Here is a 72,089-nt window from a genome sequence, read left to right on the forward strand (position 1 = left end):
AAGGTTCCCCATGGTAGGATTATGAGGAAAGTCAGGAGGCATGTGATAGTGGGAAATTTGGACAGTTGGAGAGAGAACTGGCTAACCGGTTGAAGTCAGAGAGTGGTGGTATATGGTTAATATTCAGCCAGGATCCCATTTACAAGTGGAGTTCCGCAGCGATCAGTTCTGGGTTCTCTGCTGTTTGTAATGTTTATTAATGACTTGGAAGAGGGAGTTGAAGGATGGGTCAGTACATTTGCAGACAATACGAAGATAGGTGGAGTTGTGGACAGTGAGGAGGGCTGTTGTCGGCTGCAAAAGGAATTAGACATGATGCAGAGCTGGGCTGAGGAGTGACAGATGCAGATCAACCCTGTCAAGTGTGAGGTTCTCCATTTTGGAATGACAAATAAGAATGCGGAATACAGGGTTAACGGTAGGGTTCTTAGAAAGGTGGAGGAGTAGAGGCATCTTGGGGTCTATGCTCATAGATCTTTGAAAGTTGCCTCTCGGTGGATAGAGCTTGATTAGATTAGATTACTTACAGTGTGGAAACAGGCCCTTCGGCCAAACAAGTCCACACCGCTCCGCCGAAGCGTAAACCACCCTTACCCCTACATCTACATCTACCCCTTACCTAACACTACGGGCAATTTAGCATGGCCAATTCACCTGGCCTGCACATCTTTGGAGTGTGGGAGGAAACCGGAGCACCCGGAGGAAATCCACGCAGACACAGGGTGAACGTGCAAACTCCACACAGTCAGTCGCCTCAGGCGGGAATTGAACCCGGGTCTCTGGCGCTGTGAGGCAGCAGTGCTAACCACTGTGCCACCGTGCCGCCCTCGAAAGCTTGTAAGAAGGCCTATGGTGTATTAGTGTTCATTAGCAGAGTCATTGAATTCAAGTGTCGTGAGGCGATGTTGCAGTTGTATAGGACCTTGGTAAGGACATATTTGGAATACTGTGTGCAGTTCTGGTCGCCTTACTTTCGGAAAGATGTGGAAGCTTTGGACAAGGAGATTTACCAGGATGTTGCCTGGAATGGAGAATAGGTCGCACGAGCATCGGTTGAGAATGCGAGGCCTTTTCTCATTGGAATGGCGAAGGAGGAGGGGTGACATGATAGAGGTTTGTAAGATGATCAGGGGAATAGATAGAGTAGACAGTCAGAGACTTTTTCCCCGGGTATATCAGAGTGTTACAAGGGGGCATAAATTAAGGTGAAGGGTGGAAGGTATAGGGGGATGTCAGGGGTAGGTTCTTTACCCAGAGAGTGGTGGGGGCATGGAATGTGCTGCCCGTGCGAGTGGCAGAGTCAGAGTCATTGGTGACGTTAAGCGGCAATTGGATAGGTACATGGATAGGTGCTTAGCTAGGACAAATGTTCGGCACAACATCGTGAGCCGAATGGCCTGTTCTGTGCTGTATTGTTCTATGTTCTATGTTCTAATGATACTGACTTGGCAGTCCCGCGTAGTGAAGAATTCCACAGCAATCACTGTCTAGGAATGCTGCAGAGATTACGTCCCTTACTGAATCCTTGCCAAAGCATGACCACCATTTTCAAAATTCAAGTCAAAGTGATGATGGAATACTCTTCACTTGCCTGAACGGGTGCAGCTCCAAAAACACGAGAGAACCTCGACAGCATGCAGGACAAAGCAGTCCCCTTGATTGGCACCACATCCACGAAATCCTTTCCCTCAATGCTCTGGCATTGGGGCAGCAGCGATCTAATGTATGCAGGACACATTGTAGAAATTCAGAACGGGCATAATTCGATTACACAAAAGAAACCCATGACTACTGATATCGAAAACGACAAGGGCAGCAGATAGATGGAAGCACCAAACTTTCCAAGTTCCTGTCTAAGTCACTCAACATACTGGCTTGGAAGTATATCAGCTCACCTTCACTGTGTTTGAGTGAAAATGCTGGAATGCCCTTCCTGGGGACTTGCAGATATAACAACGGGAAAGGCATCTAACGGACGAACTGTATCTCTCAACAGGACATGAATGTGGGAAATACACTATCAGAGAAAATGTAAATATCGCAAAACTGATAAAATGTAAAGATCGATAGATATATATGTCAGAAGCAATTAGTCACGGCAATGGACAGGCAAATGGAACTGTGACCGAGGTGAGGTCAGTCATAAAAGTGGTAAATGTCGAAGGACCCTCGAGGTTTAAATGGCTTACTGCTGCTCGTAGTCATCTTGATTATTGTGAGTTTGGGTCTGGAACGTTCGGTAGGGTTTTGGATTATGAGAAAGTGGGGACTGCAGATGCTGGAGATCAGAGCTGAAAAATGTGTTACTGGAAAGCGCAGCAGGTCCAGCAGCATCCAAGGAGCAGGAGAATCGACGCTTCGGGCATAAGCCCTTCTTCTTTTCCAGCAATATATTTTTCACCTAGTGTTTTGGATTACTCTATGTGTGTCATTTCCACTTTATCATCGAATCAGCAAGTGGGAAAAACATTAAATAGAGTTAATAACACAAATAACGTTTATAGGAACAATGGTTTTGACAAAAGGTACTAGAAAGTTGAAAATGGACAGCAGATTGGAATTATGGTTTTGTAACAATTCGAAAGGAATGAGAAAAGGGCGCTAGAATTGTGGTGCTGTTACTTTGGGAATGGATGTAGTCGAGTGAACATCGCAATAATCAGGTGGGGCATGACATTTTATTGCTGAGATTTTCTGATGCATCGTTGTAACTGCAGAGTGGACATTTGAGATTCTAATCTTTGTATTTTGACTTTTCAAGCGTGTAGGTTTTGTGCAGTTATTCAACCAAGGAGGCCGCTGACAATTTGGAGATGGTAATGCAGATGTTCTGAGATAAATGCACGACAGTAATTGCTGAGATGAATGGAAGGTATTCAGCAGACTCTGTGAAAATGGTGGGGGGGAGGAGGGGAAAGGGTAATAATGTTTTTCAAATCCCAAAAATACCAACACGACTTGAAAGGGAAACAGAGGAATGCTGGGGGAAAATCACGGAGTCCAGGTTGTCAAAGGCAAAGCTTACATTGACAAGGATCACATATTCGACTGGGACATCTCAACGATCATAGGGCACGTCAAACAAAGGGATTAGACACAATTTCTAAAAGCATGGCACTCATCCACGGACTCCATCCACAGATATAGAGACCTAAACCCAATGCACAGGGCACTACAATGAACTACTGGAATCGGCAACCCGAAGCATCAGGAAAAGAACCGAATAAAATTTAGAAAACACAGTACAGCAGCGCCTTCCATGAGGCTGCAAAGCAATGAAAATCTCACCTAATCAGCGGATGAAACAACTTCCCAGCTCGATAAACATGGCAACAAATATGACAAACGACATCAGAGTAAAAAAACTTTATGCAAGATTTAAACTCCTTGATTATTGTACGATCTTAAGTAAAACTCATATGAAACAGATGGATTTAATGTTTAAAGAGAGGTTCACAAATTGATTATTCTTATCTATGTCTTTTGCCTGAACACACAGCAGTTGCTCATTCTGTTATCTTGTGTTCACACAGCAACAATTGTTTAAACATTCACAGGTTAACTTAAGCAAATATCTTCCAAAGCTCTTTAACTACTGTCAGCTATGTTCTGCTGCAAAGGCCATGACATGCGGAGATTATTTTGTGCTGCTCAATCAAGGGCAAGTTTTCAAGAAAATCTTGAAATATGATGAGTGCATGGAGAGGGAGCAGTGTTCCATTACGAAAATAGAAGTGAGATTGCAAAGTCCGATAAAATGTTTTGAAGTGATGTGAGGTAATTTCGATAAATTCTCTGTTCTGGAAATTTTGTTTGTGTTTGTTAATGGTATAGATAGATCACAGATGGGTTTTTTCATTCGGTAGTTCAAATGTCAGAGGAACATCAGACAATTCCGATGTTACAGGCAATTTATCCCGAGATTCTTCGTAACTCACTTGTAACAAATTCACAAAGCCACATGAGGAAACAGAAGGACAAATGAAAGCGTAGAATTAAAGCATTTGACATTCAGTTATCAGAAGTTACATTTGAACAAATCGTGGAGAATAATAAAAAAAAGACAGATGGAGGACAAAGTGGATATGATTAGTTCAGCGATGTTAGCTGGGATACAAAATAACAATAAAAAACTAAAGGATTTGTATCATAAAACATTTACTGAAGAATAATCTGTGCATTTCCCAGAATGTTACCTTGTTTGAAATGCCAACACATGTTTGTGAGGAAGTGGAGACCATCACAATTTTAGCAGATGAAAAATGGGCAGATATTCATCAGGTTGTATCACCAGTGTATGAAAGCGAGGGGCTGTTGCGGGTTCCCTGGCACTGTTTTAAAAGAGAGAAAACTATCTAAAACGATTATCTCTGAATTGTGATTGACATTCAAGTCCAACATTTTGGAAAATGATGCTTAGTAAATTTATCTCGATAGTTATTTTGTCAGGACCAGTTACATTTATCAGCAAGAGTGAAATGTTTGTTATAAGATGTTTTATTGAAGCGAACAAGTTCAATTGCTAGATTGACACATTTCATTTGCAGCATACATCTTTGACCATAAAATTATCCATCATCCTATGACATTCAAACGAGTCCTCGTCCAATTAAATTAAATGACGTATAGCAAATGTCAATTTTGCAGACAGCAACCTGACAGCAGAAAACATGCAGAGAAATTGTTAGCATGTGAAATGCAGCTTGAAGCAAGTTCTAGGATTTCTGTATTGATAGGCCGAGACTTGCATCCCCATTCTAGGTTAGTGGAAACTTGACAGACCTCTGGGTTTATTCGATGCATCGTATCAGTTGTCTGATATTTCGATTTTTTGTTTGAATTTTGTGACCTATGGTCCTACACCAATCGGTGGCTGATGGGTGTGCGGCTCTCTGAAAGTTTCTACTATCAGGTGGACCTGTTGGACGATAACACGGGGTTTTGTGAATTTTAATTTTGTCCACCCTCATCCAACACAGGCAACTCCACAACATAGCATAGTAAAACAGACTGCTTATTAGTAATATCAACATTTTCAGGATACAGATATCAACGCATTAAAAGTTTTAACATTTACTGGATGCAATTTTTAGTCTAACATTTAAAGGATGCAATGATCAATTCATTGATATGTCTAGCATTGGCAGAGTGCAGTTATGAATGTATTGACAAGTACTTGAAACGGATTGATCCATCTTTAACCGTTTCAAGACATCCAGCATTTCCTCCTCTGTAATCTGGGCATTTTGAAAAATGTCACCATTTATTTCCTTCCAGTCTGTATCGTCCATATGCTTTTCCACAGTAAATACTGATGCAAAATATTTATTGAATAGCTCCCCCATTTTTTGTGGATCAACACAAAGGCCGCCTTGTTGACCGTTGAGGGGCCCTATTCTCTCCCTAGTTACCCTTTTGTCCTTACTATGTTCGTAAAAACTCTTTGGATTCTCCTTAATTGTATTTGCCAAAGCTGTCTCATGTCGCCTTTTTCCCCTCCTGATTTCCCTCTGAAGTATACTCCTACTGCCTTTGTACTCTTCTAAGGATTCACTCGATCTATCCTGTCCATACCTGACATATGCATCCTTCTTTTTCTTAACCAGCCCTTCAATATCTTTCGTCATCCAGCATTCCCTATACCTACAAGACTTCCCTTTCACCCTGAGACGAATACACTTTCTGTGGATTCTTGTTATCTCATTTCTGAAGGCTTCCCATTTTCCAGCCGTCACTTTACCTGTGAACATCTGCCTCCAATCAGCTTTCGAAAGTTCTTGCCTCATACCGTCAAAATTGGACTTTCTCCAATTTAGAACTTAAATTTTTAAGTCTGGTCTCTCCTTTTCCATCACTATTTTAAAGCGAATAGAATTATGGTCGCTGGCCCCAAACTGCTCCCCCACTGACACCTCAGTCACCTGCCCTGCCTTATTTCCAAGAGTAGGCCAAGTTTTGCACGTTTTCTAGTAAGTACATCCACATACTGAATCAGAAAATTGTCTTGTACACAATTAAGAAATTCCTTTCCATCTATGCCGTTAACACGATGTCAGTCACAGTCGATGTTTATATTTGTTTATATTTTCCTGTGCATGTACACAGAAACCAGATGCAGTTTATTTGAAAGCTTTTGGTAGGAGCATGTGACCACATTGGGGTCAAATCAGCTTCACTCTTGTTACATGGTGCATCTATCTTACATACGCGTGTTTATGTTCTCCTCTGCATGTACACACAGTTACACATTCCTATGAGGTAAGAAGGTGCTGACTTCTGAAAATATAACAACGATTAAGAGTTCTGCGTATCTTGATTTGCTGCTTCATGCTTGGTAATGGTTAAAAACTTTCTCGCCTGTTACAGCTTTAACGATTCTATGAACTTCCGGCCTAAATCTGCAGGAACGTAACCTCTATCGAATTTATCTTGTTTTACTTATGTTTACACTGATTTCCAGATGCTCACGCTATCTTTTGAAGATATTCTGCAACCGCTTCCAGATGACCGTGATCCCGTCCCCATGAAGGTGAAACATCGTTCTGAAGATTCATTCACGAATGCAGAAAGGTTTGTCTGTGCTCCAAACTGAGATTCCCAATTCACAACTGCTCGCTAGGACATTACCACAGAGCAGAGCCAGTCCTGCTGCTAAAGACGAGGCTGCTGCTGCCATTTTCCCCGAGACGCTAACCCCATTACCACTACCAACCGCACTCCCGCTCCCTGCCACCCGAAATAGTATATGGATCTGTATACTTGCGCGAGAGTGGGAATCGTCACAGGAGTGTCCTGAACTACCTGCCTACCTTTCTGACGATCACCAATGTTCCCGTAATTTAAATGTGGTATGAACACCCTCCTAAATTACTGTCCATCGCAGTCTCCTGTGTGTACCTCAATGCTTCAAACTGCATCTTCAATCGATCCACATGGCCTGAGCGGAGCTGCATCCAGACACGGTGCAGTGGAACAAAATAAGGTTATTTAAGTGGAGAAGCGAGTCAAGATACAACAGTAAAAATGGACACAGGATTTCTCGGCCATGAACCACCAAATCTCGGCAAATAGATGACGAATTCAGGAGATGATGGTACAGTGGTGGTTACCTTCGTTCCAGGTCTGAATGCGTGGACACGTTGGTGCGGTTAGGAATGGCGGGAGTGCAACGAAACATGTGGTCGCAGTGCTGGTGGAAGACGGGAGGGCTTCAGATATGTCGATCATTAGGGTACTTTTTGAGGAATTTGGGACCTCTATGTATAAAAGACGGGTGACATTTAAATTAGAGGAGTACCAATGCTGTGACCGGGATATTTGCAAAAGCCCTTCGCGAGGGTTTAAAATAGTTTTGCAGGGGGATGGGAACCAGAGGTACAGATCAGAGGAGAAGGTAGTTGTTGAACCGGCAGGAATAGATCGTAGGATACACATTTGATAGGGCAAAGGAATGAAGTTAAGTGTTGTGGTTCTGTTCGCCGAGCTGGGAATTTGTGTTGCAGACGTTTTGTCCCCTATCTAGGTGACATCCTCAGTGCTTGGTAGCCTCCTGTGAAGCGCTTCTGTGATGTTTCCTCCGGCATTTATAGTGGTTTCTATCTGCCGCTTCCGGTTGTCAGTTCCAGCTGTCTGCTGCAGTGGTTGATATATTGGGTCCAGGTCGATGTGCTTATTTATTGAATCTGTGGATGAGTGCCATGCCTCGAGGAATTCCCTGGCTTTTCTGTGTTTGGCTTGTCATATAATAGTAGTGTTGTGCCAGTCGAACTCATGTTGATTGTCATCTGAAACGAAACGACATGACCAGCTATCCTTCGTAGCCACACACTTAGATAAATTAAAGTGTGTCTGTTTCAATGCAAGGAGTGTCAGGAATGAGAGTGATGAACTTAGAGAACGGATAGCCACTTGGAATAATGATGTCATGGTCTCAATGGAGACATGGATTTCACCCTGACAAGCACGGTTGCTGGATGTTCCAGGGTTTAGTTATTTAAAGAAGAACAGGGTGTGGGTTAAAATTGAAGTGAAAGTAGCATTGATAATTGGAGAGTGCATCACAGCTGCAGAAAAGGAGGTTGTTGAGGAAGGTTTGTCCACTGAGTCACGATGGGCCGACGTCAATAACAAAAATGGAGCAGTCAATTCATTAGGTGCTTTCTAGCTCTTAGACAGGAGGTGTGCCGTATAAGCTGGGAATGAAATGTTCTACGGGAAATACTCAACCAAAATGTGTATACTTTAAGGAGCACTGATCGCAAATTTTGGATAGCTTTTCAAAATGAGCTAGGAGATAAATAGTAAGTCGATCTAGCCTTGGATGACAAGAGAAGAGGAGTTTCTCGTCAAGGGGAAGAAGGAATCTTACTTAAGAATGAGGAAGCAGGGAAGTGGCACAGCTAGGAGGGGTACGAAAAAGACTTGACGGGAACAATTAAGTAAAAAACGAAGATTTGCTGCACTTCCGTGAGGAATAATACAATGGTCAGAGAGGTGGTAAGGCCAATCAGGAATAGTGGAGGAAACTTTCTCCTGGAGTGTGATGTGATAGAAGAAGCCCTAAATATTTTTTTTTGCTTCAGTATTCACTGCTTAATCGTGAGAACACCATGGGCCAGATTGATGGGATTGAACAACTTGATGTTAAGAAAGTGGATGTGCTGGAAATTCTGGAAAGCATCAAGATTGATAAGTGTACATGGGTGGACCAGGTATATCCAAGATTAGTAAGGGAATCGAGCAATGACATTGCTGCGCTTCTCGCAATGATCGTTGTATCCTTAATGTTAACGGCGTCAGTTATAACCAATTCGAGGGAGGTCACTGTTGTTCTTTTTCAAGAAAGGGAATAGGGAAATCTCTGAGAATTATAGAACAGGCAGTTTTAGGTCTGTGGCAAGTAGGGTACGATAAATGATTCTGAGAGGTCGGATTTATGATTACTTGGGAAAACATAGTTTGATTAAAGAAAGCTAGCATGGCTTTGTGATGGACAGCTTCATGCCTCACAAGTCTTATTAAGTTCTTTGAGAATATGATGAGACACATTGACGACGGTCGAGCAGTGGATGCAATGCGTATGGATTTCAGTCAGGCATCTGATAAGGTTCTGCACGGTAAGCTCGTTCAGACAGTTAGGAGGTATGGGAAACAGGGAGATTTCGTTGTCTGCATATAGAATTAGCTGGCCGAAAGAAGACAGCAAATGTTAGTGGATGGGAATATTCCACCTGGAGGTCGCTGCCCAGTGGTGCCCCAAAAGAACTTTTTTCTTGCGCCTCTGCACTTCGGAATTTCTCTATAAGTGACTTGGATGAAGAAGTGGAAGGTGAGTTAGTACATTTGACGATGACGCAAAGTTCGGTGGTATTGTATGCAGATTCGATGGCTTTTGCAGGCTAAAGTAATACATTGACAGGATGCAGAGCTGGGATGACTATTGTACCATGGCGTTTAACATGAACGAATGCGAAGTGATTCATTTCGGAAGTTAGAATATCTAGACAGCCGTAAAGATAGGGTTCTTGTCAATGTGGATATGCAGCGGGATTTTGGTCTACACGTATATAGATGCCTCAAACTTTACACCCAAGAGGGTAGAGATGTTAATAATGCTTGCGGTGTTCTTTTTTTGTTTTTTTGGCTCTCATTAATAGGGGAATTGTGTTTAAAAGTCGCACATTTTTGCTGCAGCTCTTCATAAAACTCGTTCGTTTACACTTGGAAACTTGTTTTCAGTTCTGGTCTCCCCATTATTGGAAGAATGTCAATGCTTTAGTAAGAGTATAGTAGTGTTTTGCCAGGGTGCTGCCTGGATTTGTGGGTTTGTCAACTGAAGAGTGGTCGAGTGAGCTAGAACTTTTGACATTGGAGAGATGAAGGAAGAGAGGTAACTTGACAGAGGTGTACAAGGTGGTGACTTGCATAGTTACAGGAGACAGCAGAAGACTTATTCTCAGATTCTGTGTCACGGGGTATCACAATGTCCAGATGATGAGAGGAGGGTGGGGGGTGGGGGACGTCAGGGGTATGTTATGCAGAGCGTGGTGGGTGTGTGGAATGCACTGCCGGCCATTGTAGTAGAGTCTGAGACAGTAGGGAATTAAAAGTGACACTGGACAAGCACATGGACGGCAGTAAATTGAGGGATGTGTTGGCTAGGTTGATCTTAGTTTTAGATAAATGCTTGGAACAATATCGTGTCCAAAGGCCCTGCACTTCTCTACACAGTTCTATGATCTGTGTTTGATTTTTTTGTGCAGGCCTGGGTGGACGTTCCGCATGTGCTGGATGTGTCTCACATCACACCCGAAGAATTTGATTCAAAATTCTCACAGTAGCACTACGCTATTACGACTTTCAGTGACGTCATTCATCTCTGAGCTGTTATTGCTGTGCAGTGGTAGCAAGACCACCTTATCAGCAGAAGCCATAGACTGAATCCTCACTAGATCATAAACGTTTCGGAATATTCGGTGTCCGTCGGTTTTTCAAATAAATGCAATCGGCAGAACAATTGTAAAAATAAACACAACACAACGTTGGTGCTTCGCCCAAAAGAGTGAATAGGTATTTGGAAACTCACCAAATTTTATCGAGAGGGCTGTATGCAGACTTGTATGAGGTCCCTTTGAAAGGAAACGGCCGTGTTTTTAGTTCCACATGAGAAGGTGAAGAGTTTTGTTCCACACCCAGTTGACTTCACCAGGCTTAGAGATGATCTGATTTAATATTACATGAAGCTGCGTGACAAGACATTTGAGAGATGAACTGCTTTGAAAGAGTGAATTTACAACGTAAGATGTTAATGGGATTACATCTCGTCTCATGGAGGCTGGGAATGTTTTGACATCTCCTCTGCACCCATCTTCCCCAAACACCTTCTCCCAATCGAACGAGAACTGCGGTCTGAATCACTCAATGTCTGAGAGCCTGAGAAAGGTAGATTTTAGAGAGATCAGGGAGTCAATTGTGATGCAAAAAAGGCAGGAACTTGACGACAGCCATCTTTCATGAATTATTCTTTCGAGATTGGCAGCACCAATGAGCTTTGGAAATCTGTAGATTTCGTGTCTTTTTTCTGTAGAAGCATTTATCTTTTGTTTCAAGTGAGCCTTCTTACTTCCCTCTTGAGAATTATTTGAATTGGACGTCATATGATTAGACGGCTCAGAGGTTCGAAAAGCAAGCAATACGATGGCAAATGGAATGTTTGCAGTCACTGTTCAAGTACAGTTATATTAGAAGCAGGAATGTGCGGATCCAACTGCTCAAGGCATTGGTGTTTTCACATCTGCGATACAGCGTAACATTTGTATATTTCCCTTGAGAGATTGCATTGGCGGCAGTTCATCGTAATTTCACCAGATCTAGCCCAGATGAAATGTCCGTGGCTTATGGAGATATATTGAGCTGTTTGGGGCGAAACGTTCGCTGGAGATTCAAAGAATGAGTGGAGGTCTAAATAACGAGGATATGATGAGAAAGATGATTGGCAAAGGCAAAGCGGAGGGGCAATCTAGAGCGAGAGATTGTAGTATTAGTTTAAAGGCGAGCAGGTTTAGACAAGATGAGCCGGAATTGTTTTCTCAATGGTTTGAGCGTAATTACCTCGAGGGTCGTGGCCCTTCATTTTCGTTTCAGCAGTAGGAAGAGCTGGAGCGTCGAGCAGGGGCTGACGGGAGGATGGATCACAGATTAAGGTAGTTACCTAATGAATAGGTGGAGTGCACGATGAGCAGGAGCGGGGCACGGACCTGCTAAGTAAGTGAGGTAATATATTTGGGTGTTTCTTTACCCGAAATACGACTTATGTCATGTCACCCACTCACCCTCCTCCTCTCACCAAAAGAAAACTATATGTGGACCTGATCTGTAAGGTAGGTTATTTTCTATTTTTCCGTCTCGTTGGGAATTTAGAGCAGTAAAATGGTGGTTAGTGCAGTTGAGTGATCCTTTTCCAGAAGGTGGGAGGTAAGGGTCACCAGTAATGTCGCTGCTGACTTCATCTGCGGGTCGCAACTCCATCTCCTCAAAAGCCACGTTCGAGAACTGGAGCTGGAGCTAGATGAACTTCAGATCATTCAGGATGTGGAAAGCGTTATTGAGAGGAGTTAGTGGAAGGTAGTCAAACCTCAGGTGTAAGAAAAAGACAAACAGTTTACAGTGAGGAGTGGAAAGGGATCCGGCAGGCATTGCAGGTAATCCCTGTGGCCATTCCCCTTAATAGCAATATACCGTTTGGATACTGTTGGAGATTACCAGTGGTAAACGATGGGGTACAAGTCTCTGGCACAGATTCTGCCTTTGCTGATCCTAAAGGAAGGGAGGATATGAGCAGACCATTATTCATTGAGGATTACGTAGTCAGAGGGACAGATAGCTGCTTCTGTGAAAACGAGAGAGTCTCATCTTTAGTGTGTTTACTCCCATGTGCCAGCGTTCGTGATGTCTCAATCAAGTTTTCGACATCCTTGAGGGGGAAGGGGACTACCCTAAGTAGTAGTCCACATAGTTACTAACGTCATAGGTCGGAAAAGGGATCGAGTTTTATGGCAGGAATTCAGGGATGTCAGGTGGAAGCTTAATGCTAGAACAAACCGAATTGTTTTCGTTTTTTTCCCCTGCCACATGCTAGCGAAGCGAGAAATAGTGAGAGAGATGAGTTGAACCCGTGCTATAGGGATGGTGCAGGAGGGAAGTTTTCAGATGTCTGGATAATTGGGGCTTATTGTGGGGTAGGTGAGACTTCTAAAAATAGGATAGTCTTCGCATGAACCAGTGGGGTACCAGTATCCTGGAGATGAACATTGTAATGTAGTGTGTGAGGGTTTAAACTAATTCAGCAGGGGAATGGAAATTTAAATTATTGTTCTAGTATCCAGGAGGTTGTGAGAATTGAGGTCAGAAATGAGGTTTCAAGGTCTCAAGAGTGCACCAGCAAGCATGAAGTTGGTTTTAACTGTGTCTGCTTCAACATTCGGAGGATCCGGAAAAGAAGTGAATGGCACCATTGTTTAGTATCTGTGACATCAAGGATGTCGCCATTTCGGAGACATAGATAGAGCCGAGACAGGAATGATTGTTTTAGGTTCCGGGATTTAGATGTATCAGTAAGAACAGAGAGGATCGTCAAAAAAATGGGCAGTGTAGCATTATCCACCAAGGACAGGACTACAGTGACAATGAGGACGTTTGAGAACTCGTCTACTGCAGTAGTATGGGGTGAGGGAACAAACAGGAAAGAAGAAGTCAAACCTTTTCTCCAGGCATCGGAATATTTCCAGAGATGTAAAAAAGTATAGCAAAGATAATTCTGCATAGGATCGGGAGTAACATTGTGGTTGTTATGGAGGCAATTAAATTTACAAATATTGACTCGTAACAATTCAGTTCGAGTACTTTAAGTTGGTGATTTTTTTCTCCACTGTGTGCAGCATGGTTTCCTGACACAGCATGTAGACAAGCCTACAAGGGGGAGTGCCACATTGAATTTAGTTCAGGGGAATGTACCAGGCCAGGTGTTAGATTTGGAGGTTGATGGGCACTGTGGTGATAGTAACCATAATTCTTATATATTAACTTTCGAGATGGAAAGGACTTGGTATATAAGGCAGGGAAAGAGTTATTGCTGAGATAAAGGCTAGTAAGATGAGATTAGGCAAGATTTACCGTATACTGGATGAAAGGAACTGCATTGAAATGTGAAGCTCGTTCAAGCAGCCACTCCTGCGTGTCCTTGATAGGTATGTGCCTGTCAGGCAGGGAGAAATTAGTCAAGAAAGGAATCCGTAGTTTACGAAAGAAGTTGAATCTCTTGTTAAAAAGAAGCAGACTTATGTTAGGATGAGACGTGAAGGCTTAGTTAAGGCGCTTGACAGTTAGAGTTCAGGAAAGAGTGAACTAAAGAGAGAGCTAAGAAGAACCAGGAGGTGTCTTAAAAGGTCATTGGCAGACATGACCAAGGGCAACTCTAAATCTCGTTGGAGGTATATCAGGAAAAACTAATGACTAGAGAAAGCTTAAGGCTAATGAAGATAGTCGTGGGTAGTTGGGTGTGGAGTCCAAGGAGACTAGGGAAGCGCGAAATGAATATTTCTCCTCGGTATTCAAAAAAGCAAAAGGACAATGTTGTAGAGGAGAATACTAACATACAGGCTACTACCCGAGACGGGATGGAAGTTCACATGGAAGAGGTGTTTCCAATTCTGGAGAGTGCCGAAACAGATAGATCCTTTCGAACAGATGGGATCTATCATAGGCATCTCTGGGAAGCCCGTGAGATTTTTCCTGAGTATTTTCTTTTGATCTTTATGTCGTCATTCTCGGCAAGAAAACTGCCAAGAGTCTGGAGGATAGTATATGTTTCTGCCTTGTTCAAGAAGAGACAATACTGGTCATGATAGACCAATGAAACTTACTTCAGTTGTGGGTAAAGCATTGGAAAAGGTTATTAAAAATTAGGATTATAATCATGTCGAGAGGAATGAGATGATTTGGAAAAGTCAATACGGTTCTCTGAAGGTAATTTCATGCCTCACAGATTTTATTGAGTTCTTTGAGCTGGTGTGCAAACACGTGAAGAAGGTAAAGCGTTTGGTGTCATGTATATGTCTTTCAGTAAGGCATTTGATAAGGTTCTCCATGGTGGACTGTTGCGTAAAATATGGAGGCATGGGATTAAAGGTGATTTAGCTGTTTGGATCAGAAATTGACATGTGAAAGAAAACAGAGGGCTGTGGCTGATGGGAAACGTTCATCCTGGAGGTCAGTTGCTAGTAGTGTATCGCAACGATCTGTTTTTGTGCGTTTGCTATCTGTCATCTTTCTAAAGGACCTCAATGATGACGAGAAAGGATGGGTTATTCAATTTGCAGACAACACTGATGCTGGTGCTGTTTTGGATGATGCTGAAGGATGCTGCAATTTACAAAGGGACATAGATAAGCTTCAAAGCCTGGACTGAGAGGTGTCAGGAGAGTTTAATGCGGAAAGGTGTGAGGTGATTCATTTTGCTGCCAGCTGCTGTAGTAATAAGTAAGATTATGGTAAGATTCTTGGAAGTATGGAAGAGTGATTTCGTTGTCCATGTACACAGACCCTTGAAATTTGCCACCCAAGTTGTTGGGTTTGTTAAAAAAAACTTACAGTTCGCGAGCTTTTATTTTTGGAGGGATTGATTGGCGGAACCACGAGAATATGCTGCAACTGTGGAAAACTCTGGTGCCGCCGTACTTGGATAATTGTTGTCACTGAATTATAGGAAAGACATGGAACCTTTTGAAAGAAATCAGAAGAGATTTAATAAGAAGTTGCCTGGTAAGAAGGGAAGCTCTTAGGACGAAAGTCTGAGGACTTGAGGTTGTTTTCGTTAGACAGAAGAAGGATGAGACGTGACTTAATTGAGACATATAAGATACTGAGTGGGTTTGAAAGGATGAACAGTGAGAGCCTTTCACCTCAAATGGTGATGGCGAGCACGACGTGACAAAGCTATAAATATACAGGTCAAAGGCAGGATAGATATCAGAGGTAGTTTCTTACCTCAAGCATGAGTAGGCACGTGGGAAGCCCCGATGCAATAGTAGACTCACCAACATTATTGCATTTAAATGCTCATTCGACAAACATATGGATGAAAATATAATAGTGTTGTAAAGATAGACTTCAGATTGGTTGGAAACGACGGCGGTACATCGAGGGTCATAGGGCCTGTACTGCGCTGTAATATTCAACGTTTTGTTCTTTTTTTGTGGACTTCACACTGCTTGAATGTGGTGAGAAGTCGGAACAATGAGTAAATTGAAGTGTGTATGGATAAATGCATAATCAGCAATAGATTAAAGTGATGCAGAAAACAGGCAAAATAGTGGAATTGAGGACTCAATAAGATCAGTCTTGATCACATTAAATGGTGGAACAGCTTCAACGGCCGGATTGGCGTCACCAGTTTCTAGTTCTTATGCTGTTATGTAAGAAGTGTCCGTAACTTTGTAGTTGATAAAAAAAAACTGCAAAATGTTCTGGAACTTTATAAACGATGTTAAAGATTTTAGGTTCAGAAGCACTTATCAAAAACCATTGCAAAACACTGGCACCCCTCTAAAAATGTTTTTGTCTTCTCATTACAGACATTGAAGAATGAGGGTTCAGCAATATTTCAGCATATACTTTAGCTGCTCTCTGAAAATACTCTGGGTCACGACATAGACACACGTGTTAGTGCAGCAGCTCAGGGGCTGCAACATGAAATCCAATTCTTGCATATAATAAGGCATTAACACAGATTTGAAATCTAACTGAAAGATCCGCATACAAACAGAATAAATCATTAAAGTTAACCATAACAAGATAAAGTTCACGGAAATGGCTAGGAGCAAAATGATGGATCTCCATCGTCTCACCATCTCTGTGTCTTTGTGACTTTCATTATTGCTGGATGATCGCAGTCGCCTGAGGAATTTGCTGCTCACTAAAATGTGTCTGACGGTGAAGATGTTGAACAGTAAAATCAGAAAAAATGGAATACATGGTGGTAGTATGTTGTGCAGGAACTCGACTGATACCCAGACCGTAGAGTTCTGAATATAATCCATTTCAACAGAAAACCACGGGAACTTCATTTGTAGATACTTACTCGTTAAGGCAAAGTACCAGAAAATATACTTTACGATGCTCACCACAGTCACTGATCCCAGAACTGCAGTCGCTGTTTTCTGAATGCAATACTTGTTTCTCAGTTTCTGATAACAAATCGCCACAAATCAATCAAAGGTAAATGCGACCGTGAACCATACAGAGCAGTCAGTTGCTGCATGAAGCAGAACAGCATGGATATTGCATATGGGCAGTTCCAACAATGAATAAAATGTTCTTGGATAAAGGGTCGGAAGTGCCTCAAAATCAGATCGAGAATAATCAGCAGTAGATCTGAAGTCACCATGACGATCATGACGATCATGACGATCAGCGAACTTGTCATACAATTCGAGAGACCGCACCCTCCGTGACTCAGAATCCTAATTGTTATTAAGTTCACTGTGAGGATGTGAAATAAACACGGTGAGAGAACATCAGGCTAGAAAATATAATCAGTTCGAATGAGGATTTAGAAACTTGTTCTGAGTAAGGATCACTGGACCTGAAACGTTAACTTTGATTTCTCTTCATAGATGTTGTCAAGCCTGCTCAGCTTTTCAACAAGCTTCTATTTAAGTTTTTGATTTATGATATTCACAATTAGTTCCCTTTTCACTAATTGATCTGTGTTAATTGTTGACGCAGGACAAACATATTGAAAAATAAAAATTGCAATGTAAAAGGGAAATTGTCTTCCAATGTGTCATCCAGGGTTTCGGAAGTAGAGAGTGCGGTGAACAAAACAGTGAATCACTATGAAGCTGTGGTTAGTATTGGCATGGGGCGAAAAAAATCAAATGGGATGACTTTAAATTATTTTATGGACAGAATTCTAAAGCAGAGAACTGTAAATAAATTAACTACAATGCAGTGGCATTCAACCATGGAGTTCTCTATTTAAGTAGTATACAGTTCCTCTATTCCAACTTCTAATAACCGCAGAAACTCACATTCCCTCAAATTATATATTGTCAGTTTGGATTTTCAGACTGGGTGAATCTACACTTGTGGCAAAAGTGACGACTGCAGCTGCTGCAGATTTGAGTCAAGATTAGAGTGGTGTTGGAAAAGCGCAGCATCCTGTAGCATCCGTGGAGCAGGAAAAGCGACATTTCCGGCAGGAGTCCTTCATCACGAATGCGGCTGAAAGCCTCAGGCATGAAGAGGTAAATGGGAGAGTGTGGGGCTAGGGAGAAACTAGTTGAGAGTGCAATAAGTGGATGGAAGAAGGGGTAAATGAGATAGGTCGGAGCGGACGATGGAAATGAGAGGTGGAAAGAAAGATTGACAGGTGGGAGAAGTCACAAGGATGGTGCTGAGTGGGAGATTAGGAACTAGGGACAGGTGGGGAGGGGAATTGAGAAAACTGGTGAAATTCAGATTGATGCCCTGGGTTTGAAGGCGTCGGGTGGTGAGTGAGTGGCGGTGGAGGAGGCGCACGAACTTCATATCCTCGGCGGGGTTGATTGCTGCAGGTGTCCCGGAGATGTTCCTTGAAGCGCTCTGTGAGAAAGCGACCAGTCTCCCCAATTTAAAGGAGACGATATCGAGAGGAACTGATGCAATAAATGACCTTTGTGGAAGTGCAGGTGAAACTTTGACGGATGTGTCAGCATCCTTTGGGGCCTTGGATCGAGGTGAGTTGGAGGTGTTGCAATTTTGCAATTCCTGCGGTGGCAGTAGAAGGTGGCGGGGGGAAGGATGGTTTGTCGGGGGACATGGACCTGATTAGGTATTCACAGAAGGAACGGTCTTTGCAGAAAGCAGATAGGAGTGGGGATTGAAATATATCCTGGTGGTGGGCTCTGTTTGTGGTGACGGAAATGTCAGCAGCTGATGCGGTTTATGTGGAGATTGGTGAGGGTGGAAGGTGCGGACCGGGTGGTTCTGTGCTTGTTGTTGGAAGGGTGGAGATTGAGCACGGAGTGCGGGACGTGGATGAGATGCGTTGGAGGGCATCTTCAACCACATCGGAGGGTACATTACAGTCTTCAAAGAAGGAGACCAACTGGTGTGTTCTCTCGTGGAAGTGGTCCTCCTTTGCGTCATCCTCTTCCCTTCCTTTGTGCTCTGTTTGTCTGCAAATAAGATCGTTCCAATGATCACAGTCCTACCTTATCCCTTAAATCCATGTTTCCAGGGTATTAATCTTAAATACTCTTGACATTACTGACTCAGCAGCCCTCTATCATGAAGAATGACAACAGCAGGTTGGTGTCGAGGAACGTTGCAGAGAACGGCTTTCCTCCTGAATCCATCCCAAATTCTGTCCACTATCGACAAAGCACAAGTTGTCAGGTATGTACTGGAGTACTCACCACTTGTTTGAATTTGTTCAAACCTAACAAAACGGAGACTCCTCTATACTTCTTGACACTACTCCTTAACTGGCACTACATTCACGCAGGTCCTCTCATCCAACATAAGACAACAGTGAGTACTATCTACACTGTAACACCAAACAAACCCACGATCAGTAAAATCGAATAGGATCCAGGCAGCAGATACATCGAAACGCAAGGGTGCGGCATGATGGCTTACTGGTAAGTACTGGTGCCTTATAGTGCAAGGTGGTCGAGTTCCATTTCCGGCTTGGGCGACTGTTTGTGTAAATTTTTCCCAGTGTCCCTGCATTTCTGTGTGCCCAGTCTGGGTGCTCCGCTTTCCTCCCACAGTCCAAGTATGTTGCACTTTGGGTGAATTAGCCATGCTATATTGACTATGATATTCACGGATGTGTAGATTAATTCCATTTGGTTTGGCAAATATCTAGTAGCAAAACAAGTCTAGTTGGGATACGCTTCAGAGAGTCAATGTGGACTCGTTGGGCCAAATGACCACTTTACACACTGCAGCAATTTTCTGAAAACATATTTTTCACACTTTCCTCACTGAGTCACTCACCACCTAGACTTGGAAATATATCATCTTTCCTTTACTGTCGCTGCATCAATTCCTGGAAATCCCTCGCCAAGGACATGGACTACAAAATTTCATGAATGTTCTGACACTGAGTAACCAAGGGCGGCAATAAATGTTGGACTGGCCAGCGACGAACGTGTCCCACGTGTAAAGTAAAGAAACGTAGTCTTCAAAAAGATTGTTTGCCCTTTCCTGATTTCGTCTCTGTCTTGTAGGATGTTTGCAATCGGGACCACTGCTTACATCACTTCACTGATAAACCAAGGTAGCCTAACAGCACGTCAATTCATTCGGTCAAACATATAAACTGATTGGAATAGTTTTTCTTTTAATTGCTGAAAATAATTAAAAGGTACTGATGAGATGAGCATTTCCTTCCAGTCCTTCATAGAATTCAAATATCACCTTGATACCATGAATCACAGAATACTTGTGTGAAGTTACAACAGGTAATATGGAGGGAAGTTGCAATTTCTAGCGTTCATTGTTGAGAAAGAACCATAAAAGGAGGGAAACGTTGCTTTATCTGGAAAAGACATTTGTGAGACTTCACCTGGAGTATTGTGCTCAGTTGTGCTCCGCTTTATAGATCAGGGATGTGATTACGTGGGAAGCACTAAAGAGAGGATTCACTCAATCAGTTCCAGAAATGACAGGCTTTTCTCGGAATAAGCTTTAGGGGAGTACATCTGCATATACTCTGGACTTTACAAGAATCAGAGGAGGTCCATTTTTGGTTCGGAAAATGCTAAGTCAGACGGACAAAGTAAGCTGGGAGGCAATGTTTCACCTTTTGGGACGATCTAGAAGGATAGGTGGTGTTTTTGCTCGAATGGGAAACAAATCTTTAAAGTCGGTGGTGAGTACTTCATTCTTTTAGTGGGTTTTAAATTCATGGAATATACTCTTCCAGAGTGCAGTGGGTATTAGGGCACTGACCGAATTTAAGAAGGATATTGATCTTCCTTTAATGAGCAATTAGTCAAAGGGAACTGCCATGAAAGTGGAATTGTGATCGAAATTACGTCAGCTATGATTAAGTTAAATGGTCGACCAGGCATAAGAGGCTGAATGGCCGACACCAGGCCAACTTCACAAGACCGTTGTGAGTTTCGAGTCCTCGTCTATTGATCATAGGTTTAGGTTCTGGATGATTTGATTTCTGACATTGGCACCTTATCAGCGCATACCAAATTGAGACAACTCTGGAACAGAGCTAACAATAAAAAATAATGTCTGTCGGAATTCCGATTTTGATTTTCAATAAACGCCGGAATGTTTGAAATGGGCAGCGGATGAAGAAATTGAGCTTCATATAAATGCAGAAGTATTGATGGAAATTTCAACATTGACGAACTGACATGCTGTGAAAGAGCGTGGACGAGTGATCACAGTGCTGATGGGACGGCGGGGTTTGTTTCATGACACTTTGCTCATGCATCTTTGTAACTAGAAAGTGACCAGCTGAGAATGTAAAGAGGTGAGTTAGAGTTTACTTCTGAGGAAGCCTGTGACAATTTGCTGATGGGGAATTTATGAGATGACTTCACCTATGTTAAGTTCCAGTCTCTTGCTATCGCACTGATTGCTGGGATCGCATGATGAACGCCTCAAGCAACATTGCCTCGACGAGGACTGCATCGAATGGAGTTTGGAAGAATTGGGTGTGTGTGGGCAGATCGGGGCAGATTTCATTGAAACCTCGTACTAACACTTGGAGTAGGACAAGATATGGTGAGCGCAGGAAGCATGTTCCTGTCACAGGCCAATGATAGAGTGCAGAACTGAGATGAGGAGGGACAAGGGCATCAAATCAGAGACGAACCTTCAGAATTCCCTGCCATAGAAAGATGATGAGAACAAAACACTGAATCTCTCTTGAAGCAGTTGGGTAGTGTTATTAGCCCGAAAAGATCAAAGGACATGGGGAGAACGTGAAAAAGTGAGAGTAAGTTGGATGCTCAGTAATGATGACACGGAATGGTGGATCAGGCTGGAATGGCCATTTGATGGACTGCTCTATTCTTTTCCCTTTTTCGATATTTCACATTGAAAACAAAAAAAAAATGAAGGTGGCACAGCCTGTTTCAAACTCATGCTATGATGTAGATCATGCAATAGATCATGCATGCTGCTCTGAACCAGACAGCTTTGATCTTCCAAAACCTAACTGGTTAAGGCGAATACGAATCGAGTTTTACAGATTGATGTACGAACATTGATGCATGGCATCGGCACCACCGAATTCAACAAATTCCTCCTGTGCTTCAAAAAACCGGATATACATGTCTAATTTCCGGATATAGAGGGTCAACAAAAGAAAGGGGAAAGTTACTTCGGAGATATGAGAGAGAACAATTGGTAAGGGCGCTCGTGGATTCAAAGGTAGTTTTCACACCGAGTCAATAATTGGGTAGAAAAATCCTTACCAGAAATTCCTACAAAACCAATGATAGGACAGTAATAACCTTAAATAATGTAATGATCATTTTTGATCTTCGTACATTTGATTGCCAAAAGCAGACACGACTCAAGCTTTGCAGAGTGATGAATGAACCTTGATGCATGACATTGGCCCTGTCAACGTTCAAAAATTTCTTCATGAACTTTGCAGACCAAGATCATTGTATCCTCGCTAGCCTCTGCAGATGTCACAGAGGACTGGTGAGTAGCTAATGTTCTATCTCTTTTCGCCAAGGTAAATAGGGTTAATCGGTAAGACGTGCATCGTTGCTTGGGTAGCTATTGGACGGATTACCCAGCAATTTTTGTTTACACGTATTTGGAAAAGAATGAGTTAATTAGGACTAGTCAGCATGGCTTTGTACTGGATATGACATGCCTGCCAAAAATGAGTGAACTTTTCCAGGAGGTGTCGAATGAGACGGATGTGGAGCATTGGGATATTTCTGTGTTGATTTTAATGAGATTTTCGCTTAAGTCCCTCTTTGGAGGGTCATCCAGAAGATTAAAAAAACATGGGGTCGACGATATTTTGACTGCTTTGTTCTAGAATTGGCTAGCTCTTAGAATGAAGCGGGTACTGGTGGAAGGGTATTTTTCTCGATGGATGCGAGAGACTGAGGGCGCGCTGCAGATGACCCCTGCCATTCGTGATGAATCTAAATGACTTGGAAGAAAATGCGCAAGTTTGGTGGAGCGGGTTGTCGTAAGTTGTAGACGTTAAAATATCAGCGGATTTGTGGATACTATGGAAGATATTCAAAGCATGTCGCGGAACACAAATCAATTGGACATATGGGAGGAGAAATGGCACAGTTACTTTAATTCACGTAAAGGTGTGGTGCTGAACATTAGGCGATGAACTGTTAAGGAAAAGTAGACAGTTGTTGGCAGGACCCTGAAAGTGCTGATTTACAGAGGGATCTTGGGGTTTGGGTTTATCGGACCCTGAACATTGCCACGATGGTGTTTTAAAGAAAGCACATGGCATGCTTGCCTTTTTTGATCATGAAATTGAGTAGAAGAGTCATGCTGTCATGTTGCAGCTTTGTAGGATTGTAGTTCGGCCATTCTTGAACTGTTGCAATCAATACTAGTCGCCGCATCATAGGAAGGTTGGAGATGCTTTGCAAAGGATGTAAAAGAAGCTTTTCAGGACACTTCATGGATTAGACGATATGAACTATAAGCAGAGACTGGAAAAAATCGGATTTTTTTTTTCTTTGGAGTGGCGGAGGCTCGGGGAAAATTGATCAAAGCCGTTAAAATTATGATTTACATAGATAGGGTTGGCGGTGTGAATGTTATGATCAGACATCAATGTTTTTGCCCGTGTATTTAATGTGAGAGCGAGCAAGTTCAAAGGAGCTGAGAAGCGCCTGTATTTGACATAGGCAGTAGTAGACTTCTGGATAGCTCTTCCAATGGTTGTGATGCAGGCTGATAACGTCGGGAGTTTAAGGGTATCTTAGACAAACACGTGAAGATTACATGATAGAAGGATATGTACTCAAGGCAGAAAAAAAGGATGAGATAATTCAATTTGGCGTCGTGTTTGGCCCGACATGGTGGTTTAAAGACCCATTACTGTGCTGTAACATGTTATATTCTATGTTCTGTTTTCAGGGCTCACAAAAATGTTTCCACTTCCAATATCCGGATACCGAGGGTCAACAAAGGAAACGGGACAGCAGCAGAGAGTGTGGGGAGTGAACAATTGAAAGCAGTCTCATAAAGTAAATGTTGCTTTACAGTCAATGGCTGAATACAGTGGCTTACCAATTATTCCAATAAAACCAATAATAATATCGCAATAACAATCAATAATTTAAAGCAGTTATTGTACTTTCAATCGTAATGAGAGGTGATCATGGTACGAAAAAATATCAGCATAGAGTCTTGAAATGACTTGTAGATATCAATTCCATTGTTTACAATTCGCTTCCGTTGAAGGAATGCTCCAGTCCGTTGTTTTCAGATTCCAATCTCTTGTAGAATCTTTTCAATCGTTTCCCTTGTCAGATTGTGTACACTTATTCTGAAGTTACAGCCACTTGCTCCCAAATTCTAATCTCTGTCTCTCTCGGTCTCTGTCTCTGCCGATTTAGTGATCTCTCTAACTGCGAAGAATATGTTCCCACCGACACTATGGAATATCCATTGAAAGAAACGATCATTTCACCACAAGAGGGAAAGCTTCCAACGACAACGTTCAGATCAACGGCGATTATTAATATGTAAAGCTTGAAGCAAAATATCTCACCTAACCTCATTCGCTCCAAAACCATGTGTATCATAACAACTACCGAAATGGAAATATGGATCACCACTGATTGATCCAGTAAACGATGGAGACTGTTTGTCATGTGTTAATACTCCCTGTGTGTTACGAAGTTGTGTCGTAGTTAGTTGTTCCCATACTCCCACACTGTTATAAAGTGTAAATAGGTGTAAACGTTACAATTTCAGACCAGTCAGTAGAAATCCTACAGGAAAATTTGTTCGATCTGAAAATTAGTTTCACAGCCTAAGATTACAGGGCACGGAGCTTAGACAGAGATGAGATGATATGTTTTCACACAGAGTGATAAACTTATAGAATTATCCACCACAGAAAGTAGTTCATGCAAAACGCTGAATATTTTCAAGAAAGAGATATGGAAGATTCTTATGGTGAACGTACGTTATGGCAAAAAATAGTCATATTGAGTTGTGGAGCAAGCGTGAACGCCGAAGAACCTACTCCTGGACTTATTTTCTATGTTTATAGACCCTAGGCGAAATATCACAGGACAGATTTGCAGTGAGGGCATGGGCGGTGGGCTGGTGGGCTATTACACATGTTCAGGGTTTCAATCTGCAAGTGTTTGATTGCCGCAGGGATCAGTGTTGAGGCCAGAATTATTTACAATGTTAATGATGAAATCACAGAATCCCTAAAGTGTGACAACAGGCAATTTGTGCAAACAAGTCCAGACTGAACCTTGCGATGAAGAAGCCACTTAGAAACATTCCCGTATCCCATTACTATGCATTTACCCCTGTTTCATGCATCTAACCGACACCTCGATGAACACTATGGGCAATGTAACATGTCAAGTTCACCGAAACGTCAACCTAATGCGTTGTGGGAGTATACCCGAGCACCCGAAGGAAACACACACAGACACGTGGGGGAGAAAATGCAAACACTGCACAGCAGAAGTCCGAGACTGCAATCAAACCCGATTCCTTGTCACTGTGACGACACCAACTGAGTTTGATTTTGCTGATATAGACGAGGAAAATGAACCTACTGAGATAGATGATGCAAAAAAATTGGAAACTGATGAAAAAGACATAAATATTACACACGGGCCAAGTAAGTGGGGAAACATTTTGTAGATTAAACACAATAAGTGTCTGAGTTAGCTCGCTGAGCTGGATGGTTTGTTTTTAGATGTGTCATCACCATAGTAGGTAACAAAATCAGTGAGCATCTGCAATGAAGTGGTCGTGTTATGTTTCGCCTCTCTATTTATAAGTCTTAGCTTCGTAAGGCAAGTGAAAACATTTCCAGTTCTATTTTAAAGAGAAGGTAGATTAGATCTAAATCGACGTGTTTATTCATACAGATCTGCTGAGATTGCCCTGTCTCTAAGAATTCTCATGCGTGACTTCTTTTCACATGTCCTCTGATGTCTGTCCTCTCCCCGATAAATTGTTTTCCTTCTTGGTCTGTATGTATAGAAATTGCCACTCATCAACCTGAGCTTCAAATGTTCTCAATATTTATGAAATATACTATGGAGAAATGTGCGGTAATGCATGTGTCAGGAAGAATAGCCGTTACAGATACAGTTTAAATGGTGATTCCAGCTTGGTGCTCGTAAATCTAAAGTTGCTAACTGCGCACACAGGAAGTCTTCTGTTCCACAATATCATGCACTTCAATGGGACAGAAATCCAAAGTCATAATTCAGAGCGTTCATTACAACCTGAACCAATGACTGTCAGTGGTACATATCGATTATCCACCATTGCCCATCGACTTCTCCTTCATTATCATTCAAACTGGAAAATTTCCTCTGCATCTCTCTTTCAATCCCTCCAATAATGAGGTGAGCAGTACTGAACACAATGTTTCAAGTGTGGTCGAACCACGGCTCTATAAAGCTGCAATATAACCTCGCGGCTCCTGAACATATTCCCCCTGCTAATGAAAACAACGTAACATGCCACTGCTTAACTTCCCAATCAACTTGGGTGGCAACTTTGAGGGATCTATGGACATGGAATGCAGGATTCTACTATTTCTCCACACCACCAAATATCCTGCCTTCAAACCTGCATTTACATTCAAATTCGACATTCCAAAATGAATCAATTCGCAGTTTCCCAGGTAAACTCCATCTGCCGCTAATCAGCTCATTTGTGCATTCTGTTGATGGCCTGTTGCAACCTGCAACAACCCTCCACACTATCCACTAGTCCACCATACCTCGTTTCATCGGCAAACTGACTATCTCATCCTTCCACTTCCTCATCCAAGTCATTTATAAACAACAAAAAGAGCAAATTGTTGCTGTATTCCACTTTCACATGTATCCAAGTCTGAAGACAAGATGATTTCCACATTGGGCTTTCTTTTCAGCTGTGGCTGCTTGGACATTCCCCAAACCACTTTTCAGATATAACATAACCAGACATGTATGCAGCTTTACTACTGCACCGCTAGATCCAGGTTCAATTTCAAATTACGTCAGAGGAGTGTCACAATTTTTTTGCAAAAACGGTACATAAGGCGTGGGTGGATGCTTGTTTCCTGAAGATGTCAGGTGTATCCAAAAAGCAAACTCAGCACCAGCGTTCAGAACAAATAGATCTGTCAATTATTACAAGTGGATTGCCTTTCATCTCCGGGGCATGCCATTTTATAAAGGGACCCGAGTGCCTGAGAAACTTCTGACTCTTTTCAGCGTTTTTGTGGAAATAAAAGTAAGGTCAGCGGATGCTGGAATTCTGAAAACAAAGTTTAGAGGTGTTGGAGTAATTCAGGAGGTTGCCCAGAGTCTGTGTAGACAAAGCAGAAGGAACAGACAAGTCCCTTCACTCTTCTTCAGAACTCATTTGGAGAAATGGAGAGGGCTTACTGAAGTGAAACGTTGACTTTGCTTTCTCTCCGTCAGAACTGCTGAATTTCTGCAACACTCTCTACTTGTGTTTAAGTGTTTCCTCTCTCTACAAGACAAACGAAAGTTTGGCAGATAGTTTCGAGTGTAAAACATTTCATGAAATCAGCATGATTAACAATTATATAATCCTAGTCCAAGGAATGGAAAACAATCAAGGGATTGATTTCTCATTGTACCATTTCCTTCATGGGGAGTCGACCAAGTCTCATACTATCTTAACCTATGGAAAACATCCATTCTTTTGCGGCAGGGTGAGCGGGGTGGGATGGGGAGCAAATATCGAGAAGTTATTTACAACTTGCGGTTACTACTAGAGATTAGAAATAAAATCAATTTAATATACATGTCTGTGATTCGACAGCATATCTCCCAAACGTTGAAGAGAGACACATGAACAGATACGTAATCAATTGCAAATATGTGTGAGAGGATTATTTTGCAGTTGGGGAACATTTAAACTTTGCTGAAATAAATTGAGACTGCCTTCATGTGAAAGGATTCAGTGGCGGCAAGGTTTAAAATAAGTCCAGGAGACGTTTAATGCCAATACATAGATGGTCCCACGAGGAATGTGGTAGAGTTACAGGTAGCTGTAAGGATTAATCCCGGTCAAGAGTTTGAAGTTTTTTGTGGATCAGCATTTTGGGGATAGTGACGATAACTCAGTACTGTTGACTGACTGAATGGTCGCATTGACTGTGTGAACGCACGCTCTGACTGACTGACTGAATGTACACACTAACTGACTGACACACTTAATGAACTCACTGACGAATTGACTAAATGAATGTACGCACTGACTCAATGATAAACGGAACGCATTTACTGTCTGACTGAATGGTCGCACTGACTGACTGCACACACTGACAGACTGACTGACTGCACACACTGTCTCACTGAGTGGCTGAATTAATACACTGACTGACTCAATGGACGCACTGACTGACTGAACGGATGCATTATTGCTTGACTGACTGCACGGATGCACTGAATTAAAGTATGTTCTGTCCGACTGACTGACTGACAGAATGGATGCAGTGACTCACAAATGATCGCACTGATTGGTTTATTGAGCAAATGCACTAACTGATTGACTGACTGACTGAATGGACACATTCACTGAGTAAATGGACACTCCGTCTGCCTGACTGACTGAATTGAACCACTCATTAACATATTGATTGACTGATTAAGTGGACTCACTGTGTTGAAGAAATGACCAAAATTGACACGAAACGGTTAGAAGCCATTTTGGCACAAAGTTATGTTTATATTAATATTTCTAGCCAGGCCGTGAAGTGTGAGAACAATCCTACTCTGATAAGTCGGAATTTACAGCTGCAAAATGTATTGGCCCTTCAGTGCCGTTAGCTCTATCCCAGAGAATTGATTTTAGAAGGACACTTTCTTCATATGTGTCATGTGATCTCAGTGTATTTGAACATGCATTCATTCTCAAGGCAGCAATGAATCTGAGTTAATATTAAGCATTAAGTTGCAAAACTCAATACTATTCCACTTGAGTTTCATACTTCATGCTGGTGAAAGATAGCTCAGGTGATACAATGCTGTACCAACAGACTACATTATTTCTTTATTCAATTGCTAAATGAGGGTATCGCTGGCTATGCGACCAAGTATTGGCAAACCTTAATTGCCCAGATGGCTATTAGGAATCATCCACCTGGCTGTGGATCTGGAGTCACATGTAGGCCGGATCAGATTAGGATAGTAATTTCTTTCCCTTAAGAACATCCATGAATCAGATGAGATTTTACCTGACAATAGCCAATCGATTCATGCTCGTAATTAGTCTCTCCATTTCAGACAGTTTTCTAACTGAGTTTAAATTCTATTATTTGGTGTGCTAGGATTCAAACTCCGGATCCATGGAACATTGTGTCGTTTTGTAGCTTATCAATCCAGCAACAACGTCATGATGCTTTCGGCTGCACGTGAATATTGAAGTTGTCACGAGTAGGGCTTGTAAATGTGTGCTGACATATTGACTATAAATATCACAACAACTCAACAGATAGTAACTGATTATTATAAAATATTCCTGCCTGGAAAGGATTTGGACAAAAATGTGCTGAAAAATCCCTATATTGTGCTAGGTATGATTTCGCTATTAAAACTACTGAAATTAAATGCTTGATGATGAATGACTTAATTTAATTCACCTCTTCAACTTACTTCCTGTTTCTAATTTGGAACCACGACTGTTATAGCGACACAGCTTCTCAGAGTCATACAGCACAAAAACACAGCTTTCGATCAAACCCATCTACGCTGGCAAATATTCACAAACAAAACGAAACCGATTTGCATCCGCTTGGCCCATGTGTCTCTGAACCTTTCCTATTCATAAACATGACCAAACGTCTTTTGAATGCTTTAACTCTGCCTGTCTCCTCCATTTCGTCGGGCAGGCCAGTCCAAATGCAACCACTCTCTCTACAAAAACGTTGCCCCTCTTAAGCATTTCTACTGTCACCTTAAATACATGCCCGCTAGTTGTGAACTCCCCCACGTTGGAGAGAGTATGATTACATTACTTTACAGATTAGAAACAGACCCTTAGGCCCAAGAAGTCCATACCAACCTGCCGAAGCACAACCCACCTATAACCCTAACCTAACACTACGGACAACTTAGCATGGCCCATTCACCTATCCTGCACATCTTTGCACTGTGGGAGGAAACCTACGCAGACACGGGGAGAATGTGCAAACTCCATGCAGTCAGTCGCCTGAGGCGGGAACTGAACCCACATCTCTGGCACTATGAAGCAACACTGCTAACCACTGTCCCATCATGTGTATTCAACGCCTGTGCATCTCTCAAAGTGTTATAATCCTCTATAAAGTCACCACTCAATCGTCTCCCTGACATTGATAAAAATCAGAGTTTATCCAGCCTGTCGTAATTTTTTTGAATATCGTAATTTTTTGTCGAAAAATTTTCAAAATTTTTTCAATATCGTAAAATTTCATTCGAAAACCAGAAAGTGAATCTACGCAAAAAAACAAGGAACGGGAATGACTGGGAGTGGAATAAAGGTGAACTTAATAGCATTATGATTTGCTGGATGACACTGCAGACGTCTGGTCTCGTAAGACTATTACAGCTGAGAGGCACTAATTTAAAATGATACAGTGCTGGCCTCGCCAATTTCCTGCACTGGCACCAGAGTTATGTTTTGTTTGCTTTTCATTTGCCATCAATTAAACTGAATTTCTCATGTTCGTCACGTCGATCAGCCAGTACTGCATACGGTTGTACTCCCAATCATACGGTTGTACTCCATTCAGAACGATTATGCAGAATTTCAGAGGGACAGGTCGATTTCCAATCAATCGTTGAGTAGTTTGTAAACTTGATAAAAGTCGATGATGGAAAGAAGGGGATGAAATTATTCATTTTACTTTTCTTGGTTCAGTTGTGCAGCGGTCGTAAATTCTGGTGTGGCTTTGTGATTTCTGCAGAATTGTTCCACAATCAAGTGGCATGTTCTGAGTCTAGGTCAGATATCAAGACTTCAATGTTCAATAATGTTTCAGAGGCGAGTTATAGACAGAACGAAGAAGTGAAATTTCTATGTATTTATTCCCTAATCGGCAGTGGACGGATTGAAAAAAAGCTAGGGCAACAAAAGCAGGAATTCATAGGCAGCAGATTCTGAATATTAGATTTTTTTAAAAGTTTAATTCAATTTCTACCATCTGGTCGCTGACATTTTGCTTATTTTTTTGAATAAGTAAGAATCCATAGGTACTATGAATAATTCAAGATTAAGAATGAATAATCTTGTATTATACCAAGAGATCAAAACCCTCCTCTTCCCTATCACCGAACTGTTAATTCTTGCTTTTAAAATTTCACCCGTGGGATGTGGACATCAGTTATTTATCAGAGATCATAAAGATGGAGAGAGAGAGAGAGAGAGAGAGGGCGAGAGAGAGAGCGAGAAAAAAATGAAAAAATGCTGAGAGGAACAGAACATTATAGTACGTGAAGAGAACTGCAGAGAGACGTAGTGTGTTCTGGTTGGTTGGTGGTATCTTCGGACGTGGTTCATATTAACATTAGCTTGCAGATTGTTCTGTCCTGTTCCATTGTAAGTATCCTTGATCCTCTCAGTTGTGTCCAAAAGATGATAACAACTGAATAGTTGCTCAGTTGGCTTTCGAGAGTGGCCCAGAGAAGAGGGACGGAATGCTTTACAGTGGAAGTTTCAAGACGTTGGAATGGGATCAGAGCGTGTGATATGGCAGAAGGACATCCCGCAAATTAGTTCAGACTGAAACCTCAGCACTACTGCCTTCATTACAATTTTATATCCGTCCATTCAAAGGCCATGGGAGGCGCTGACCAGTCCGGAATTTATCTCCCATTGTCCACTTTGAGAAGGTGGAAGCTGGGAATTCCTTCCTGAACCGCTGCAGCCCGTCTTCTGCAAACCGACCCAAAGTAAACCGTCAGGGAGGGAATTCGATTTTGACTGAATGACTCTGACGGAATGAACAATGTACTTTAAAATCAGGAGTGAGTCGCTTCGACCGGAATTTTCACTGAAGTAGAGTTTCCATTGGTCTGTCACAGTTCTCCTTCCAGGTTTAAGTGAACTTAGGTTTGAATATGTTATCTATCATTCCTCTGGTCATGCTTCAGAGACGTATGAGATGTGATTTAGTATTGACACGAAACTCTGATTCTGTGAAGCTATCTAATTTGAAGCTGAAAGCTGCAACGGTTTTCCTGCCATTTCTGATCATTAACATCCACTCAAATCCCGCCTCACCCCCAACCACCGTGAGAATACCATGCATACAAGTCAACTTTAAAATCCGGAACATGACACAGGTTTTGAATAATGGAGTTCAAAGCTTCATTCACGAATGGAAAGCTGTGTGTTAGGGCTCAAATGGATGAGCATAATCAAGAACAGCTCAAATTACAGCTACTGCAGTTAGTTTTAGACACAGCCTAAGCTGAAAGTTTCCATATCCCATCTTTGCTTTTCTGTGATTCTCTGAATGTCATGGCGGTATCAATAGAGAAACAGTAGGCATCTACTGAGCAACACAGTTTCTTCATTTTTATAATCTCCATTTCTGCAAACCCTCAAGTTCAATTTCAACTTATGGTAACACTTGCAAAACACCTATGAGACGGGTCTGAACATTAACTAAACCTCTTGAGATTGAGTCATGATCAGTGTTGCGAAGTTATTGTGCGTACAATTGGAAAATTGTGAAATGCTGAAATGCTTGATCCCTTTGAAAGATAATGTTTTTGTGTTGTAGTGCTTAGAGTTAAAATGGACGTTTACATACTGATTTAAAATTTGCAGGAACACAGAGAGATGCAATTGAAATATTCTGTATCAAAAATCCAAGCAGCATCATCTATCAAGACCAATAGCTTCCTTTTGATAAAAAAAGCCAATAAATTTAAAACAGGCCCTTATGTTACAAAAAAGTATTAAATTTAAATCTGATGGACTGACAATCTTCGACAAATCCGAATGTGATATTATCCATTGGTCATCAAGGTTATAAAAGATGAGCATATTTGAAAAATCGAGCGAGAGGGAAAAGGCATACGGCAAACGATAACAGTTCATTCAGAAAGCATCACTGTTTTACCATGGTAACAGGCCACCATGACAATAGAATCTACAGGGAAAACAATCCTGACAAAACCGTGAGTGAAAAGACACAGGAAGCTCCAGATTGCACGTAACACAGCTGAAGTTTAGTGAAACTACATTCTATTGTTTTCATATATTACTGGATTTTGCACAAACGGGAACAGAGTACCATTTGAATTTTGCGTTATTCGGCAGTAGCTGAGTAGTTAGAGGACAACTGTTTGGTCTGTCAATAATTCAGTTAAGTTGTAATTGTCAGAGTTATATAAAAATTTGTCACTTTCAGACTTTGAAGTTAGGGTCAGGGATGTGTGCCACTTAAATAGCAGAAGTTGCTGCAATTATATCACTCCTTACTCTTGTTTATAACGGATTATCGGACGAGGCGCTTCGCTTTTGATGATTGGTTTGTAGTTCACAGAGAGAGTTCAAACTCCGCGATATGGAAACTCTAAAGGCAGTGTTGCCCCTATCTTCAATGAGTAAATATTAAATAATTCAACTGCACCACATCAGTGGTGGAGTCGGGGTGTGGGGGTGGGGATGGATTTGGAGGAGGTGCGAGGACAGGGGCAAAGTGACGGGAGCCAATCTGTCACTTACAATTATCATGTTATTAAGAGTATTTCAATGGTGGACATGGATTGTCACAGAAGGGTTTTGAAAGAGGCAATTGGTTGTTTTATTCTCCAGTGCAAAGGACACCAACGTAAAATATTTCAGAAGTTTAGTGGATTGCTCATTCGTGGGAATTGACTGCAATATACAATCATATGAACAGTGACTGAATGCTCGACTCGTGGAATACTCATAAGATTCGCAATCCAAGACCACCACGTTCATGCTGTGTAGACTCGCATTTAAATCTTATCCCAAAAGTCTGATATCAAATATTTAAATATTGTTAAATGTCAGTGCACTTAGAAATGTGAAAGGAGGAAATATTGATGTGTTCCTCTCGAATATTATTCCTCTCAAATATTTATCTCGATCACAAACAAATTTGTTCCCAGCACAGATACCGGTCGAATATCACTTCTTACACTTCTCCATTTTGAGAAACTCCCTTCCATTTCACGTCTCTGTCTCCTGTTGTCAAATGTTGTAGGCGTGTACTGTACCTTCAAGAGAGAGTGAATAATGTGTTGCACTGGCAGACAATAAACGGCGATCATATGTCGAGTTAGAGAGAGAGAACTGGAAAACATGTATCACGTAATGTCCCAAACAGCGAGGTTCAAACCAAGATTTTGTGGATTTCGATGTGCCTCAAAATACGCTGAACAACAAATATTTCCTTGAAAAGTGGGATAGGTTAGTGAATTACCTGTTCCAGGAGCAAAGACCATAGTTGAAATGTATGTTGCAGGGTGATGAGGACATGTGCAGGATTAAGATGCGGTGAACCAGTGGTATTGTGCATGAGTAAGAACGAGGGAATGCTGTGCTGTTAAAACAAACCATCTCCAAGATTAATATTTTCAAAGCTCCACAGGTCCAGAAGGAACGGGATGCGATGCTCAATGAGATAACAATGAACAAAGAACAAAGGATCTTACACGACAGGAGCAGGCCCATTGGCCCTCCATGCCTGTGTCGATTCAGAACGTCTCATCGAAACCTGCCGCCTATTTACTAGGGATTTTTATCTCTTTGCTCCCTGCCCATTCATGTATTTGTCGATCTCCCTCAAACGTCTCACCTTGAACATGTGAACCCGAAGGAAATGTATTTTGCTATCCAACCTGCCAATATATCTCATGGGTTTGTAAAGGTTAATCAGGTGGGCACTCAAAAGCAGTCATTCCAATGAAAATAATGTTAATCTACTCAAACTCTCTTTATAGCTAGCACTTTGAATACCTGGCATCATTCTGGAAAACCTCCTCATATCCACCCCAAATTATGCACATCCATCTGGTAATGTGGCGACCAGAACGATATACCTTATTGCACATGTACCCGAATAACTATATCAACCCGTGCCAACTGTTGTACCCTACACCTGACTGATGAATGAAATTATGCCACCTGCCTTCTTCACTACTTTATCGACCTACGTTGCCAGGTTCAAGACAAAGTCCATCTGAACATCCAAGTATCTCTTTCCATCAATTTCCATCGGGCATTTCTATTTTCGGTAAATTTCACTCGGGAATTGGATCTTCCAAAATTCCACAACTCGCATTTGCCGGATTGCACTCCATCTGACATTTCTACGTCCAGCTTATCATTTTATCTCTAATTTGTTTCATTCTCTTACATTACCATTCACTGTCTGCTAATCCACCAATCGACATTTCGTCTGAAAATTTGCTAATCAGATCACACATACGTTCCTGTTGAATAGTTGTCTCCATCAGAAACAGCATTTTTTCCAGCATGGATACCGGTGTAATACATTTCTCCATTTTCAGAAATTCCCTTCCATTACTAGTCTCTGTCTCCCATTGTCAAACAATTTCTCTATCTATTTATCTATTACATCCTGGAGCCAATGCCACATCACTTTCTCCATCAGCTACTATGCTGAAACATATCAAACGCTTTGTTGAAGTCCAGGTATATGACATCTACAGCCCTTCCCTTATCAATCAACTTTCTCACTACCTCAAAGAATTCTATTAAGATGATAAATGTCCCTGTGCAATACCATATTATTCAGCACTAAACCATTTTACTTCCAAATGGGAACAGATACTATCCATGAACATATTCTCCAGAAGATGTCCTTCCATTGACGTCAATGTCTGTGATCCACAACTCCAGGATTTACCCTGCTATTTTCTGTAACAAGGGAAACAACACGACGAATCACCAGTCCTCTGGAACATCACTAGTGTTCTAAGATTTTACAAAGATATCTGATAAATCAATAGCTATTTCCTCTTTCGCTTCCCTCAGTAATCTGGGTTACATCCCATCCACAAGTGGGGACTCGTTCATCTTCATTGTTTTTAGAATACCTTACAGTTTATCCCTCCTCATGCCGGCTTCTCCAGAGTAATCGAACGTCTTTCCCAAAACTCAGCAACCTTAATGTCTCTGATTTGGTCAATACCAATGCAAAGCGCTCATTCAGGATCCCATCCATTTTCTCTGACTCTGCGCCTGACATTCCTCCTTTATCATCAAACCAAGTTCGGGCGAGTGTTGGACACCAGTTCTGTTACTTCACAAACCTGATGGGACTCGGTTAACATTTGTGGACTCTGAGAAGGTCTAGGCCATAACAATATCGGAATCCAAACTAATTTAAAGGTAGGAGGACAGTGTAGACAAAGTTGGGCATGCCACTTACATCACCAAATTGGAGTTATTGCGTGATTATTGGCAGGTACTTATAAGCGAAAGTAAAAGGCGTTTAACTGTTTGAAACCCCAAACAGGCGATATAAATTCAAATTGATGACTTTTGGAATGAAGAACGCACTGGCCACATTCGAAAGATTCATGAACCGGCTTGAAGCTGGATAAAAAAGAAACTGTGCAGTCAATTTGTATGATATAGTGATCTTTCGTGAATCATGCATACATCACATGATACAGTTGGCAGAGCTCTTTGAATCAATTAGAGAAACAAAAGTGTCAATAAAAGTTAATAAAACGAATTTCCTAAGTCAGAGTTGACGATCTTGGGTCATAGAATTGATGTTGGAAGGTCGACACCACGGAATGGAAAAACGAAGACAATTGCGAAATTTCCACGATCAGCCGAGGAGAAAGAGGTGCTCACTTTCTTTGGAATTAGCAGATTCGACCATACCCATTGAAAAGGAATCATTGTGTTTGTTATTGGCTTGACACCATTTTAAGATCTGTGTCGCAAACAATGTATCAGGGTCAGTTGTGCAAAAGTATGACAATCGTCTTCCATTGTTGGAATGATTTAAAGGCAAGACTATGAGAATATTTTGTTGGAGTGTTATGATACCAGCTTTGAATTTAAAAACTGTACATGTTGTGTGTCATAAAAATAAGAACTTAGGTGAATGTCATGTGTAAACAATTACAAGGAGATAAAGAATTTGGAAAGAAAAAGAAGCCATCTTTCCATTATGACTGTTCATTTTGTTTTATTAGGGGAGGAGCTATGAAGTTGAAGGCGCATACCGCAGCTTTAAGAGAGGGTCAGTTCTATTTGTCACTGAGCACTCACAAGCGTTTGTCATATGAAGCACGAGCAGTCTAAGAGTGAACTGTGAAATTGGGAAAAAGTAACGTCTGGCTTCGAAACAGACGTCTCAGTTGGTTCTGCCTTCGAAAACAATTCACATTTAAACAATCAGCTTAAGTTATGTCCCAGGTAATAAAAACCCAATTGATTTTGAAATTGCTGTTTTGCCAATAACGAATCAATGACATGATCCCATGCTTGGGCCTTTAAAGTAGCAGGCATTTTGGAAGTCAGTCAGAATGGAAACGGCCATGGAGGGAGACCGCCATTCAAAAGATTCTCGACCAAAGATACCTTTTCCATTGAAAACATCGTTGCAGTAAACAAAAGGAAACAATCGACGGAGGTCATCAGGAGAAAGAAGGAGGACAGTGGCGATGACACACGCTGTATGGTTTTCCAAGTCAGTTGATTTATCTTTAATGAATCTTTTTACTGGAACAGTATATTGTTACAGAGTTTCAGGCACATAACGAATATTGTAAAGTAAACACGCTTAGAGTTGGAGATCGCTATTGTTTCATGTTCACTTTAGACTTCAGTCAGAATTGTTGCTTCTCTTTCTTTGAGTCCTGGAATTTGTGATTCCTCTCATAATTTAACATGTTAGGAGGTGAGGTGAAATGTTCTGAATGTTTGATTTAATAAGCCGACGGGGCCACTGCAGTGTTGTCACAAGTCAATCACTCCATACCAGGAGTGTGAAGTTGCTTTCTTTCGAACACGGGAGATTGATAAGGAACCTGACGAGAATATATCAGTCCTGAGAGATTTCGACAGGTCGAGAATAACGAATAATTATTCTTGATGTCGATATAAACTGCCGGGTGTTGGGCGGCGGGGTTGAATATACGCAGGGGTTCTTTGAAAAGGACATGAACTTTCTTTTAGTGAAGTGGCGGGACTCTGGAACTCACTATCCGTTTGGCAGATACCAAGAAATAATTGAGGCCGTATTTCAAGCAAACATACCAAGGGTTATTGGCATGCAAGATCATGACTCCCTTAGAGAATTGAAACTAGAAATGGACATGACTTCTCACAGAGGACGTTTTGGCCCTGAATGTAGTTCCGTGCAGTTTTACGAATGTGATACCAGGATGTCAGTGTTTACGCTCTGAAGCAAGAGTAGAAAAATTATTACGTTTATTCTTTATAATTTAGAAGGTTATGCGGTGATCGAATCGATATCTTTACGATATCATCAATGAAAGTCAATTTCAATAAATATATAGGATTTCCACAGATTGAAGCTGAAGTCAGAAATGTGCTGGCACAAAATACTGAAATTTCTTCAGGAACATAATTTGGATCTACTTCCAGCCTGTTAACTTCAGCGATTCCAGATAGCCATCTCCTCAAGAACAATTTGTGCCAGACAATTAAACTAAACGCAGCCAGCGACGTCCATGTAGTATTCTAAGTACTTCTCTCAGTTCATTCAGGAGAGATTTTAGAAAGGAACTTACACGCAAAGAGTACGAGAAAATGAGATCTCTGTTCCTCAAATGGATGTCGATGCGAATTCAACTGTTGCACTTGAACGTGAAAAAGGCGTATTTTTCTATTGCAAGTGTATCAAGGATATGGACTCAAGGCAGTCTCCTGTAAAACGTTCCATCTCCTCCCACGAAAGTGACTGGAAGTCGGAGGACAATATAAAACGAATAATTGACAGCAGCGGTAAGACACAACTGGCGTTAGGTTGTAGGAGAATTTAAACTAAATGATAAAATGGGGATGTCAGTGTCAGATTCAGTCGAACACTTACATGTGCGAGGTGATCATCTTTGAAATAAAGAGTAAGGTCTGCGACTACTGAATGAATACCAGGTCATACGGTCGTTCAAAGGAATAGAGGGAGTGTTGGCTGCTTCATCAAAATCTCTGAATGTCAGTTGTCAAGCTAATATTGTAGTCAATTAAGTACCTGGGATGCTTGTCTTAACTGTTTTGGCAAATGTTATCGTTTCAAGAGTGTGATGTTGGAGCTTTAAAAGACTTGGTAAGAACACAGGTGGATTATAATGTGCACTTCAGGTCTCAATACTATGGGAATGATGTGCTTGTCCTGTCGGAGGTTATCGAAGTTGAAATCAGAAACGAGCTGAGACAAACATGAGGGAACGAGTGTCTTCAGGAAATGCTGAAAATTTGCTTGGCAAATCGTAATTGGGAACAAGAAAATAGGTGAGAAATTGAATAAGTACTTTGTGTCGGTCGTGCTAGAGGAAGTGACGAATAATATCCCACACATTCAAGAGATTTGGCTGCAGAGATGAGTGTGGTTGCCATCACCAAAGAGAAGATGCTAGCAATACTGAAAAGTCTGAAATTGAATAAATCCCTGAACCAGGTGAGCTACATCCTCGAGTTCTGAATCATATAGTTGAAGATATAATGGAGGCTTCAGTAGTGATCCTGCAGGTGTCATTACAGTTAGGGAGGGCTGGGGTATCGATATTGTAATACCCCTGTTGAAGAAGGGAGCAAACCAAAAATAATGATGATGATTAGTCTGATCTCAGCACTTTGGAAGATTTTGGAGTCCATTGTGAAGATTTCTGAATAGAGTCATAGAGATGCACAGCATGAAAACAGACCCTTCGGTCCAACCTTTCCATGCCGATCAGATATCCCAACCCAATCTACTCCCATCTGCCAGCTTTCGGCCTATATCCCTCCAAACCATTCCTATTCATATACCCATCCAAATTCTTCTAAATTTTGCAATTGTATCAGCCTCCACCACATCCACTGGCAGTTCATAACATACACGTACCACCCTCTACTTGAAAAGGTTGCCCCTTAGGTCTCTCTTATATGTTTCCCCTCTTCAACCAAAACATATGCTCTCTAGTTCTGGACTCCCGTACCCCTGGGAAAAGACTTTGTGTGTTTCCCCTGTCCATACCCCTCATATTTTTGTAAATCTCTGTAAGGTCACCCCTCAGCCTCCAACCCTGCAGTGAAAACAGCCCCTGACTGTTTAGCCTCTCGCTGTAACTCAAATCCCCCAACCCTGCCACCATCCTCGTGAATCTTTTCTGAACCCTTTCAAGTTCACAACATCTTTCCGATACAAGGAGAAGAGACTTGCATGCAAAATTCCAACAGTAGCCTAACCAATGTTGTGTTAAGCCGAAACATGACCTCCCAACTCGTGTACCCAATACTGTGTCCAATAAAGGAAAGAATACCAAACGCCTTCTTCACTATCCTATCTACCTGCGGCTCCACTTTCAAGGAGCGATGAACGTGCACTCCAAGGTCTCCTTGTTCAGCGTGGTATAATTGGGCAAAATCATAATTATTTCATCATGGGAAGGTCATGCTTGATAAATAGAACAAAGAACATAGAAGGTACAGTACAGTATATGCTCTTTGCCCCACGATGTTGTGACAACGATTAATCCTAATCTAAATTAAAATAACCTAACATGCGCTCCCTTCATTTCACTGTTGTCCATGTGCATGCCCAGTTGTCAAAAAAAATTACGGAGTGACTCTTCTTCCACCAATTCTGCTGGAAACGCATTCCATGTGCTCACAACTTCCTGCATAAAGAACCAACCTCTAAATTCACCACATTACGTTCTTCCTCACACCTTAAAATTATGGACCCTCGTTGGAGTCAATCCTGCCCTGGGGAATAGTTTCTGACTATCGTTTCTATCTATGTCTCTCAATACTTGTGCACCAAGATCTGGACATCTCTCTTACTCCATCTGAGAAAGATCGGTGCTCAGTTAACCTCCCCTCGTAAGGCAATCCCTCCTGTCCAGGCAGCATCTTGGTAAACCTTCTTTGTACCCTCTCCAAAGCCTCCACATCATTCATATAATGGGCGGACCTAAACTGGACACAGTATTCCAAGTCTCACCAGGGTGCTGTCGTGGTGCAGCAAAACCTCGAAGATCTTAATCTCGACCCGTCTATTAATGAAATCCAAAACAACAAACCCTTTCTGAACAAACTTATCCAGTTGTGTGGCAACTTTGTGGGATCTATGCACTTGAACACCAAGGTCCCGCTATTCCTCCATACCACCAAGAATGCTGTCTTAATTCATATTTCAGCATGCAAGTTCGAATTTTTAAAATACGTCAGTTCACAATTATTCATGTGGAACTCCATTTACCATTTCCGAGTTCAGCTCTGCATTCTGCCAATGTCGCGCTGCAGCCTGCAATATTTCTCAATACCATGAATGGCAACTCCTGCCTTTGTGTCATTGACATACTTATAAACACACCTGTCAACCTCCTCATCTCAGTAATTTATAAAAACTACAGAAAGCAGATGGTCAAGAACAGAGCACTGCGGAACGCCACTCACCACTGACCTCCAGGCTGAATACTTTCCATCTCTAATCACTCTCAGCCTTCTGCAAGCCAATGAATTCTGAATCCAGACAGCAAAATCTCCCTGCATCCTATACCTCCTGACATTATTCGTAAGTCTATCATGAGGATTCTGATCAAATGCCATTCTGAAATCTATGCACAGCATATCCGCTGCTCGACCATCACGAACCTTATCTCGTCAACTCCTCAATCAACTCAGCAATATTTGCGAGGCAAGACCTGCCCCTCACAAAGGCATGCTTTCTGCCTTTAATCACGTTATGCCTTTCCAAATACTCATAAATACCATCCCTCAGAATTCATTCCAATAAACCTTGCTGACCACATACTTAAGGCTGAGAAGTCTTTCATGCCTAGGGATTTCACGACTCTCCTTCTTGAAAAGAGGAAGTTCATTCACCTCTCTCCAATCCACTGGTATGAGTCCCGAAGAACAAGAAACAAAGAAATTCGCTCGTTGCTCAGCAACTTCCTTTGCCGCTTCTCACACGACTTTGGATTAATCTGGGGACTTATCAATTTGAATGTTTGCCAAAATTCCTGCACATAAACTTCCTCAATCTCGATCTGTTGAAGCCTGTTTCCCCACTCCTCAAAGTTCTTATGCACAGAAACGTCCCTTTGCTGAGTTTAAACAGAAGGAAACAGAAAGCCATTCAGGGTTCTTCGTTTCTGATCAGCCTCCATATACAAGGTCCTTATGCAATCCCTGATCGACCCTAACTTCTCCTGCACAATGAAGAAAGCGGAAAACAATACTCCAAGTGTGGGCTCAGCAATGGCATCTGCAAATATGACATAACTCTGCAACTTTGATATGCAATGCCCTGAACGATGAAGACCAGTGTACCGAAAGCTTTCTTCACTGCCCTGTCTGCCTTTGACTCCACTTTCAGTGAATCATTAACCTGAACTGCAATGTATCTCTGTTCCACTCGACCTGTTCAGGCCTTACCATTCACATTGAGACTTTTACCTTGATTTGACTTTACAAAATGCAAGTTCTCACACTTATCTGCATTAAACTCCATTTGCCATTTATCAACACTCTTCCCCAGCTGGTCAATGGCCTGGTGAAATTTCTGACAACGTTCCTCATTTTCCACGATATCACCTATTTTAGCATCGTCAGCAAAATTGCAAGTCATGCCTTGTACATTTTGAAATAAAATCTGTGTTGCAGATAACAGAACAGTAATGAGCACCGCTCTGTCCCCCGAGGCACTCCACTATTCACAGGCCGCTAGTCGCACCAACATCTCCTCAATGTTACCCTCTGCTCCCGACCATGAAGCCAATTGTGCGTCCAATTTACTACCTCCCCCTGGATTCCATACGATCAAACCTTTCTGAGGAACCTATCACGTGGGACCCTGACCAAAGGACAGTCTGATGTCTATTGAAAATCCGTATACCTCCATGCCCTTACCAAGCTTCCGGATCACTCCTGTTCCTTAACAAACTCTGTCTTTCTAAATACATGCGTGTCTTATCTCACAAAATCTTCTCACATATGCCACTACCTCAGATGTTTGGCGAGCTTGTCTTCAGTTGTCTGATTTTCTTTGCAGCCTTTCTTGAATAAGCACCCAAACGTCACCGCGTTCCACACTTCAGGAACCTCACCCATTGCTAACGATGTTGCAAAAATACCAGCCAATGTCCTCGCAATTTCTCTATGTCCTCTGCAGTGTTCTTGGAGGTATCTGGTCAGGACCAGGAAATTTATAGAAATACTGTAGTCTGAGAAACGCATCTATTTCTTTCAGGTGCAAGCAAGAAAAGGACAGCGTTATAATGATGTTTAACATAACAAATTAAATATTAACTTAATCATTAGAAGTGACTTGAGAAGAATTTCAGATATTGTGGAAACATAAGAACTCTCAGGAGTTTACGTCACAGAAAATGAGTGTTTTAAAACTGATAAGTAAAACAAAAAGGGGTCATGTATGCGCAGAAATATGCCGGCCTGCACGACGTTTCAGTGTTTCGCACTGTTCCCTCACAGCGCCAGGGAAACGGGTTCGATTCTAGCCAGAGGCGACTGTCTGTGTGCAGTTTGCACATTAACCGGTGGCTGCGTGGGTCTCCTCTGGGTGCCCTGGTTTCCTCCTATAATCCAAAGATGTGAAGATTAGGTGAATTGTCCATGCAAAATTGCCACACAATTTTAAGGTATGTGTTGGTTTCGTGCACTAGACTGGGAAAAATGTGGAGTAATCGGGTAATGGATACTTTGGGCGGTCCGTGTGGACTTGTTGGGACGAAGACCTCTTGTCATACTGTAGCGATTCCATGATTTTATCATAGAGCAAGTGAAAAACTGCACACATTTACAATCTGTATTTCAAAGTAATCAAAATAAAAGCACGGTCAAGTGTGGAAATTCGTTATCGGAATAGAAGAATTTATTGTGGAGAATAGGAAAGTGGCTGTGAAAATAAACAGTTACTTTGCATCGGTCTCCATGGAGGAAGATCCAGTAAAAACACCCAGAAAGACTAAGTGATCATATTGGGCTTGTGGAACGAAAGGCATGAGTTCTTTTCGTATCAGAAACAATGTAATACTTGAAAATGTAGCTGGATTGAGCATTGTTAAGTCTGACAATCTATCACAATATTAGAAATAAGTCTGCAATTGAAGTACTAATTATGCGCTTCATTTTCCGGTATATCCACAGAGGCATGACACCACTGTAGATAACTGAAACTTTGTAAACGTGATCAAAGCATTTAAGATGAGTGGAAGGGATCCAACCATCTACAAAGAGAAGATGAGACTGTGGGGAGGACTGCAGTCCAATTGACTTAACATCTGTAAGGACATTGTTGGAATCTATTATATTAGGACGTATGACTGAATATTTAGAAATTAATAGTAACATTGGAGAAAACTGATATGCATTTCTCATAGAGAAGTAATACTTGATAAACTTCGGAATTATTTGAAGTTGTTTCTTGCAGCAAAAACATTGAGGAACAAGTGGAAGTGGGAAATGTAGATTTTCTGAGGTTTTCTTTAAATAAGAACTTGCGCATGAGTTTGTAATTAAAATTAATGTGAAGGTGACTTGGAGCAGTATATTTAATTGGAAAGTTAAATTTACGTTCGCCTTCAATTCAGGGAGTCACACTACAGATGTAAAGACAACTTGAAGCAGTTTCACAGCATGTTAGTAAGACTGTACCTGAAGTATTGCGTACAGTTTTCGTGAGAAAGTTTATACTGACCACAGAGAATGTGCAAAGACATTCTCCCGATTCGTACTTCAGATGGCGAGGTGACCTAATGAGGAAACTCGGACGGTGTTCTCTCGAGTTCCAAAGAATGGGAGGTGGAGCCCAGTGAAACGTGGAAAATACACAGAACACGTGTTAAGGTGGAAATGAGCAGAAGGTTTCTCTGGCGGTCAAATCCACATTCAAGACAAATTATGGCAGGATAAGCGTAAATTCACTTAAAACTGAATAAGGAGGGAATTCTTCCCTCAGATTGGACTGACTAACACAGGGGCATGGCAACCTTCTGTCAGGCAAGACTAGGAGAATCCCCAGCTAATCTTAGAGTGTATCACGCCAACAGAATTAAAAGGGAACAGGTAGAATACATTCGTGACTTGCAAAGTGTCATCCTAACCAACTTAGTGGTAGGAGACAGAGGGTGTTGGTAGGAGGCTTTTTGTGCAACAGAAGGCCATATGGTGTCCATCGGGATCAGTGTGGTGTCCCTGTTTACTTTTGATTTGAAAGTGCTATTGTTGCACTGGAGTTGACAAAGTGAAAAATCACTCAACATCAGGTTATAGTCCAATAGGTTTATTCAGAGTCACGAGGTTTCAAAATACACTACCACCTGATAAAGACAGCAGCGCTTAAAAGCTTATGACTCCGAATAAACCTGTTGGACTGTAACCTGGTGCTGTGTGATTTTGAAACTTGTTATGTGTTTTATTTACAAATGGTTTAGAGGTGAAGGTGGAGGGAGGTGGGTAGACTGTGAGAAGTAAGTTTACGGTTGGAACAAAGATTGCATAGGTGGTTGGCAGTGAGGAGGAAGGTCTTCTCTCCGGGAAGATACAGATGAAAAGGTCCGATGGGGTGATGAATGACAGATGAAATTTTACAGTGATAAATAAGAGGTGATGCACTTGGGAAGAAGGAACCAAACAATGGAGTATTCAATGAATGTCCGCACACTTGGAAGCTCTGGTGATGCTTCTCCACAGATCACTGAATCCGATAAACAGGTGAATACACAAGTTGAGAAAGTATACGAGGACCGTTGTTCTAGCCTTTATTCATCAAGGTATAGGTTATAAGAGCAATGCAGAACTTCGATTAAGCCAAGATGGAAGGACATGTACAGTTCTGGGACCCACATTACTGGAAGGATGTGATTGTACTGGAATGGGTGCAGAGGAAATTCACCAGGATGTTCCCCGGGATGGAGCATATCAGCTGTAGAGAAAGGTTGCATAAACTCGACTTGTTTACTTTTAAGCAGAGAAGGCTGACGATGATGTGATTCAGAAGGATAATATTACTAGGAGTATAGACAGGGTGGATAGACATTACCTTTTCATTTTATTCAGAGGGAGAGGGACAAAGGAGGGTTTGAGGATTGGGGAGGATTTTAGGATTGCTTTTCACACAGAGGGTGTTGTGATTGGAAATTCACTGCCTGATAGTGGAGTTGTCACGGGTAACCTCACAACTATTTAAAACTATATCGTCGTGCACATGAAATGTCATAACATTCCCAACGGTGGGCATTGTGTTGAAAATTGGGACGAACATAGATTGTGCTGTATCTCTGACGGTACAGAGACTATGCTCTTGTGATTGGATGGTGTGGTAGGAAAATGATTGAGCAGTTTAAGACAGGAATTGGTGTGCTACTGAAGAATATAATAACAAGTGTTATAATAATGAACTTGTAACAGCTTCTCAAAGTATGACCATGGCAAAATTTTGGAGAGAAAATGTGCAGCTCCCTTCCAGTTTGAATCCAGAGAGTGGAAATTGGAGAATAAGGAAATAGCAGTACTATGAATCAAAGATTTCAGTTCTGTCTTCACAGAAGAAAAGTAAACAAAGAAATAAATGTTCCAGTAATGCTTTGAAACTGCAGTCTGGTGAGGAAAAAGGGAATAGCATGAAATGAGCATTGAATGGATGAATAATTGTCTTAAACAAAGTATTGGGACTGAAATTAACGTGCATAGACAAATGCAACAGAGATTTATGAAATGGGAATCATATTTGAGAAAATGACTTTTAGCAAAATTGTAGAGAAACAATGAACGCAATACGATTGGATTTTTGGAAAGATTATTGATAAAGCCCCAAGTCTCTTATGCAATTTCGAATCTTATACGACTCGGACTAATATATGGACATGGTATTCGAATGGCAGAGCTGGCAGGAAACAGTAAGTAGGAATAAAACAATATTTTTTGAGTGGAAGGATTGGAGTATATAGCACAGATCTGGCATTAGGCCACAGAAATTCCCAGTAAACGTCAAACATTTGTTTGAGGAAATAAAATTAAACATTTCCCAGCCTGCTGACGGAACGACTGACGTCAACTTGTGAGTGGCTGAGTAGGATGTAAAAAGCGCCATGGTGATTGAGGCAATGGAGTGAATGGGCAAATACGTGACACATAAACAGCAACGTTACGCAGTTTGGTTGAGATAATAGAACGACGGCCTACCAATTAAAAAGGGATTTGTTAGAAAATGTTACACGATAAAGAGAATTATGTTTTTTTTATGTTTCCTTCTGCATAGACCTCTGAGGTCCATGTACGGCAGTGAGTTCTGAAGCCAGAAGTCAATACTGGGAAAGGCATTGGCACGCGGACCAGTGTACAGAGTCCCACCAAATGGTTTGTTATAAAATTAAAGAGTATCTGGGTCTCTTTGTACAGCAGTCACTGAAGGTAATATTTCAGGAACAGAAAGCAGTAAGGGAGATAAATAATGTGTCAAGCTCAGTTTCAATGGGAATTGAGTACAGGAGTAAACGTGTCTTACTGCAGCTTTACAGAGTCTTGGTGAGACCTCACATCAAACTTTGTTCATTATGGTATACAGTTATGGGTTCGTATCAAATAAATAACTCAACTGACGTTGAGGGAGTATACAGAAAGATGTCGAGACTGATGTCTGAGATCACAGACTTGTTGTGGGAGCACAGTTTAGATTGACTGATTATGTATTCCATGGGGTTTTGGACATTGAGTGCTGATCTCAATGAAATATTCAAAAAACTCTGACAGGCTGAGAAAGACTGGAAGTAGGGATGACAATTCCCCTGACTGGGCTAAATCAGGGGGTCACTGTATTCTGTACAGACAGACCAAAATGCACTGAGATGAGAATAAATTACTGCACTCAGAGAGTAGGGAACCTGGGAATTCTCTCTCACATAAGGCTGCGGGGCGGGGCGGGGGGAGGGGTGAGGGGGCAAGGCATTCAATATAAACAAAGATTTATAGACAGGAAAGTAATGGAGACAGAGCAGGAGAATGCTGTGGCGATCGAGGATGAGCTCTTGTGACTGGTAGTTATCCACTATTGTAGTAGGTGGTGATCCTGTGGAACACTGTTACTGAGAATAGGACAATATTAATCACAGGGCCTCTGGGAAAGACATGATAAGTGGGAAACCACCAAAAATATACTAAAAACCGAAATAGAAACAGTATTTAATGTACCAAAAAATGATAGTTCAATCGAAATAAATCTTTAATTCATATATATTTCAATGAAGTAGCACCGTAAATGCGACACTTCAACATTACAGTCACGAACTACAGCACTTTAACTTTCACGAAGCTCCTCATCAGAAAGTGCACGAGCTGAATGACCACGTGGATGATGACGTGGAATTCCAGTTCTCCACAAGATTCTCCCCTTGTTTGAAATAAAGTTCCTTTGATATGCAGACTGCAATTCCCAGTTTCAGGTCTTGCAAAGCTGATTGCATTTCTATTTTAGCTGAACACACTGAATTTTAGTTTTTTTTATGCACAGGATAGTGAAGCTGGGTTGTGCCATTCAGTTGGTCCCAAGAATTGCATCGTGCAACAGGGAACGGGAGCTCGCATTGTATAAATAAGGTCCACGGTTCACTAATTGAGTTACAGCCAAATTGTGATTAATCAACACGTGTTATAGACAATAGATAAGACGTGCAGGAGTAGGCCATTCTGCCCTTCGAGCCAGCACCACATTTCATTATGATCATGGCTGATCATCCTCAATCAGTATCCTGTACCTGCCTTATCCCCATAACCTTTGATTCCACTAACCCGAGGAGCTCTATCCAACTCTTTCTTGAAAGTATCCAGAGACTTGGCCTCCACAGCCTTCTGGGGCAGAGCATTCCATACACCCACCACTCTCTGGGTGAAGAACTTTCTGCTCAACTCTGTTCTATGTGGCTTACCACTTATTTCTTTTATAGGAGAATGTTAATAGATGAACAAATTCGAAGAACCGAAAGGATTAATGCATATTTCCTTATTGTAATCCGATTAAAGGAGATGTGTGGGAAAAGTGCGTTAACGAGATATTCGGCCATGAATTAAAATGGAGAGGTTCCATGTGTTGAATGATCACCTCCTTTCCCAAGGTTTCTGTGCATTCTGTGGGAAAGCTGTGTAAATGTCACAATCTCTAAAATGTCAGGAAGGAGGTCGCTGCAGGTTCGCAGGACTATGCTTCCAATTCCCTTTCCTAATACCGAGGCAGGTGCTGGTTGTTCTGTCTGGTTTTCACCTTTAAGATCGCGGAGCAATGTGATACTATTGAGTGCCTTGCATGGCCGTTCAGCGACCATTAAAGAGTTTATCACATGACGTGTGTCTGGAGTCACTTTTACGCCAGACCAGGAAAGCACGAGAGATTGGATTTTGAAATTACATTGGGGAAACAAATTGGTGTTCGCAATCTACATTGGCTTCAAGGTCAATGTTACTGACACCAAGTTTTAGATCGTGATATTTTGTTCATGTTTTCAACTTCCACCAGCTGCCAGAGAATTAGTATGTTCTGGATTGGTAATCCAATGACATTTCCACCACACATCTCCACATCAATACACAACGGAAACCAGACTGAGTAGGTCATTGCTGTGCTGTTTGACACCTCTGTTATAAAATAATATCCAACAATTGGACGATTATGATGAGATTGGGGGGGGGGGGTAATTGTTTACTTTCTAATTATTCTCCTCTTAGGGGACTGGACATTGTTGAACAATTTTGCACATTGTCAGGTATCTGTCAGAGATGGAGCTGAAATGAAAAATCTTTCCCAGAGGCATGGCTTGCTGTGCAGCATATGTCTTCAGTGCTATTGCAAGAATGAGATCAGGGCACATTTCCTTTGAAGTGTCCATTGTGTCAACAGTTTCTTCATGTCACGTGCAGCAAATGAAATTCTTTGAAGACTGTAAGATGTGCTTCTGTGGACATCATGTCAAGAGTGACGTAGATAATCCACTCAACACTTCTGGTTGAGGATGGTGCAAGTAATACATCCTTGTCTTTGACGCTAATACCCAGGGCTGTTACATTCTTCATGTTGGGGATATTTGTGGAGCACTCTCCTCCAGTGATTTGTTTAACTGCACGTCGCAATTTACGACGGGATGTGACTGGACTGCATGGCTTTGATCTGATCTGTTCTTTCAAGTGCGGTTGTTTAACAGGTTGTCGTCAAGTTTAGGTTCACATGGTTCTGAACCTGGCATGTTTACCCACACTCGTCACTGAACCGTCGATCATCTAAATGGTAATTTTCGACTGAGGAATTATCCAGGAAAAAAATAGTTACAGAATGTGGTTTAGTAGAGTTCTGATTGTACCGCTGCTGTGGTCTACAGCCCTACATGAATGTGCAGTTTCCAGCTGCAATGCCTGCAATGCAATTGTGCTGTCTCGCTCCCAAATCACATCAAGTCCCCTCGCTCATCAGCCCTGCACACGGGGATCTACTCTGGGTTCTGAATATGGTAACACTTCCATTTGAATATTCTCAATCTCCCTGGTGTCGCGCCTCAAATCTGACACATCCCTCAAAACCATTTTACTGATATTAATTCAACAGTTTTCGTCTCCGGTAGTTCATGCTTTTGTTCTAGGTTTGAATGTGTTTCCCTGTGGTTCCCTCTCTGACGATGATTACGAGCTCTGTAGTGTCATTGATGCCAGCTTTATTTTGTTTAAGAATCAGTGAATTTATCCTTTTTGTGATATCGTTCATTTCCCGGTATGTGGTGCTCCATGTTGGACACGAACTTTGAGCACCTTTGACACACGTATTTGAAACTTTTTCAAAACACCAGTGCTGATGACATTAAGCAGGTCTGGCACGATCTGCGCAATGAAAGAACAGTTAATCTTTCAGGTAAGGTAACTCTTCTTCAAAGCTTCTAGGCGTTGTTTTTGTTTCATAATTCCAGTGTCCACACTTCTTGGTTTTGTTGAACATTTATCCTGCTCAATCTGGAGAAACTCAACAGAACTGATTTCATCTTCGATGACAGAAAAACAGAGTTATCCTTTCAAGTCCTGCCTGACTATTCTTCAGAACTGGAAAGGATTGGAAGATTTGTTTTTTAATTCCTTCACAGTCGTGGAGGAGTGGTGACAGGAAACAGGGTGTGTGGAGGTACATTTAAAATACAAACGGGCTTTTTATCGTGTGTGAACGAGAAACAGATATAAAATAGAAAAATTGAGGTTTGAACTAGGGCAATTAATTCTCTCCATTGAGTGCATGTAAACAAAACACGATCATAGGGATCCCAGGAGGGAGATTGCATGAAAAATGGAGGTCAGCCATAATGGGATCAGGCTGTGAAGTGATTGAAATGAATATTACATCCCAGCGGCTGGAACGTACCAACTGTAAAGTGAGGCGTTAGTCGAGCTTGGATTGTGCTTCACTGGAACATGGCAGCAGCCCAGGACCGAAATATTATCATGAGAGGAAAGTAGGTTATTGAAATAGGAAGCAGTGAGAAGGTCAGTGTTGTTCCTACAGACAGAGCGAAATATTCCTCAGAGTCGTGTTTTTTGGTCTTACAAATGTAAAGGAGACTACATCGTGAGCAACAGCAGGACACTGGATTGAAAGGGTGCAGGTCAAATGCTGCATCATGTGGAAGGTTGCTAAGAAATGGGGAATGAGTCAGCGATCTTTCGAAATACCTGGCGTTATTTCTTCTTCGAAGTAGACTACATTTTTGCACATTGGGACCTCTGCTCCAACAGCTTCAGTCAAGCTTTTTTGACAGTTTTGTTAAGACTATTTAGTCACACACCTTCCCCACATCAATACAACAGGGTTCAGGTAACAATTTGTTTGTCACATGTGCTTCTGGCCAGGTTGAAACTATTTCGTTGGAGCCAACCACATATTTGCAAGTCTGTTGTTTGCAATAGCTTTGTGTCAGTTTAATTCTTGTTATGCGGTAGATTAACCATACAATCTTCAATGATCTCTATAACTTCCTTGTTTTTTATACTTTCTTTACATATTGAGAAACTCAAGGATTCACGACGCTTTCTTACTGAAATAAAAATCAGTTTGCCGAGCCAACGACGATTTTCTGCATTCTGTGTCCCTCTCTCCTTCAACTGGAATGTTTTATTTGCTAGTCCTCTGGGATCCAAGCTGACTCCAGTGATTCCTGAACGATTGTAGAATGATCACCAGCAACACCTCCACAAACTCCTCAGCTACCTCCTCAGACCAATGGGGTGCAGTCCATCAGGTTGCGTGATTTGTCCGCATTCAGAAATTTCAACATCCCCAGCAACTCCCCCTTAGTGATGGTCACTAACGCACCTCCGCCCACTGACTCTCTTGAAGTTCTGGCAAGCTGCGGATGACTTCCACATTGAATACTGATGCAAAGTGGTTGTTCAATGCCACTGCCATTTCATTGTTACCCAAAACTCTTCAGGCCTCATTTTCCAGGAATCTGACGTTTGCTCTTCTCTCTATATATCTTTTATATCTTAAACAAAACTCTTGCAATCGCCTGTAATGTTATTAACAAGCCTACTTATCGCGGTATATTACCTTCTCTACCCTATTGCTTTTATTAGTAATCCTCCACTGGTATTTAAAGTCTTCTTTTTCCTATGGACTCCCAATAACCTTTCCCACATTGTATGCTTTATCTTTTGATTTTATGCTGTCCTTGACATCCCTAATCACTCATGGCTGCATCATCCTCCCGAGTAAGTTTCTTCTTCTTTGGGATGAATTTCTGATGTTCATCTGAATCATCCCCAGAAACGCCTGCCATTGCTGCTCCATGGTCTTCCCTGCTCGGCTCCCCTTCCAATTATCTCTGGCCAGCTCCTCCCAGAAGGATTTGTAGTCAAATTACTCAATTCTAATTAGAGTATGTGAAGAATAGAGCAATGGATATAAACTGAAAGAAGGAGAACTGAGTAATGGGACACGAGATTGGTTGGAGGATTTATTATCCAGAAACAAAGAAAGCGTGAGAACATAGATGAAGAGATGTCAAAAACGTGAAAAGGAGATGAATGGCAGAAGTAGATGCACTTCCGTATTTGTTTTCCCAATTCCTGTTTGCTATGGTCTTTGTGAAGTGTGGGTACAACAGAGTAATATGTTCAAATGCTGCATCTGATGCCAGAATTTTTCACTCCAATAATATGAAAGACACTTTCTGTTGACAGAACCCAGCAGGACAATATGTTTGTTTGCCGGTGGAAAGGCAGTTAACTAAAATAATTTGGGACACCAGAAGCACGAATTTACAACATAAATCCTGACAAGAACGAGACACTAGAGCTGGGAATCCCAGAAAGAGAGAAACGTTGAGAGGATGGGAACACGACACCTCAGACGAGGATCAAATATTGTTTTATTGCTTTATAAATTTTATACAACCTATACATCACATTTCATTAACCGTGTCTTAGTTGTTTATTTTGAACAATCGTACCTTGCTGCACGTCCAGTGATTAAATAGTGGATGTGAAATCATTCTTCCTCCATTTCAAATTGTCCTGTTTTGTTTTCATTTTCACTTGCTATTCCTTCTTCTAAATGCATTCTCTTTGTTTCTTTGCATTTTATTTTTTTCCATTTGTCAACAAAATATTGGTAACTGGGAGACTAACACTTTACTCCTTTCCAGTTTCCATACCGACTGTCTCCTATTCCTTTCTGTTTCTTAACCAATGACACAGACATGCTGTCTCTGACCCTTTACTCCCACCACAAAAACTGCAATTGTAAACATAACATTTACTCTCGGGCTAAGGCTAAATCTCTGGGAAAGAAGAGCTGAATATACTGTGCAATAAGATGTTTACATGTTTAGAAACGAATTAATGAAGTGCATAGTGTTAAAAATAAAATGTTGCTTCATGAGAGTAGCGACAGGAATGTCCAAAGAAATCTGTATTTCTTATGTTTAGGGCAGTCATCTCCAGAGACAGCTTTTAGACTGATATTTGTTGACGTGGAGGAATCTTAATTTTTGTAATGTCTTCTCGATTTGCTCTTAATAGAGTGGTTACGCAAAACATTGTATCTACATACTATAGCAGTGTCACAAAACATGTGAAGACAAAGCATCAACTTTCTCTGTTACATCTGACATTGTTGGTATAATCGGAGATAGTCGGTAAGACCAAGAGCAGGCGGTGTCAGTACCCCTCCCAGACCAGCTACTGTTGTTACAATAAATGTTTTGCAGTGATGGGGTTAAGTGGAGATGCTGTTCAGTGACTGTGACTGACATCAGTCTCCATGGAATCCAACTGAGTCACTGGAGGCTTTCCCTCTTCTACTAGTAAGGCACTTTTTAAATTATATCAGCGAGAGCATCATCCTCAACGCAATTGGAATTAACTGCTCCGGAGAGTGGGAGAGATCAAAATCTGAAAGCAATAGACTGGAATGTTCCAACATGGATCAGAATCTAAGAAAAACAGACTGTAAGGTTCCAACAATCGATCAGAATCTGAGAACATTAGACTGGAATGTTTCTGCATTGGATCGGAATCTGAGATCAATGCACTGGAATATTACAAAAATGGACAGGAGTTTATCTAGTTGTCTGTTCTTACTTTCTCTGGATTGGATATGGTTAACATGGCGGATACGATGTGTCCTGAAAATTATTCAGGCAGGTTACTTTCCCATTCTCGCTATAATTGGTGTTCCTGGTAAGACTATCTCAGCTCATTTATTAATTCTGTAAATGATTTTGAACGCCAATGCAACTTCTGTTATGCATATTTAGCAAATATGTTAAGTATTGTTTTAGCTTTTAATTACACTCCATTCCCATTTCATGCATTTCGTTCTCTTCACTTACAAACATCTGAGGAGGAACAAAATATTAATAAACAAGACTTCCCTATTTTGTCCTGAGTTGATCTTTATCTCAATATTTCCTCTATCACCAAACCTCTCCATTTCCAACTCCTCAATATTTGTGCCTCAGTGCATTTTCTGAATAATCCATCACCGACACATTTTTGGTTGCAGTTCTCTTCTGGCCTGTCTTCCAGTTACATATATTTTGATCAAGAACTGATTCCTGTCTCTACCTGGACCTACACCAGGTACAAACTGTGAACTCGGTTTGATTCTCACCTTTTGTCGCCACATCTTTATAGTATCACTTTCAGCACAGCCTGTAACCTAACACTAAGGAGAGCACAGTGCTCTCAGTGACCGTGAAGTCACAGTTTCAATGAAGTATTTTGATTTTAGAAATTTCCGAGCAGGATTGAGTCTCATGTCAATCATCTTCCAAGTGCAGTGCTCCAACATTTTTATTTAGTGACGGAGGCCATCTCTGCCCCCACTGACGGGAACACATAAGTTCTGTCTCCACAGTGAAACGTACAGAAAATCATCCAGAAATATATCAGGTCAGAGCGACTGTTAAAATTGAGTTTCTATTGGAGATTAGAAATAATAACGAGATGTTACCCATAAAAACTAAGTGAACTGAAGATTCTTAAGTCGCTACATCAGACCAGCCCCAGCACAGAGTATTCAGGGAGGTGCTAATTGAGCTCGAGGAAGAGTCATAGAATTGTTCAGCACAGAAACAGATTCTTCATTGAAACCAATCCATGACTACCACAATCCCAAATTAATCTAGTCCCACTTTAATGGAGATAATACAGAGGTCAGAGCCCGTTTCTGCACTGAAGGCCGTTACTCACGGGGTATCACATGGATTAGTATATAGATCACAGCAATTTGCAAGGTCAGCACATGATTTGGATGAAGGTAACTAATAGCATAGATCTCATTTTGCATTGATTAGATTGTGCGAGGTTGGAAAATGTCGTAGTCCGAAAGGACCTGCATATCCTTGATCAATGTCACCAAATAATACATCCAGGAGTCTTAGAGTCATAGCGTCTGACAGCACGCCAAGTCGTCCATGCCGACCAGTTACGAATCCAAAAGCATATCTGGTTACTTTGAGACAGAACATGTTTTGCTGAATATAAAGCACAGCCACAGCTGCCAGGTCATGGTCAGAGACTTCCAAATGTAGCAACGTTCTGTTAAACAGATACCTGAGTTTTTGGTTGTTGTCTCGTCAAGAATTCGAATTTCACCAATTCGTTTTAATCCTGCACAGGATACCAGCAGCCCCTGGCAGTTGAACATTATTGTTTTGACACATGCAACCAATCACGATATCAGAATTAAATGTGTCATGGAAGTAGATAAACCCGTAATTTTGAAAATTAGAGTAAGAATATCAGCCATCGAACAGCCGAGGTACTGTTGCAGATTCGGGGCGCAAACTGGTCATCTAACTTCTTGATCTCAAATAAAGGGAAAAATAAAACTCCTGATGAAAGATACTTCTTCATATAAAACTTACTTGCAGCAAACAAAAGATAACCTAGGCAGATCCGCAGCTAGAAAATTGAAATTGTGACGGAGTTGTTCAAAAACTGAAGTGAATGAGATAATCAGACAAGTTTGCAAATGTTACAACTGGAGTTAGAATTCAAAGAAAGAGACGGAAAGGGAGAGAGGAAGAGAGACAGGAAAAAGAAAGAGAGAATTTGAATTTCTGAAGTTGCAAATTATTCCGGAAGGTCAAGTTAACAGGATAGAGATGAAGGGAGACAATAGTGATATGTGCAGATACGTTAACACTTTGCCACATATCGATGACAAAAATGTCGATTTTTAAAATTTCATTTGAAGTATTGGCTGGGTAGATGGAGTTGCCAGTTACTTGTGGGTAAGGTTAGTACAGACTAAGTTTGTAGGCAGAGCTCATCAGGTATGCGCAGTGTTGTCAGATGAGGGATCAAGAGATTATGCAGATGTGGAACAGACTATTTTGCGTACTTATGAATTGGTACCAGAAGCATACAGATAGCGGCTCCGAAACATAAAGATGGAACCAGGTCAGACTTAAGTTGATTTTCAAGGACTTAAACATATTAAGTTTGATAGATGGTCGTGGGCCTTTAAAAAAGACAAGTCGTATGAGGCTGTAAAAGAGATTATTCTGCTGATAGAGTTTAAAAGGTCTCTTCTAGATATGATAAGAATTCATGTGAATAAACAGAAAGTTCATGAACTGAGGAGAGTTCCAGAGATGGCAGGTAAAAATGCATTTGTGAAATTACGTTTCTGGCAAGATTTTCTCTTGTGAGAAATTGAGAGTTTGGGGATCTTACTCAATAAAACAAAGTGTACAGCACATTAGTAATGTTTCACCAAAAGTAAAAATGGAGCCCAAGAGGTTTGAAAGGAGGTGCAAGCCCGCAGATATTTTCACTGCAAGTGAATTGAGCACATAAAATTACAGAGTCAGTGTTTAAGATGAAAACTGGCAAAAGATGGTTTTACTGCCATAATGTATGACAAAGTGATTGAAGAAAGGCACTGTTGGAAAAGAAGGCTGAGCCAGTGGCATTTGGGCAAGTAGTAAAGAAAACAACAAGAAAAGTCGAAGACCTGCAGTAGAGTGCACAGCCTTGTCAGAGGGTGGGTATGGCGTTCGTGCATGATCTCAAGAATGAATTCGCCTTTTTATGCAAAGTATACACAGAAAGAGGAGAGGGAGAAAGTCAACAAGTTATAGTTTTGCGACATATGAGATTTGATTAGTCTCGAGTAGTCGAAAAGTGTGGCGCTCGAAAAGCAAAACAGATCAGACAGAATCCAAAGAGCAGGACAATCGACATATCAGGCATAAGCCCTTCATCAGCAATGTGTTGGGGGGACAAGTTTCGGAAAGATAAATAAAAGGGAAAGAATTTGTGCTGGCGCAAAAATCACTGCGAATGCAACAGGAAGATGAAAGTGGGAGTGATAGTGATAGGTCTGAGGGGAGGCTGGAGTGGAATGATGGGAAGTAAGACGGACAGTTCGGACATATCCAGAGGGCGGTGCTAATTTGGAGAATTGGAACTGGAAGCACGTGAATCTGCCTGACTCCCTGATTTTCTGTGACTCTCTATGATTATCTGTCACTCTCTGTGACATTCATAGAGCCATAGAGTCACAGAGATGTACAACACGGAATCAGATCCTTTGGTTCATGTCGTCCGTCCGAACCAGATATCCCAATTCAATACCGTGCGACCTACCAGCACCTGGCACGTATCCAGATGCCTTTTAAATGTTGCAATTGTACTTGCCTCCACCACTTCCTCTGGTAGGTTATTCCATACAGGTACCATCCTCTGAATGAAAAGGTTGCTTCCTAAACCTATGCCCTCTGGCTCAGAACTCACCCACCAGCAGGTAAAAGACTTTTTCTATTTACCCTATCCATGCCTCTCATGATTTTATCAACCTCTGTAAGGTCACATCACAGCCTCTGACACTCCAGGGAAAATAGCCCGATCCTATTCAACCTTTCCCCGTTGCTCAAATCCTCCAACCCTGGCCGCATCATTGTATATCGTTTCTGAGCTCCTTCAGGTGTCACAACATGTTTCCAGTCGGAAGGAGACCACAATTGCACGCAATATTCCAACAGTGGTGTAACCAATATCCAGTGGTCTAACCAATCCAGCTACAACACTACCTCCCAACTCCTGCGCTAAATACTGTGATCAATAAAGGAAAGCATACCAAACACCATCTTCACGATCCAATCGAACTGCGATTCCACTTTCAAGGAGCTATGAACCTGCACTTCAAAGTCTCTTTGTTCAGCAACACTTCCTAGGACCTTAAGATAAAGTGTATAATTCCTGCTAAGATCTGCTTTTCCAAAATGCATCACACCATATTTTGTTACATTAAGCTCCATCTTCTACTTCTCAGCCATTGGCCCATCTGATGAAGATCCCGTTGTAATCTGAGGTAACCTTCTTTGCTGTCCACTAAATCTCCAATTTTATTGTCATTAGCAAACTTACAAACGATACCTCTTTTGCTCACATCCAAATCATTTATATAAATGTTGAAAAGCAGTGGGCCCAGCACCATTGCTTGTGGCACTACAGTGGTCATAGGCCTCCAGTGTGAAAAACAACCCTCCAACACCACCCACTGTCTTCTTCCTTTCAGCCAGTTTTGTATCCAAATGGTGGGGCAGGGGAGATCTGAAAACTGGTGAAATCGATGTTAATCCTGTGTGGTTGGAGGGTACAAGATAGTCGACCACTTACTGGCTTCATCCTCCCCACCAAACTATCAGCATCACCACCCCCACACACCCCCCCCCCCCCCCACCTGTATCTACCGATCGCCTTCTGAGCTTTCTTAAAGAAGCCCTTCTGCCTGAAATGTCGACTCTCCTGCTGCTCGGATGCTGTCTGAACTGCTGTGTTTTTCCAGTGCCACACTGTATTCTCCAGAATCTGCAGTCCTCACTTTCTCTCACTATTATCACTATTTCTGACATGTTACCCAAGTCGGTGATAATTTATGGAAAAAGGTATCGAAATTAAGGATTATACAGTGTAAAGCCAGTTGGAGAGCCAAATCAAGACTGTAAGAGTGTCAGTTCCAGAAATACAGTTTGTTCTTGGGAACGATTTAAAACGATCCAAGGTGTGTGTGACAACACTTGTGGTGGAGAAACCAAAGGAAAACCATCGAAAAGGGAAGTTGAAAGAAAGATCTCCTGGAATTTTTCGAGACTGTGTCGTAACAAGCTCCCACTCTCATATATTACAGCAAGAAGCAAAACCTAGAGAAAAAGACGAAAGACTTGATGTTCATATAGCTGACACCCTTTTTGATATAACGGTCCAGGAAAGGAATCAAAATATATTTTCGAGCGTCATTAACTTAAAGATATTATCCTGAGATGAAAATAGAGACCACGGCAAGTTAGTGCAGATGGGAAATTGGAAATGCGCCAGATTATGACCCAGCAGCACATTGACAGTATCTGTGACGAGTAGCACATAAACTACCTGTATGAGATCAGTTGAGATGCACGGAAGACTCAGGATAGGGGACAAAACCATAGCTCCTGACCTAGAATGCATAAGGAATGTTTTTTTCTGCTGTATATGCCATATATGCCCAATAGTCAGTACGCCATAGGCAGTAATAAAACGAACAACTTTATTGCCGACTCCTGCATTTAAAGAACATTCTACGCAGGTTATGGTTAATTGTGTAGGTCCCCTTCTTAAATGAGACTGCGAACAAATATTTGCTAACCATATTGGAGTTTCTGCAAGATTTACAGACTCCATTCCATTGCGGAGTGTTAAGGCGGAAAGGGTGGTGGAGGATTTGGTAGCTTTCGTTACTCAGTATTGGCTACTAAGAGATATTGAATCAGACCAAGAATTTCATTTTATCCCTCAGTTGTTCAAGGAAATTGATAGCTTCGGCATACAGCACGTTAAGTAAAGTGTTTACCATCCTGAATCTCAGGGATTCTTGAAAATTTGGCATCAGACGGTGAAGACCATGTGAAAAACATACTGTCATGATTGCCCGAATGATTGTGGTAAAGGTGTCCCATTTTGTTGTTTGCCATTAGAGATGCCCCAAATGAGTCGACGCAGTTTAATCTCTTTGAGTTAATATTCGGACATGAACTGAGAGGTCTTTTGAAATTAGTTAAAGAGAAAAACGACAGGACAGAAATCGAAGTTCTCACACTTGGGTTATGTGTATGAGGTGAGGGAGAGATTACATAGGCTAGGTGAGTTAGCTAAACAGCACCTGAAGAGGGTACAGCATAGAGTGAAACAGGTGACAAATAAAAACTCTGAAATTCAGATTATTATTGCTATCATTAGGAGTGAATCCCTTCAAAACCAGGTATAGTGGTATCTTCCAAACTGAGAAAACTTGAGTTTGGTAAATATCTTGTAAAAATTCCGAATATTAAAAACAACGGTATTCGGGATTTCATGTGAATATGTTGAAACCTTTCTAAAACAGAGACAAGTACACTGAGAAACAGGTGTTACTTGCCGCCCCTCAGAGTGAGGAATCAAATCCAGATGTCTTGCAGTTTGATGCGTCTCAAAATATTGAAATAACAGCGAAGTCTTTGAGGAGTGGCATTCGGATATTGAGCTATCTGCTGCAGGATCAAATAACCCAGTTGCTTATTTGTTGCAGCAGTGTGAGTGCAAATGCAGAAACAACATGGGAGGACTAACACTATTGTGCATGAAGTGGTAGTAGGGAATGCTGTTGCGATAAAAGAAACATACCTACAGGCTGAATCCTCTCAAAGCCACAAAGGTCCAGAAGGAATTGGATGTGACTTTCAGCCAAGGCATCATCGAACCGAGTCAGAGCAAGTGGAGTTCGCTCTTTGTGTTCGTTGACAAACCTCATGTGACTCGACGATATTGTGTGGACTATCAGAAGGTCAACATTGTAACAAAATCGGACTGGGATCCAATACCAAGATTGGAGGACAGCATACATAACGTTTGGCAAGCCACATATATCACGAAGTTGGAGTTACTGTGTGGTTACAGGTAGGCACCTCGATGAAACAAAAACGTTTTGGCAAGATCACATGCAACGTATGGCAGTGCTCATTGAGCGATTAAAAAAAAGCAAAACTGGAAATAAGCCTAAAGAAAACAGGATTCACGAAAACAGTGGTGACGTCTTGGGACATTACATTGGGCATGAAGGATAGATCCTACGGAAAACAAAGACTAAGGCCATTTAACATTTTCTACGACATTCCACGAAGAAACTGGTCCTTCAATCTTTGGGTCTGAGTGGATTCTATCTCCAGTTTGTTGCCAAATTCAGCAGTGCAGTGACACCACTGATTGATTCACTAAACAAGAACACAAACTTTTGAAGCACAAAACAATGCCAGGAGGCATCTGAAGCACTATGAACCACTGCAGCATCTTGAGCTATCCCAAATTTTTGGAAACCCTTTAAATTCGCGATTGAAGCTGGCAATACAGGGATTGGAGAATTTTTTTGTAGAGATGATGATGGAATTGAATGGCTAATTGGTTAGTTGTCAAAAACGAAACTCATTGTACACTGGAAAAAAAAGCTTCATTATTGAATAAGAATTATTGAGTTTTGTACTGGCTTGACAACACTTTTGTGTGTCGGTGACATACAAATTGTCAGAGACAGTTGTGTTCAATAACGTCAATTCACGCAAATTTTTCAAACAGATGACTGCCCTAAACATAAGAAATACAGATTTCTTTGGACATTCCTGTCGCTACTCTCATGAAGCAACATTTTATCTTTAACACTATGCACTTCATTAATTCGTTTCTAAACATTAATTCGTTTCAAACAAACTTAAGACTAAAATGTAAGACTATTTTATTGTAGGCCTATGTTACAGAATTTTAATTCCAAAAAAGTATATGTTGTGCCTCGTAAATATGTGATAGCAAATGTGTTATTGCGGATTTAAAGGAAAATGTGTAGATGAATTTTGACTTCTTCCATGTTGTGTATGTGTACAGAATTCATATGAAAGGTATAACTTTGATGAATGACCTATGTATTTCATAGTAATGGAATGAAGAAATAAAGGAAAATATGGACCCATCTTTTCATTCTGATGTATTTTTTTCTTAAGGGGTGAGGTGTTATGAAGTCGGAGAAATATCTGGTTATTTTAAGATGGAAATTGCATTGCTGAATTAAAAGTACAGGTACAGCTGCCAGCGGGTGGCACGGTGGCTCAGTGGTTAGCACTGCTGCCTAACCACACCAAGGCCCCAGCTTCAATTCCAGTCTTGGACGACTGTCTGTGTGGAGTTTTCACATTCTGCCTGTATCTGCGTGGGTTTACTCCGGGTACTCCGGTTTCCTCCCACAGTCCAAACGTGTGCAGGTTAAGTGAATTGACCATGCTACATTTTCCGTAGGTGTTAGGTGCATTATTTGGGGTGGGTTACTCTTCGGAGGGTGGCGTGGACTTGTTGGGTCGAAGAGCCTGTTTCCACACTGTAGGGAATCTAATCTAAAGGATAGACTGTTCCAAATGTAACAAGTGGCTGTTCAATGGGTACCTGAGGTTTGGTTGTGATTTGAAAACAATTTGTAGATAAGAATAAAGGTTTACATTATGGCAAGGATATCAGAAGACAATGGAATTTGAATTTTATGGTTTTGACACCTGGAACCAAATCAGATTATGAGAATTTGTGCAGAATTACATTAAACAGGTATTTTGCAAGTAGAGGTTGAGCAACTGCCACTGAACAGCAGAGCAACTGCTGTAGAGCCGGACAGCGAACTGGCTAATGAACACTATCTTCGCCAAATAAAGCTTTGCATATAAAATCTACTTGTAGTTAAAAAAAGAAAGAAAGGGACTCAGGGAGATCATCAGCTGGAACAGTGAACACAGTGGAGAAGACAGAGACTACGTCGTCTTGAGAGTAAATTTCTTTAATGTTTATATGTGGGTAATTGGAACAGCATAATTTTATGGAGTTGGAGTCAGACAGTAAGTAGTTTAAAAAAGGGAGGGTTGGATTTGTGAATAGTTGTCGTTTAATATGCACTGTTAAAGGTAAGAAACGAAATTGTTATTTTTCTTGAAATACTGGAATGTAGGAGTTCTCTGCCGCTCATGTTTCATCAGATTATGAGACGAAGCGATTTTGAGGATGTTTGATTTAATTGACAGAGGGGTTCGACCTCTGTGTCGTAAATGTCCATCCACGCTAAGCCCATTTCCTTGCAGGTTGGTCGATATCCTTTTCGTCCGTTCCTAACCCTATATTTGTCCAAATGTCTTTCACATGTAGTTAATGTACATACTTCAACCAAATCCGCTTGCAGCTCAATCTTTATGAATAACAGCCTCTGTGTAAAAAATTGCCCCTCTGGTTCCCTTCTACTATTTCCCCTCTAACTTTGCACAGATGCCCTCTTGTCCTGGAATCTCCGATCCTTGTGAAAATACTGTGAGCAATCACCCTCTCCGTGTCCCTCATGATGTTATGCACAACGATAAGGGCCCCCTCATCCTACTCTGTTGTAAAGAAAATTCCGAGATTGTTCAACATCTCCCTTTAAGTCAGACCATTGAGAACTGGCAATATCTTTGCAAATTTCTTCTGCACTCTTTGCAGTTTAATGACATATTTTCTGGAACACGTTGAAAAAAAACTGAACACAATACTCCAAGTGCGGCATCACCGAAGTCCTGTGTAACTGCAACATAATTTACCAATTTCTATACTCAGTGCCCTGATTGATGAAGGCCAGTGTGCCAGTTTTCCTGCCCTGCCTAACTGTGACTCACTTTCAGAGAACCGTGAACATGAACTTCATGGTCTCTCTGTTTCTTTGCTTCAGGCCCAACCATTTATCGTGAAACTCCTACTTTGATGAAACTTTCCAAAATTCAAAGCCTCTCACCCATCGATATTAAATTCCATTTGCCATTTCTCGGCCCACTTCCCCAGGTGATCAAAGTCCTGCTTCAATTTCTGATAATCCTCCTTACTATCAACGATACTTCCTAATGTCGTGTCATCTGCAAAGCTACTAATCATGTCTTGTACATTTTTAAGCAGTTCATTGATATAGATAACAAACAGTAATGTTCCCGCACCGACTCCTGAGGCATGTTACTCATCACAGGCCTCCAATTCGACAAACATCCTGCTACTATTACCTTCTACTGCTGAAGATCGAGCAATTTGTTTGTCCAATTTTCCATCGCCCCTTGAATTCTATGCGATGAAATTCCAGACCATCCTGCCATGTGGAACCTTATCAAATGTCTTACTGAAACCTACAGCGACTACATCTACCGCCCTGCCCTCGACAAAACTCCTCGTCATTTCATCAAAGAACTCGAACAAATTTGTGAATAAAGCTTTCCCACCCTGTCCCATGCTGACTGCTGCTTATCAAACCCTGTTTAACTAATAAGAGCAGTAAGTGATATGTTGTCCTTCGTGGAAAAATGATTCAAGTACATGAGTAAAACCATCTTCCTGCAGCTGTGCAGCCTTGTTGAGAGAGTATTTGGGGCAGTCTCTATAGATTTGATCTCCTTTGTAAGGAATGAGCTCCTGACCACAGACTCAGATGTTGATACCATGAGGAGAGATGGAAGAAACTGTGTGTTTTTCCTGCAGATCTGCAATAGAAGAAGAGATAGTTATGCTGAAACTTGAGGTTCCACAGCGATCACTTCTTTCCAAAAGAGACATTGATAGGGTGAGAAATGCAACACTTAAACCAGGATTGATTGAATTGATTTATTGTCTTGCGTACCAAAGTACAGGGAAATATAAAACACTATTTGTGAGCAGTAGAGGCAGATCATCGTAAACGTGCACTGCACAAGATCAACATGAACAAGAACAGCATTATTTGATCTTAGACAGTACATTCATTAGACTAATTCCGATTTCTTGATACGTTTAATGCCTTAATTAACATTCCCGACAGTAATGTGCAGTCGGTGTGTGACGATGTACTGAACGTCATGTTGTTCACAGTCTCCAGTTAGGCATTCCGACCAGAGTCTGATTTCCACAGAGAACACCAGTCTGTCTTCTCAGAGATGGTAGATGACTTCTTGAGACTTCTCACAAAACATTTGGTTTCCTCCTTAATACTAGAAAACCATGTTTATGTCCCACTTGTGAATTATGAACAATGAAGCCACCAGGAACAATGTGGATCAGTCTGTCTGTGCACCACTTGTTTACCATGTTAGAACATCAGTTAGGAGAAAGTGAGGACTGCAGATGCTGGAGACCAGAGCAGAGAGTGTGGTTCTGGAAATGGACAGCAGATCAGGCAGCATCCAAGAAGCAGGGAAATCGACGTTTCCGGTATAACCCTTTTCAGGATTCAGTGTCATTCTGTCCCTGTGTGATTGATTTGAGGGCTGAATATCCTCTTTCTCTTTCTCTGTAAGTGAATCAAGGGAAGGAGTAGATTCCTTTTCGTCAGATTGGACAGGGCCAGTGTCCTGATCGGCTTTCCCTGGTTCTTGTTTAACAGTTCGATGCGTTGACTAGTGTGACAATGCTTTCGCTTAAAGAGGTTATTTTGTCCCTGGTTTTTCTGGGTTTTGATTTCTCAGTAATATTAGAAACTATTGGGGTCTCAACAGATTTGGAAGAATCACTGAGTGTCTTCTGGCTGCTCCTCTCTGTTACTTTACTCATGATGATGTGTTTTGGTCCGTAGATTGGAGAGCTACTTGTGACAATCTGCGCCTGCATCTTCCTTTAATCTAAGGGGTGTGTTTATGGGATGATCTTATCCTGAAAAAGTTAATTAGGAATAGTTCCTGCACACATTATTCTGTTAAGTTGTCCAATCGAGTTCATTTCTTCTAAATTACTTTTATCTGCAGTGTTTAAATAAATTGTGTTTTGCTTAACATCGAGCAGTTAGAACAGTCACATTACATCTGGAGCAGACACCTTACATTTCCTATTAAGTATGAAAACTTTAGCGTCTAGGCTACTGCCTTCAAATAATTTCGACGGGTACTGCTGTGGCCCTCAACACTAGACGTCTTCTCTTCCTGGCTTATCGGTTGGAGGCACTGAATGGGCAATCCCTTTTCTTCTCCAGCAGTGTCAATGGTCTGAATGACGTCTTCATAGTCCTGTGAAACCAGCGCAAGGTGCTGAATGAACACTTCAGTTTATTGTGGCAATATGCAGTGTTAGGCCATACTGTTACATGAATGCTACCGACACATTAACAGCACAAGCCTCAGTGCTCTCCGGGTCTTGCTTTTCCTGAATACAGACTAGTTTACGGGCGAGGGGGGGGGGGGGACAAATTATTCTGAACATTTCGGAATTTTCAGTGAGAATCCCCATTTCTATCTTATTGTGGGGAGGGTGGAGAATGGGAACAAGCGGATGTTGATAAGGCAGTTGATGATGTTTGTGCGGAGGAAAATAACCTGAGGATCTCCCACAGAGATCTCCTGGGAGTGAGATGATTGACATTCACGAACCATAACCATCTTCCTTTGTGCTTTGATTGACTCCAGCCACTGGAGAGTTTACTCTGATTCCCATTACCTCCAGTTTTGTCAGCTCGTTGATATCAACCTCAGTAAACCAGTGCCTTGATAACAGTACCAGTCAATATTAACTGAACTTCTGTTTTCACCACTTTTGTTAATATCAATCAGACTTAGTATCGGAATAGTAATTGTTTAAATCAAACAAAGGTTAGTGATTGTCAGGCATTCTCTTCCAGAGTGTAAGTTGAGCTAGTTAACAGATAGTATTTGAAGAAGAGTTCGATGGATACTGATCTGTCATATAGTTGAGGGCTAAGAAGAATTTGACATGAAGGAGGATTTGAGACCGAGTGCGGATCTGCGACAATCTTAGTGAAGGGCAAGGCAGGCTTGCTGGGTGAACGGCCTGCCCCTGTTTCTGATGTTCTCACATTGTGTTATTGGAAATTTAGTTGGTGTTATTTTCCTGGAAGCTCTGTTATTGAATGTTGCAGTCAAGGAGAGGATTTTGTGAACCTTCTCTGGATGAGCTTCTGGGGCTGTATTCACAGTGAGTCTGGGTCTATAACATATTCAATAAATGAAGCACAAGTTGCAGATAATGGGGGCTCTGTGAAGAGAGATACGTGGCCTCATTCAAACTGAACCTGGGTTTTCCAGTTACATTTTCCAAACTACACCAAGCCGTGTCTGAGGGTCTTTAGGGTCTGAATGGTCTCCTCTGCTTCTGTGAACCAGGTTACAGGGGAAAATGGCCACCAACGGTCCCTTGTCGCAGGTCAAAGGGGCTGATTGGAACCTAGGAACATGGGACTGAGGAGCAGGAGTGGGTCTTTACACACTTTGAGCCTTCTCCTTCTGGCAGTAGAATTATGGCTGATCAGGATTTGATCTCAGTTAAACATTCCTGATTTTTTCCCCATTATCCATAACTCAAATCACTGTCAAATGTTTAACTAACTTAGCTTTAAATCAATGTGGACATGAAGACCCCACAAATGGGGTGAACATAATTCCTACTCAAATGCTTCTTTCAGAATATCTGAGCATCCCTCTTATGGAATTAAAGAGTCATAAAGCATGGAAACATACAGGGTAGTTCAATCTGTTCACTCCGAACAGATAACCAAATCTGATCTTGTCCTATTTTCCAGCATTTGGCCAATATCCGTCTTATTTCAGACACTGTTTTCACATGTACTGTCGTACCCGCCTTCACCACTTCATCTGACAGCACTTCCCATAAACACACCACTCGCTGTGTGAAACTTTTGCCCTGACGGTCCCTTACAAATGATTCCCACTCGCCTTCAACATATGCCCTCTTGGTTTGGACTCCCATGTCCTGGGAAACACTCTGTTGCTAATCAGACAAGGCATGCACCTGATGATTTTTTAAGTATCTGGACTGTCGCCCCTCAGCGTCTGACACTCCGAGGGAAATCTCTCAACCTTTCCTGCCTCTCCATTGACGTCAGATCAACTAGTCTGAACATTGCTTTGAATCTTTTCTGCAGCCAACCGAACTGTTCACAGTATTCTCAACAACATACTGCAGAGATGCAACACATCACCTCAGCTCTTATGCTGATTGCCCTGACTGATTTAGGCAAACGTGCCAAATTTTTTTCTGCACCACTCTGTCAACCTCCGACTCGACTTTCAAGGAGTTATGCAGTTGGTCACCAAAGTCTCGTTCTTCTACAACACACCCCAGAACCTTACCATGAAGTGAATATTTCATGTCCTGACTTGCCTTCCCAAAATGGAAATCAGCATACTTATCTAAATGAATCTTCATCCGACAATCCTTGCCCCATTGGTCCATTTAATTGTGGAGTTGTTGAAGTCCAAGATAATTCGTCACATCAACTTTTTAATGTCAACTGCAAACTTACTAACTAAGCCACTGTATTCACATCCACATCTTTGTACAAATATTAGTGTAACTCATGACAAAATGAAATATTGAGAGATCGTGCAAAATGTTATTCTGATTCTGAAATATTCTACTCATGCAAGCTGTTCACAATGGGAATTTATCCTGTAACGTTGAATTTGGATGAATTCCCTCTGCTTTCGTCAGTGAGGACATTCCAATGCATTCTGGTCAGGAATGCCCCACGATTCTTAAAGATGATTCCATTGTTTTTCGCTCGCCCACATTGCTGCTATTAGGAACAAGGAAGGATAGAGAGTGCAGTGGACCGTCCCTTCGCAAGCAGATTACATTATCTTCCTCTCTATTAAAACACGCCATAATGTTATCCTACACAGAAATGGACCAAAAGAGATCTCCTTGAACATTGTCAGAACTTTTACTCCATCACATTCCCTGCTCCATATCAGTACATCTTTGCTACTCTCATATACAGAACAAATTGCTGAGCAGAACATGTACCCGATTGATTTAAATCTTGCCCCTCTCACATTATACCCACGCCCTCCAGTTTTGTAACCTGCTGCGCTAAGAAAAAGCTTTGATTATTCATCTTGATATTATTGACCTTGATACGATAAAGTTGGAGTGGGTTCAGAACAGATTAACCTGTTGCTGGGAATGGGTGGATTGAGTCATAAAGGGAGGATGGATATGCTGGGATATTGTTTTACTGGAAAGTATGAGAATGACGGGTGACGTCACTGAGCCCAAAGCACTGAGCATCAGAGGTTGGAGGAGAGGGGTGGGTGACAGTGAATCCTTGGGTGAAGGAAAAGGTATGCATGTTGGAGATACACAGCTGGAATTCAACATCATCTGAACAGATGTGAAGGTTCCAGACAATGTGAGAGAATGCAGTGATTTCCGGCCTGCTCAGTGGCTCAGTGGTTCTTACAGCTGCCTCACAGCTCCAAGGACCCAGTTTCGGTTCCACCTTTGGCTGCCTATGTGGGATTTGCACATTCTCCATGCGTTGTTGTGGGCTTCCTCCAACAATCCACCAACGTGCAGGTTAGGTGCATATTCCATATCCTTGTTCACAGACAATACTGATGTGAAATATTTAATTAATATCTCAGGCAAATCCTCCGTTTCCGCACAGAGAGCACTAAGAAGGATCAGCAGCTCAAGAGTGAGCGTGACAAGAAAGTAACATCTGACTACATTAGTTTGGAATATTCCAAGAATGCACAGGTCATTACACTGTGATGATTGGTGCCGTGCTCCATATTATGATCGATGGTCAGTAGCAGCTCGGATCAAATATGCACTTTTCCATATTCAATATTTTTATTATCCAATCTGGCTATTGTTGATGTCCCTGTCAAGTAGCGCTGCTCAGTCCTTCACGTTATAATCAATGCTTGACAGTAATACTACGCTTTTCGTAGAATCTATTCTCCTTGTGGCTGTAATTGTTCCTATTGAGATTTTGAATTCATATATTCCACAGCTCCCAACGAACTGCATCAGGGAACTCGCTTATTCATTCTTTCCCTCTTTGAGGTGCCGCTGTTGGACTGGTATGGACAAAGTTAAAAAAAATTATCAAAACCAGGTTATCACCCAAAGTAAAGGCATTACCAGACACAATAACCATATAGATCAGTGTGAACAGGACGAAAATCTGGTGCTGTATGTCTTTTTCCCCTCATTTATTCTGACAGGGTCCCTTGTGGATCTCAACGTTGACCTAGTCAGTTTCAGCTGTGAGCAAAGAATCATGACTCTCCTTCCTATTTAAGAACTGTGCACATGTAGGTTACCCATTTACAGTTCTGGTTTGCAAACTCAATTCCCTGCCTCTAACTCCACCCCATTCCTTGCCAACATCTGAGGCTGCAACTGATGAATCACAGATGCAGTGATCCTTTGGCCATGAGCTGGTTCTTGACACCATACCATGAGTATTTCCGCAGCTGATACATCCAAAATATACTTCACTGACTCTTCCCATTTGCTATTTGAACCTTGAACTATGAAGTACAGTCTTAATGAAGCCAATACTCTGCTGCTGACAGTCCCAGCTTCAAACGTGCAGACGCAATTCTGTGTCAATACTCCATGCCTCGTACATTAATTCACACCAAAATCCCCATTCAGCCGTCATTCCTGTGCACACTGATCTATATTGTTACTGGGTCTGACAATGCCTTTACTTTAATATTCTCAAGCACGAATAAACAACTGTCCATGTAATAATCCTCTGTCTCTCTCTTACCATGGTCCAAACCCGTGCCAGTTGTTCATATGCGAGTTCTCTCTCAGACAATGATTTTCATATCTCTCTCCACTCCAGGCAGACACACACAAGCACACATAAAACCCCTTGCCTTGAGATGATGCATGGATGGTCAGAGACATAAATTTGTGGCAGTCCCATGTACAGTCACTTGGAGTTTGGGCTGCAAATATTTCCAGGTTTGGCAGATATCCAGTGCAAGTATAGCAGTAATATAGCAGACAAAGTGTTGCAGTCCTCCTCATGCTGGACAGATAGCTCAGCTTACCGAGCAATACGCGAGCATTGTCTGCATAGGTGTCTATGCTGGGATTTTGCCGGTCCTCGTTTACAGTATCTGGGCAGTTTCTGTGGGGGGAGATTCAGAAATGGATGTAATGAAACATTTCATCTCTTTGAGCAATATTTTTGTTCATAATCTGTTTCTTCTGAATTGACCCACCAAGGTCTAACTCCTCAAGTTAGTCCGGTCCCCTGTCTTCTCTTTTCCCCCTTTATTCCACATCATATTCTTAGTTAATTATTTGTCTGTTTAATCTTTCATGTTAATCTCCTTCTGTATCTTTCCGTGGCCTTGATTTTTCTCTCCGAAGTGTGTCGAGTGCTAGCATTGTGATGGTCAGAAGCAATGAAAAGTTTGTCTATTGGGGTGTTGTTCACTTCCAAGTGTGTCTAATGTGGAGCTCCATGCTGGACGGTGTTTCCTGCAGCTTTGTTTCACGTCTTTGAAACTCAGTCCGTGTCTGTCCAGAAAACGAATGTCTTTGTCACTCTCAGTTAATCGTGCAGTCAGTGACATGAGGAAGACCCTCGAGTATTATTAAAAAGGACCAGGCATCAAACTTGTAGTTGAGGGGCTTCTGACTCACTCCTGTTATTGAAAGTTTAGTGGAGGTGCTGGGATGGTTTATGAGATATGGTGCTGTCAGCTGACTCAGACCATCAGGCAGACCTGGCGATTTGGTGATCCAATCTGAATGGAAAATGGGGACTGCAGTAACAGCATCTGGGTCTGTAACAGGAACAGAAAAATGTAGCAGACGCT

This window comes from Chiloscyllium punctatum, chromosome 51 (genome assembly GCF_047496795.1).
Source record: "Chiloscyllium punctatum isolate Juve2018m chromosome 51, sChiPun1.3, whole genome shotgun sequence".
Lineage (NCBI taxonomy): Eukaryota > Metazoa > Chordata > Chondrichthyes > Orectolobiformes > Hemiscylliidae > Chiloscyllium > Chiloscyllium punctatum.